The following is a 72,089-nucleotide window of genomic DNA, read 5'->3' as shown; positions in this document are numbered from 1 at the left end:
ACTCCGCCTTCCATCCGCATCCCCAAATCAAAAGATAAAAAGTGAGTGAGCTTCTCAAGCTCTTCTCTCTCAAGTTTTCGCTCTTCTCAAGGCTTCTCTTCTTCTCTCTTCTGAAGTTTTTCTTCAAGCCTCTTCAGGCTTCTTTTCGCTCCCTTTTTACCGCGGTGCGTCTCGTGCATCCGCGCTCGCAACTTTTTCTTTTCTTCAATTTTATAAGCGGAGCCGCAACAGCTCACCAGAGCTTTGCTGAACTTTACTTTTGAAGCCATTTTCTTTTAAATCTCTTTGACGCTTTTCTTTATACCAGTTTTTGGTCAGTAAAGACGCTTTTGTAATTCGTTTTAAGTAAAATCAAATTAATAATTTAAAGTGACTCCCTCAGACCAGTGGGACTACTTTTGATTATTTCTGCGAGTTTTAATTGAGAAGGACACTCCACGATTCGCCATCAACTCTGCCACGGATCTAGAAGCAACACCTGCTGCACAAACTATAAGCATCCGTTGCCTGCCCTTAAGGACTTTGTTTAAAGACTTTTAGGCGACGAACACTGAGGCCAGTTAAAGACCGCCGCACACCGACTCCACCTGCTCGGTTATCTGCATTGTCCTGCTGCTGTTAACTTTTTTGCACTGGTATTTTATTTTGTATCAAAAAGTTGTTGTACTTTCCTGTCTATCAGCATGTTTTGCAGGTGAATGTAGCACCAAACAGAGGGCTGTGTGGAAATTACTTGTCTGGTAGGAGACAAAGCACAGTAATAAGCACAGAGGTCAGCATTTTCTATTTCTGTGACTCCACACACATGAAAACAACGTACACACACACACACACACACACACACACACACACACACTTAAATTACAAGCACTTGTGTTTTTTGGGCCCTTTTTCATACTGGAGTTTTATTCCACTTTACTTTCTGCCAGTTTTCAAAATTATGCTAGCATCAGCATTGGTAGCAGGCTTTCTTCCCATTCAAGTTTTGACTTACAGTCTACCTTGTGAGAGTAGACTAATAAGGGAGACAATGGAAATGTCTCTCTTACACAAGCAGGACTGGTTTTGTTGTTTGTCAGACAGGAGACTTTGGAAAGAAAGGGACTTTGGGAGAGAGCGGGATAGAGAATGAGGATGCAGACATCAGGAGGTGGGTGCTTTCCAACGGGATAACCCAACTGCAAGCATCCTCCACTAGGCTCCTCTCCTCGCTTCTTAGTCCCTCCCACAGAGGATGCGGGCGGAGGAGTCAAGGATGAGACGCGAGTAGAGAGGAGGGGAAGATGTGAATTGGGAAATCCTTGGTCCCACAGCGTCTGTCCGAAGCGACGTCGGATGATGTGATGATCAGCTGATCAGCTGTCAGACTGAGGGAGAGAAGAATCCTTTCAAATTTAATTCATATAGAGATCAGAGTTATAGTTATTTAAACCATTCATTCCCTTACATTTATACACCACACAGCCTCGCTGTGTAAGAATGTGTGTTAGTGATGACCCACCCCTCCACCCCACAGGTGAACTTATTAAAAAATATTGCAGAATTTGGGCGAGCGAGTCATAAAGTGACAGGGCAGGATTCAGAGTAATTCATTAATAATTATATATACAACAACAATGTTGTGCCACCACCACCTCCTCTCCTCTCTGTTACACAGCAGCAGCTTCATCATCAGCTGCTGCGCTGCGTTATTTTGCATCTGAGCAGGAACGCCTTTTCAAGTCCTACATATTTAGATTAATTTCTCCGGTCATAATGTCCAGTAGAAATATTTCCCTCTGCACATACGAAGGACTAACGGCGTGTTTTAATGCGTAACAAAGTGTCTCTGTGTCCACACTGAATAGGCAATATTAAATATACACATTAATAAACCTCTGTAGGATATCAGCTGTGTGCACGAGATCATACTGGAGATGTAATCATATAAAAGACGGTGATAACTTATTGTCTTTGTGCAGATGTACTGTGTAGACACACACAGCTTCAGTGTGTGCAGTTCGGGTTCAGGTCATTGATTAATGCACGTGAACGGGTCTGCCGGTGGATTAGTGCCAATAAAGGGCGGCCTGACCAGTGCATCATTTATTGCCCTGACAAAAAAATGCTTAAGTGACATAAGCTGTTGATTTGCGTGATGCCAAAACACTTATAATTAAAATATCCAAAAACTTCTTCTCTGTTAGTTTTATCACACACAGTTAGACGGCGCATTAAATCAGACCTACATTTCATCATGTGACAGTGTTCTATGATATTATAGATCACTTTAGCGTATCTGCAGAATGCACACTGAGAGAATAAACTGTGAGAATAAATAAGATGTGTGAGGAGGTGCGGCAAATATATGACACAACACAAATCAGGAATCTCCGTGACTCTCGGGGAGCTCCGTAATCTTGCCACTCGATAAAGGACTTCCGTGTAGGATACACCAATGTATCCTCGCTCTGGGCTCCTCCAGAAGCCTCCTCTCTCCTCCATCTTTGCCTCCTCCAGGTGCATTTGTGTAGTTGGAAGATCCTTCAAGATGGCAGAGGGGAAACGATTTCCGGGTCACCGGTGGAGGAAGGAAGGGAGGACGCATAAACTGCCATGTTGGAAAGCACCCTGTGAGTGGAAGTATCACATCCTTCTTGCTTGCACACAAGGCTGTTCCTGAATCCAAATAGTTTTTAATTTAGCAACACAGCAATAACGCATTAGACTCAAACACTGTATGCCTGCCATTTTCATAGATGTTGACTTGACTGATTTTTACTGTTATTAGGATGTTTTGGTAGTACAACTTTAAGTGTGGAAAAAAACTCTCTTTTAACTTTACTAAAGGAATTATGTAAATATTAGCAGTACAGAAAGTATTACAGAATTTATCCAGTTGCATCATATTGCTCATAGTGAGTTTCCTCTTTTGCTCTCAAGTCTTCTGTTTATTTTTCTTTATGAACATGAATTACCTATTAATTCAAGTATATTTAAAGGATTTCTAAAATAAATGTTTAGAGTGTAGAGCTGTAAAATACACTTTATTGCCAAAAGTATATGGATAACCAAACAAATGAGGACAACCAAATGTTATACCCATATGCGGTATACAAATAATGGTTTACACATGCCTCATTTATTGCCTTTACATCACATCTCTAGATGGGTCATGTACAACTAATGCCAATTCTAAAAAGGAAAAAAAAAAACAGACAACAAATATCAATACATAATATTACTGACTTTGACTATTCTGGGACACTCAGATCCATAGGATGGAATGCTTTGAAAAATTTGTTTTATGTGTTTAGAGAATTTTTTTTTAATCTTTCATCTGATTTTTTTGACATGTTTAAGTAGTATAACATCAGATATTTATTTTTAAAAAATGTTAACATAAATGATGTATTTTAGTGATATGATTAATAGATTAAAACATGCCTTACACATCCTTTTTGCTCAGTCAGCCACACTTATGATTGATTTACAGACATTCTATCAGATAAGTTTGTGCATTTAGGGGGAGTTCGATGACATTGGTCGTTGACATCATAGAAAAGCCATGGGAGTTCAATTCAGTTCAGGAGATCTGAACAGGTAGAATTGCATTGTAAGAAAGGAAAATTAAAGCAATTTGGCAAAGAGGAGAAGGAAAAGGAAGCAATTAGTCCTCATCTGTATGATTCACCTTGATTTCATAGCAAAGCAAAACAACACATTAGTTTATACATGACATCTATGTTTGCCACTGATAAAACAAATCATATTCTCACAAGCAACAAATGCACTCCCGAATCTCATAAACCTCTCCTAACCTTTCATAAATCTTTTCTCTTCCTCTTCCTTTCATTTTTTTTTTGCGACCACCTCCCTTTTGGATACATAGCACTGCTTTATTGCCTAGCTATATCGTGGCCGGCAGGATTTTTTTCAAGCACAATGTACTTTTGTTATGAAGGTATAAAGGTGGAGGGATTAGTGCTTGAGATTAGCTGATAGAATCTCTCATTTTTACCAGAAAGAGCATAAAAGGGCTTGAAATAAATCACTTTTCTGGCTTAAGGTTTATTGAAACAATTTCTCTCAGCTACTTGTTTTATTTCTGCAATCATTTCCATAAAAACAAAAAGTATTTGCTTTCAAATGTATTCATTTTAAAAGAAGACTGTGACACAGGAGTAAGTACTGCTCAGAGTGCAAGCAAACACTGTTAGATTCAATCCTCTGCTTGTTCCTTTTGTGTAAGACAAAGGTTTTTGGTTCTGGTAGTGAGCTGAGTTTTGAACCCTTTAGAATCATATCACACTGACAAGGTTTAATAGGGTGCAGGGCCTTTAAATATCCAAGTGCAGCAAAGTTATGATGTTTCTCACGTCGTAATCACTATCAGTCTGGGTTTGATAGACGAGACAGGAGAAAAAGAGACGGTGTGTGTTTATGCAGCGCTCTCCCGGCCATCTGATTCCTCTCATTGTCTTACTTCTGTTTTGCCTCCCTGTTTTCTGAGAAAAACTGTTTTGTTCCCCCAGCATGGCTCTATCTTCATAACTGTCTCCCCTGAGATGAGTAGCCAGAGTAAACTCTCAAAATTGAATCCTTGGGAATTTTTTTTTTTTTTTTTAAGGAAGGAGCCTCCCTGAGGTTTTAAGAATGGCAGCTTTGCCAATATCTCCTTGCAAGAAAGATCTGGAGCTTATGTAAATAATGACAAAGAGGTAACAGAGCTTTAAATGCACTGCTAAATAATGGAGATAAAGAAAAGACCATGCATAGGAGAGCAAAATAGAAGAAAAAAGGACAGATGCTTTAAAAAGTCTCTTACCCTCTCCTCTCTTTCTCCTGCTAGATCCAACAAATGTGTGGGTTTTTGTACTTTCTCTTTTCTCGTGTGCAGAATGACCTTGACTTATCTGAGTGAATGGAGGAGGAGCGAGGAGCTTTAAAAGATGCACTTACCCTGAGTTTGAGCAATTTCGGGGCTACATACACATACCAGTTGTCTCCATGCCATCTCCATGTCCCCTCTACATCCCCCTGGACTGGGGAGATTGTGTCCTTTCCCTTTTTCCCTCCAGTGTAATTATTTAGTGAGCAAGAGAGGCAATCTGCTCTTCCTTGTTGTTGCTCAAATGCCCATTAGAGGGAACGTGCTTCATCTTTCTAATGAACTGATCACGTTAAATGAGTTGATAACTCTGGCTTTTCTCACGTTTGACAGGGAAAAAAAGGGTGGGGGGGCTGCTGGCAGGTATGGATGAAGGGGATTTAGGGGACAAGAACAGGGATGTGGGAGTGCAGCAGAATAAAGGAGAAAGATTGGCTGTGAGAGTGAAGTAGCTACCCTCATCATGCTTGGACTCTTTCTGGCTGATTTACTCCCTCTCTATTCTCGCTTGTCTACTCAAACACTCTAAAACACAGATTGGATTGTTCATGAAGCAGAGTGTGCTCTAATGCTCCTGTTTCTTTTACTCCTAATGGCTGTAGCTGCACAATTACACACTTGTTAACAATCAAATCTCTCTGATGCTGCAGAACAGAGAGCCAAAGTAGAAAACTGGAACTTTTGTGTCTATGAGAGGTGAGTCCATAGGCAAGTCCAGTGGTCAGAGCTTGTTCAGACGTGTCCTTAATCAATGCATTCTGGACCCACACATCAAAATATGACACATTGTACCCCCCGCCATCAGTTTAGGATGTTTAGGGATGATGCATCTATTGATGATCACCGCATGCATTGTGTCATCTCAAAATAAACATCTGCTTTTTTCACAGGAAATGTACAGTTTCTGCTCATGCTTGCTTGCTTTCTTGAATTTAGGCAACAAAAGCACATCATTATGTTCAGAAAAAAAACATGGCTTGACTTAAAATTAGCAAAGTTGTTACAAATGTAATGTAACATCATGTGATATTTTGTGTGGCATAGGTCATGTGGCATATGTCACTTGTGTAACATGCTTTACATACGAGCATAGTAAATTGTGATTAAAATAACTGACTACCCTAGATCTATTAGCACAGGTGAAGCCATCTACTAAAAAATTATCTAATACCTGATCACATGCAGGCATTCACACACTGAGAAAAGCTTAAACACAACCAGCCAGTCAGAATATGCCTACCCAAATACATGCAAACAGCACAGAATATGGAGATGGATTCCTGCCGTCAGATATCCCACGCCTGTTCGAGTGACAGTGCCTCTATGAAGAGGGCTCCACCTGTGCTAATAGAACTGTTGCTCTCTCTCACACAGGCTCCGCCCTCTACTGGACTTTGGGTTTAGTGGGTGGAGCTAAATGAATCCACACTGATCCTGAGTGACTAAAAGTTGCCGTCTCATCTAGCCTGCCTACTTCTTCTGAGAAGTAGAGTGGGTGCAGTTCGGGCCTAACCTTGCAGTGGCCAAAAGACAACCAACAGACACCCTCCACACCACATTTCCCAGGTCAGCACGGCGCATTGCAACATGTTGGTGTATAATTCTTTGAGGCAAGTCAGGTACAAAACAGCTGACATACACCCAACCCTTTTTCCTGTGTTGTTCCTGCAAGCACAGACCCTAAAAAGGAACACGACCTGACCAAGAGGGAGCCACTTGAAATGGCAAGGCATAAACCATGATGCTGCCTTAAAAATGTCTGCAACACTTGCCCCACTGAATAAGGCCACCGACACTGCCACACCACATGTGGAGAATGTGTGGACCACAGTGCAAGGGTCCCCTCCCACATGTAGGCTTGGGAGAGGCATTCACAAAATCATCTTGCAAGGCATTACTTGTATAGGGCCTTATTAGCCACACCATCACCAAAGCACACAAAAAGCTGCTCAGTGCATCTGATGAAGGTCATGTGTTCAACATGACATGCCAATGCATGAACTGCGCAGAGCAGAAGCCTCCTTGTCCCCTTCATGGGGTTGAGGACAAAAATCACCACGAAGCAGCAAGCAACTGAGGAGCCCCGGTTGGTTATTCACACACTCTCTGAGCTGATGTCATTGCAAACAGCAAATGTGTCTTTAATAACAATGCCTTCAGAGAACAGCACTTCAGTGGCCTGAAGGGATCCTCTACGGAGGCCTCGATGGCAGGTGTCATCTGTGGGAGCAAGCACCCATCACCAGACCCTGTCTTGTGACCCCTTGCAAGACCTGCTTCACGAGAGGGTGGGCAAAGACTGGTCTGTCATCAAAACCCTAATGGCAGGAAGAAATGGCTGCAGCATACACTTTAATAGTGGCGTGTGACAACCCTCTATCCATCAAACTACAAAAAGGAAAGAATAGAATTAGCTGTGCATGAAAGGGGATCTACCCCAAACCACTTTGCTTCACTCTCATTGCCTGGATGGTCTGCCTCACTGCCTGGATGGTCTGCACAACCTGCAGAGACAATCCAGTCCTCCTCAGCCTGTACCTGAGCCAAGCCTAAAAGAGGCTGATCCAGAGTGGGCAACGCACCTATTGTACCCGCCTCCTCAGACAGAGCACCCATCTGGGGATGGTACAGGGCTGCGCCGCTACCATTTGAGTAATTTCTGCATACCACAGTGGAGAGCAGAGAACTGGTGCTATCAGAATGACATTAAAATGCTCATGACTCACTCTCTCCAATGGGGAAGGATAAGACAGAGGGGTGGAAAGTTGTAGGGCAGCTTTCTTGGCCATGGCTCATGTGTAAAGTATCAACCTCCAAGGGGGACCTTCTTGTGGGACCAGGGAGAACCATAGTGGGAAGTAAATGTTAGGTCAGCTAACATACCCACTTGTACTTTACCAAACCGAAACAGGTGTTTTCTTTATATGTCAAGCAGAGCTGCTGTATAGGTGATATGTGTCTTCTGACAACATATACCCAGAGTACAGCACTCATAACTGGACACAGTTCCTTTACTTCCTTTCATCTCCTGTATGGAGACCAGTTTAATTAAAAATAATTTCTGTTTAAGTGAGAAAGGCACGTGCTCACCTGTGAGTAGGCCTATATAAATGGGGTTCTAGTGGTGTTCTTCAGTTGGCTCTTGAACTGAAGAACAGCCAATGATGATATATATATATATATATATATTTAAGTTGGGTAAAAGGTAATCAAAACACCCTCATGGTAAATAGAGTAGGCCTCATTTACTGGTTTATCTGTTTGTGTGTTTTATTATTATTATTTGTTGTTGTCATGTCAAGGAAGTTATGTTGATTTGCTTTTTGTCGTGTTTATGTTGTCTTGTGATTTCCTGTTTTATTTTTAAATTCTAACTCTCCTCTCGTTTCAGGTCACTTACTTGCTCCCTTTGTGTGTTTTCCCGCCAGTGTGATTGTCGGCCCCGCCCTGATTGTCTCCACTTGTTTCCACTTACCTTGTGTATATATAGTCAGCGTCTCCCTTTGTCCTGTGCCAGTTCCTCTTGTCTTGTCAGTCAGAGAACCAGCGCCATATTCATGCTCAAGTCACGTTTTGTTTGTTGCTCGCTTCTTCTTATTGATCAGGTCAAGTACCTCGTTTTGTTTGATACTTTGTTGGACTCTTGTTTTCTTTGCTAACAGTTTAGTCCTCGTCAGAGTGATTTTTTGTTGTTACTTTTGCCTCCTCATCAGAGTGATTTTTTGTTGTTACTTTTGCAGCCTCTTCAGAGTGATTTTGTTTTTGCCTTTCTGTGAAAAACTATTTTCATTGCCTTTAATAAATTTATATTTTGATACTTTGATCTTGTGTGTTGTGCATTTGGGTTCAGCTCCTAGTTCGGTCTTGTCAGTTGTATTGTTTAAGGATATTATGTTTTAATATTAAGTTACGTTTGGTTAACGTAACGGTCGCTAACAGGTAGCACATCATTGGGGATTTAAGCTTTTACAGAGCTGCCAACTCTCACGCAATAAGAGTGAGACACACGCGTCCACCCCCTTTCACACGCTCTCACGCAACACCCCCTATTTCTCACTCCATCAAATCCAAAACAAGAAAAAAACTTGTAGGAACTCGTGAAGAGGGCCAGTCAAGTCACCAGCAATATCGTTTAGACTTCCTTCAGAATTTTTCAGAATGAGAGTTTCAAGGCGGATCTGCCTATCAAAACTGCCTGACTAGTACGGTTGGGATCTGAAACTCGGTTCCAAATTAGAACTGAGTAGCCTACTTAATGCCAGGTATCGGTTCCTAAACGTGACAAAAGAATAAATTAATGCAAACAAAGGCTATATATATCTGCAAGGCTGTGGCTCATTTGGCTACCTTCCTGGACCTTTTCTCATCTGTCAGCAGGAGCTGTTACCTCACACATCAACACCATAATGAGCTTCAGAGCCAGCGTGCATGACTAGCGTGTCACAGCCATATAATCTATGGACACAGCCATACTGCAAACCCTCCTGAATTCACAGGAGATTCCTGTTTCATGCAGCCCTCTCTCGGTGTCCTTCCGGCGTCACATTATTATTGTAACTGTATTACTCCCAATTTAGAGCCCTGGGCTCCATGGGGAACTGGGGGTCATGTCTATACGAAAGAGGGAAATTTGACTGCTCCAAAAATGTCATTCTTTTTCCTGTGTTTTACTGAACATCCGACATGCAGAAGCTGGTTAGAGAGTTAATACTTAAAAAATGCACAGAAATAGTTTTGTTTTTATGAAACGTGCCTGAATACAGACTATGCGTCAGGTGTGTGCGCATTTGGATACTAAAGCGACTTAGGCCGCACATTCCTGTCCGAACCGAAGTAACTGAGCCCAAGAAATTAATTTTACTATGTTCAACCACTGACAAAGAAAAGAAGGCACTAATGAAAACAATTTGCCTTACACATTTTGCTGATCACACAGCTGATCGATAGATTGCAGCAGACTGATAGCCCAGCGCAGTAACAGAGACAGAGACAGACAGCAGAGTTTTTTCTCACAGAGTCTGAACAGTTAAGTATTTAACAGGGAAAGTGACTTCTTCTTTGTTTTAGTGTCACTTTCAGTCAGATGGAATTTGTTATTAACATGACGACGCATCGCTCCATCTCTCATCCAGCTGCGCTTTGTTGCGTCCGTTTTTATCAGCGGCGGATTTAGTGATTTGGCAGCCTGGTGCCCCAGTCTATATGCCCTGCTTTGATTTCACCCGTTCTCTAACTGGGAGTGGTTGTGGGCTGTAGAATAAGTTATGCTGTTTTCACACACAACACACCTGGCTGCCCTAGTGTAACATAAAGTAGGCCTACAGTTATTGCGTTTCGGTTAAGGCATAATTCACTTCTACTACAATAAGTGCAGTTTGACATTCACTCTAATGTTTTTTAATGCACATCTGTGTATGAATCATACGTTTTTATTTGTTGCTGTAACGCTAAAAAGAATGAAGACTTTTTTTTTAAACTTCTTTTACACAAAATAAGCCAGGCTATGCCATGCTTTGTATAAAGAAAAAAAATGCTGCACAACACATTTGCGCACGCAGCAGCACCACCACCACCAAACCCCCCCCTTCCAAATCTAACTCCAAACCTTTCTGAAAAGTTGGCAGCCCTGCTGCTTTCGACAATTTACGGCTCGATGTGAGCTATATTACACAAGCACATGGCCTTTGTTAATGGAATCAGTGCTTGGAAGCCAACAGTTAAAACTGGTTGCACCAGTGTCAATCATCTGCCCTCTTTTTCCTGTCCAGGAGCTAGGGCAGGGTATGTGTTTGCTACCGCTGCCTCAATTGAAAATGGTCTTAGCAAATTCAGTGATGGTTGAATTGGGGAAAAGGGAGAAGACGAAAATGCTCTTGAGGAATTTGTAATTTGTTTAATAAACAAAACATTTTTCCCATTACCAACATCAACATCAATACATTGCAACATGGCCGCCATTCATCTAAGCATGAAGGGACTATGATGGGGCTATCTGCGAAGAAGCAGCAAGGAAAATCAGGGCTGTGTACCTGCAATTTTGTCCGATACCGCTCTTCATCTCATCTCCTTTCCACATTGGCCAATGGGCTGCCAGGCCATTAAGGGCACACTGGGTTAAACTTCTCCATGTGACCCTGCACACTAAGAGAACCTTCCATATCAACAGTCAGGGTTCTTGTCTTTCAGGGAATGCTACCAGGATGCATCACCATACTGCCAGATTTCTGGAGGTGGGGGCGAGATGAAAGATGCATGAGCTGGGCAAGCCTGACCATAACAAACACAACTTACTAGCTGGGTAGGAGCGGACAGAGGGCACCCGAGATGGCCTGCGCCTGGCAGTCATCTCTAGGGAGAGTGACCTGAGTGGCAGTGGAGTGTGGCAGTTGGAGCGGGGGTCATCAATCATCATCAATCTTGAGCAGCTTCTCTCATGGCAGCAAAGAATCACGTCGAAGCATCTGAAGTAATTCCAGGTGGCTGCTGAACACCTCTCTCTGCTTTGTCTGTTCCATAGCAAAGATGAGGCTCTTGAAGTGGCAACTCTATCCTTGGAGGAGCTGTTTATGCTTTTCTCGTTGCGCGAGTAGGTGCTTGTGATTAAAGGAGTGCAGAGTATGTGTCAGAGAGAACAGCAGGACAGATGGAGATGAAGTGTTAGACAGCACAGATTACATCAAGAAAAACGCAGCAGTATCTATATAACTGTCTGCTAACACAAACATCCAACTGTTGACCAGAAGCTTCAAGTCAAAAACATCAACACTTCCTGCCTGAGAAAAGCCAGGTTCTTCAAAATAAAAGCATTGTGGGTCCTGCTTTGATTTAAGTCTAACAATCTTTTTAGGATTTAATTATAAAAGTGCTTTATTTAACTTCCTTAAAACCATATTTTATTAAATGTTATTCAAACAGTACTAAACTATATTATTTGACAGTAGCTACTCCATTCAACTTTATTTTAACTGTAGTTCATTCAATAATTTCGTATTTTAGTGGTTAACATTAGTTTAGAGGATGTTTAAAAATATCGACATATATCGCGATATGGCCCTAAAATATCGCAATGTTATTTGGATGCCATATTGCCCAGCCCTGGTCTTACCCATGTTAAATGGACCTAAGTACCTATGCTGCCACGCTAGTATTTATTTTTTATACACAAAGGCTTCACTGTTTTGTGCTGTAGTGGATGCTGTTTTGTCATTGAATATGGAAATTAAGCATTTTTTTTGTTCCGAAAGTCCGATGACAGACATGCAGAATGCATGACTTTGGTTCTTTGGCTGGCCAGAATTACAAATGGGATGAAGTCAACATGAATACAATACAATACAAATAACCAGCATGATTTCCTATCAAATATTGAAACATTGCAGATGGCTTACTCTAAATTTAGTGCACAAGAGGTGACATGAATGTCTTGGTGGTAATCAATGGCAAAAGTTTGAGCCACTGCAGAAATGGATATGTGATGCAGAGAGGCAGATAATGGGAGGAAGAGTGGGAGCTGATGGGAGAAAAGGGATGAGAGGGAGAGAGGAGGAGGAAGAGGTTGTAGTGCGAAGGAATAGAGAAAAAATGGTCCTGTCCCCAGGTTTGGGTTAGAAACACTTATAAATCAGGACCATAGATTATGACAGTCCAATCTTCTGGGTTGCTGCCTGAAAAATAACCATAAGCACCCAGGTGCCACACACACACACACATGTAGAGGGAGATGGGAATAAAGTGGAATGTAGAGAAATGAAGGGCCAGATGAAAGAGAGAAAGTCGTGGGCAATGGAAATGGAAGAACGATATGGATGTATGCAGAAAAGTTTGAAACTAAAAGAAAGCAGGACTGTAAGCAGGATTGATGAGAGCATAAAGAGCAGAAGAAGTGTGAGTGTGATAGGTGGGTATGTGGAAGTAGAAGATGAAAAAATAATGATGGAAAATCATAAAAGGGGCAAAACAGAGAACAAACTGAAAGGGAAGGTTACCTGAGGTAAAGGCCCAATCTCCATCTGTGGTACAGCACCATCCTCAAAGATATTGTTTCACCTGTGTGTGACTCAAGCATTTATATTTATTTATTTTATTTCGTGTAATTAGGTCTTATTGTCACTGAAAATGAATTAATAACATACAGAAACAAAACACAACTAAATACAAACTGGATCCTGAGAGTCCTGACACTGACGGCCAGAGCATCTGGGACATGGATGCAGCATGTCCATGAGAGGCACAGAGCAGGTTTTTTACCTGCTAAAGACTGTTCTCATTTTTTACACCGTTTTTTGTTGTTTAGTTTACCTAGAGGACTGTGTAACTGTGCATACAGAAAAAATAAATAGACTAGCCACGTAAAAATAATCCCAGCTGTGTTTGAGCAGGAAGCTGAGTACACCCTAGATAGGTCACCAGATTATCACAGGCCTGCTACAAAGAAAAAAAAACAACCATTTATGCTCACATTTACACCTACAGGAAGCTTAGAGTTACCAACTAACCTGTATGTCTTTGGACTGTGGGAGGGAGCTGGAGAACCTGTAGAAAATCCACACTGATACGGAGAGAACATAGACTCCACACAGGAGGACCACAGCCATTGGGCTCATCATTGATTCACATGAATACAGAATTATTATTCAAGCTGAAGGTTTTATTACATTACTGGAAATGTATAAGGCTTTTTAAATGATGGCGCATGTATTTGTCCTCTGTTATCTTCTTTCCTCCACTTTTGGAAAACATTTCAGAGGAATGGTACAACTCCTGTGCAATACAACTGTCCATTCAAAGACTTGAGCTTAAACTGGGTATGAAACAAAGTTCCCATTAACTCTTTCTCCTTATAGCAGCTGGGTGCAACAAACTCACTTTTGTGCACGAGTGCTTCCCGTTTGAATGCAATGGGTTTTTTTCTGCACCGTACCATGTGCCTCCTTCCCCTGATCCAAACCATCCGTGGCATGTGTGTTTGTTGATGTACCAGCTTTGGTTGCCATGTGCTTGTGGTGTCAAAACATAACCACATGCCATGTCATTTGCTGACATCACGATAGCCGCATCCCGGATCTTCTGTAGACGTGGACGTCCAACTGCAAAGCAGCAAATTGTGATAGTTGGATAAGAGTTCTCATATAAAGACCCTCAATTAGAGGCAGTAGTGTGAGAGATTGGTGTTAGGCATTAGTCTATTGTAAAATAACATTCATGTCTAAGATTAAGGAGAGAAGTAAACAACCTGCAAGTAACCACATTGTCATATGTTTGTCATATATTGTTATTTGACCCTCTTCTCAGCCCCAAGGTAATTTAGTTGTAATTCCTTCTTCTTACTAACACATTAACTCCATACATTCCATACTGTGAAAAAACATTTTGTGATTTCTATTTTAAAACCAAATTTTCCAGCATTTTAGTGAGATAGAGTATATGGACTAATGTCTTCTTTAATCTGAGTCTCACATTGTTGAAGGAGTGAATATTAAAAGAAGAAAATGTCAGACAGAAACACATTGAGGAGGCTGAAACGGAGATAAAGAGCAGAGGAAAGAGTAAAAGCCAAAGACAGTGAGAGCTGAGGAGAAGCAGCAGACTGAGGAAGGGAGGGGAGGAAAAGAAGAAGAGGATAGGAATAGTTAAGAGTAATAGAGGTGAGAGGCCAGAAGATAAGAGAATGGACAGAATGTGGCAATGAAGAAATATACAGCTGCAGGAATGTGAGAGGTGTGTAGAAGGTGCCGGAGGAGCACATTAGTGCTTATCTCCATGGTAGGGGAAATAGTGTGTGTGTGTGTGTGTGTGTGTGTGTGTGTGTGTGTGTGAGTGTGTGTCACTCACACACTTAATTTGTATTTCACCACAAGATGAATCATGGAATTCGATGAAGTGGGTGTGGTGTTAAAGCTGCTTCCAAACTATGTTGAGTAAATGCACATCCCAGCATGCACTTAGCTGCAAATTACTTGCACGCTCTGCATGAAAATGGAAACCTGGATTTGTTGTGAGCAGCCTGAGCATTTAATTTTGAGTGCCTGCACTTTTTCAGCGATCTCTTAGTCTCGCCTGTGTCTTTCTCTCACAGCCTGCTCTACTTCTCTGCACTTTGCCTTCAATCTAGGACCCTCCTCCTCATTCACCCGCTCTCACTCCATCTCGCCATCCCTCCATCTCGGCCCTCATCAATCTACCGTCTTGCTGCTGACCACACTCATGACACTGAACTTTTCAACTCTTCCTCTCACCCCTAACTACCCCTTCTCTCACCCTCTTTCATCATCCCCTGCCCTGAGATGCTCCCTCTATCAATCATGCATCCAACTCACGCACTGCCAGTCTGGACCTCTCTCCCTGCCGCCCACCCATACAAGACATTAATCTCTATCAGCTGTCTACACTCAGTAAGCTAGACAAGAGGCAGGGTACTCTCTTTGCTCTTTAGCTATGTCCTCATGTTTTCTGTCTCCTCTTTCTCTCTTTTCTCTCTTTGTAGCTTTCGTTGTGACCCGATAATTATGTGCCTGCTCCACCTAAGTAATCGTATTCATTTGATGGAAGCACCGTGCTGTCGTCACTCTCATTTTACATCCTTTTACTCTACTATTTGCAACCTTTTCCCTTCTTCGTTTCCTCCTCATCTGCTGCTTCTGTTGCCCTTGTTACTTTCTTTTATCTACTAATACTTCATTGATTTAGGCTTTCATTTAGGGCTTTGGGAAGTCTAAATTGGAAAATATACTTATGAGACCATTGTATGGGATTGAATTTCACTTGGTGCCATTACTCCATTAATCATCATTCAACCAGCAACTATTTTAATAATTGATTGAATTTTAAGAATTGATTAATGACTGAAGTTGCTACTCAAGCACCACAGCCAAATTGTGAGGATTTGCTGCTTTTCTTTGTTTATGTGACAGTAAATTAAATATCTTTGGGTCTTCTTCCAGTCAAGTGTCTTCCCTCTGCAGTTGAACAAGCCACTATGTAACTTCTTTTGAAAGAGAACAAAAATCCATTTAAGTGTTTCTTGTGCTGTTCAACATCCCTGTTAAGTATAAACTTTAAAATACTGTCTAAAACTCTCTCCCTTAAGCCCAGTTCAGACCAAAGATTTGCTATGAGACATGTTGAAGCATGCAGCTGCTTGCAATGCGCCGGTCTGCAACGTTCCCAATTCCTGCTAGTTCACATCAATGCAACCAGAGGAGCTGGTGTAGCATCTTAACGTATCAGCTCTCTGCACTTCTGTTCTGATTTACAGCATGTCTGGCTTATTTTGTAGCTGAACATGATGCAATATTTCAACAACAGCAACTCTTGAATATAGGCTATATTTAGAGGAGCTATTTTTAATCACCAGCCACCCAATCCAACTCAATAGGAGGCCGTATTTCATCCATGCTCAATGTTACACCTGAGATTCCTATGGAATTCCATCACATTTGGAATGTTTCATTTCATAAAAAAAAGAAAAAAAAAAAGCCTTTCATGTTTTGCCATTTATTACAAGGACACATGACACAAATGCTGTTAAAATTTCCTTCAATCAATTAAAGGCCCCAAGCGAAGGAGTTCAAGTATCTCGCGGTCTTGTTCACGAGTGAGAGTAGAACAGAGCGTGAGATGGACAGTTTGTTTGGTGCAGCATCTGCAGTAATGCAGGCGCTCAACTGGACCATTGTGGTGAAGAAGAAATTGAACCAAAAGGCAAAGCCCTTGATTCACCAGTCCATCTATGTTCCATACCTCACCTATGGTCATGAGCTCTGGGTAGTGACCGAAAGAATGAGATCGCGGATACAAGCAGCCGAAATGAGCTTCCTCCGCAGGGTGGCTGTAGAGATAGGAGCTTGGACATCCGAGAGGAGCTCGGAGTAGAGCCACAGCTCCCTCATTCAAAAGCGGCCAGTTGAGGTGGTTCGGGCATCTGATCAGGATGCCCCTTGGGCGCCTCCCATTGGAGGTGTTCCGGGCACGTCCTACTGGTAGGAGGCCCTAGGCCAGCCCAGAGCATGCTGGAGGGATTACATATCTCATCTGGCCTGGGAATGCCTTGGGGTCATCCAGAATGAGCTGGAAAGTGTTGCTGGGGAGAGGAACATCTGGAATGTTCTGCTCTGCCTGTTTCCCCTGCAACCCAGCCCTGGATAAGCAATGGTGATGAAATAGTTAAAACAAAGACAAAACAGTGTGACTTTCAGATGGGCTGCATCCATAAGAAGTATGCCACAATAACCTAAGATTTCCCTTTTTAATGATCCTCAAAACGGGGGATTCATTGTGTTCATTACACTGCTAGAAATGATGCAAAAGAAGGAGTTGACGGGCCCTACAGGGTTGGTGGGAGGGGTGGTGGATGGGTCCAACAACCCCCAGACTTTCATGCAAGGGTCCGGCATTCACTTCCCGTCTGGATGTGATATTTTTCTACACCTTATCATATTCCTCTTTTCTCTAATCCATCTGTGGCAGCATGTGCGTTTGTTGACAATCCTTTGTTGGTTGCCATGTGCTTGTGTTGTCTAAACATAACCACATGCTGCGTAGTCCCACCATGTGTTTGTATTGACACTGACATAAATAGCAGACACAGAAGGATACCTAGAGTGTAATTTATAGAACTCCACTGCACAGCGACAATATGTGATGACTGGCGAAGACGTGTTGGTGCAGATGTTGTGAGCATGAGTGAAAACATTGGACCCAGGCTCTATTGAGTTCCTGCAGCTGTGACCTTAGTGGTATTTTACTTTCACACTTTATATACAGTCTGTCATGAAGAGACAGCAGCAACTTTAGACCAGCTGACCCTGACTATCAACTGACCACCTCACACTGCACCACTTCTCTCTCTTTCTCTCTAACGCACACACACACACACACACACACACACACACACACACACACAATACAGAGCCACTGCATGCCACTCCTATGCCATTGATATCAATAACCCTTTTCATACAAGTGAGGCAAAACTATGCACATGCAAACTCACACTATATACTTTATATACACATGCATTTGGATTGACTCAACAACACACACACGCATGCACGCACGCGCGTGCGCACGCGCGCACACACACACACACACACACACACACACACACACACACACACACACACACACACACACACACACACTGGGCTCCAGAGGGACCCAGGGAGATGTAAAGGGTCTGCAGGCTGCAGCTTCATCCATCACCACTAAGCCCACCTCTCCGTTTCACCACCTTCTATCCATCCATCATTTGCCCCTCTCTTTCTGTGCCTCACCTTCAGTCCTTCTTACCCTCCTTCTCCCTCTGTCATCCCTTCCACCTCTCTCTTCTATGCTCTCAATTGTCTCTTTCCCTCTAACCTTTAAGCCAACCTCTGCCTTTGAGTGCTGTGCTCTCTATCCATCTTTGCCACATCTCTCCCCTCTGCTTCCCCTCCAAACTTCTCCAGCTACCTAAAATTTCCTTCTGCATGTCCATCTGCTTGCTTCACTGTCCTCTCCATTTATCTTTCCTTTAAGCCTGCCTCTCATCTTTCATATCTGGATTCCACTTTTATCCCCTTTCCAGCATTTTGCCATTGAATCTCATTATTCTATGTCATTTGTCTGTCTTGGCTGTCTTCTGTAGGATTCTGTCCCCGTCCCTCTCTCAAACAGCCATCGTTGTTTTGTTATATCAGCATGTTCTCAATACCATACCTACATCATGCAGCATTCATGTCTAGCTCCTCTGAGACATAATCCAGGTTATTTGCAGGATTAACAATACTTACCTAACAATGGACCTCATGCAACAAACAATATACAAATTTTCTCTTATATTTGTTCATATCCATGCTGTTTTGTTTGTTTTTTGATAATACCCATTGATTTTTGGAATTCAGCAATGTTTTCTTATTTTTGCTCTTCCCTTGTGTAAGAGACAATTTGATGAGTGGTCAGGGGCTAATAAAGATAAGAGAGAAATATCACAGACCACAGATTGTTGCCCAGATCAGAGAAAAATAAGATTTAAATTCAAAAAGAAAAAAAACATGAATGTCATGTAATCAAATTTAGATGATGTTTGGTACATCTGGAGTTGACTTCTCATATTTTCTCTTACATGAAAATACAAAGAAAATATTAAAGAAATTTAAGAGAATGTTGCTGCATGTGTTCACAAATGGTTTGGTTCCAGTTCTGTTTTAATTGTTTAAGTGCTTCAGATTTTATTATGAACTTGCCTTGAGCTGTTCATCTTCATGGACATTGACTTTAATTTAACTTGTGATTTGGATTTGATGTGGATAGAAGCAAGGAAATCAATACTGGATCCAGGCTGTCACCTGGATTCTCTCAATCAGTTTAATGGAGCGAGTATTTGGAGCACAGCCTCTCTTGTACAGTCCTTGTGTTTCCATTTGGGAAACACAATGAATGCACAAACAAGCTTTTTGTCATCCTCCCAAAACTTTCACGAGTCGGTGATATTATGTAGCTCTTTGTGAGTGCGGCTATGTGTGTGTATGTGGTTGTGTGGTAAATGCTTGTGCATGCATGGGTGTGTTTGTGTGACATTTAATATCATAGCTCTCCCTGGCATGCTCTTCATTCCACTGCACTCAGTATAATCTCATCGGGGCCTGCAGCCATTTGAAAACAGGCCAAATACTTGTCAAAAGATGAAGAGAGGAAGGAGGGGGAGGAGGACAAAAGGGGAGAGGTGAAACTCAGAATGGGTTGTTGATATTAAACAGCAGCTGGTCTGACATGATGCAGCCATGTTCGTCCACACACACACACACACACACACACTCAAGCATGTGCACGTCTGCTGCCTCCCACACACTTCTGCATAAATCTAATTCACAGAATGAAAAGCTGAAGGATGTTTCACTTCTTTACCCCCGCAGTCCCCCTCCCTCTTCCTTTCTCTCACCTCTGTCTCACTCCCACCCCCAGCATGAAGGATTAGGGGCTAAGATTAATTCCCGAGTTTTGCCAGGGTATTTGATAAACAGCCACTTGTCTTTGGGACATACACAGTAAATGAATCTGCACAGAGAGCCAACACTAGCTGCAAGGAGAAGTGCATGAGAAATCAAAAGTATACAGGGATGAGAATTCATAGATGGTCATCAATGTCAGACTTGAAAACTTAAAATCAGCGGGGAAGCTTGGACACGTTGCATCAATGACGTCACTTGTGTGCGCCTATAGAGTGGTTAAGGGATGATGTATTTTTATAGGCCAACCAAGAAGTTGGCATCGTACTGGTTCCCTCATCAAAAACCTTATGGGATTTTTGAACGGGAATTTCAATTATCGCCAAAAATAAGCTCTGTGATGAACACAAGTTTATGATACTTACATGTTTTGTTCAGCTTGATAATCTTCACAGATGAACACCACTTTTGTGTGTTTTAAAGCATAAATGAAATCGCCGGGAGCAAAAAGCTATTGTTAGGCTATACACGAACTACATCGTGGTGGCATGACTTAAAAGTCACCATTACAAACACGGTGAAAACAAGTTAAAACACGATCGAAAAATATTATAAACAGATCAATCTACAAGTTCCAGTGCGAGTCTGTAAAGCTGTAAAGGCGGACAAGTGGGTTTAATGAATTTCAGTGTGTGGTTTGATGACGTCTAACGTCCCCGACAAACACTGCAGTCCCATTTAGCCACTTGTTCGCAACTGCCTTTTTTAAGACGAGTAAAACCTTAAAAGTTCAAAAATCGGGTTTAAGCGGACGTATTTTAGGTTGCAGAACAAAAAGTCTAAATATCTTTAGCCTGTGTTAACACATACCTTATTTAAGGTGTTATTTTACCAAAAAACCCATAGACCACATATGTCAAAGTCAAGGCCTTGACTTTGAATGAATTATCTATGGCCCCCGGGATGATATTCGATTAGTATTAGAACTGGCCCGCAGGCCGCAGCCGCCCGCTGGTGTTTTGCACGCACCAATACTACATTCCCCACAATGCAACGGTAGCCCGCGAACTCACTGCAGCGCAGCAAGCGGGCCTCGGCTTCATTATTCATCAGCAGTCAGAGCAGATGTCGACTTTCAGCTACCCCCCTCCCCAAAAATGGCTAAACGGAAGGTGGACTCTGAGAACAGGGGGTTTCAAACCAGGTGGGAGGCAGAGTACATGTTCACGGAGGTAAAAGACAAAGTACAGTGAAGGCGTTTAAAACCAAGCTGAGTCTGTGGGAGACGCAGATGCGGAAAGAAAACTTTCCCAGCTGCCCGACCATGAAAGAGAAGCTCTCTACCGCTGTGTTCCCGAGTGCACAGTTTGCTGATAAACTCAACATACTTGCCGCCGACTTCCGACGCCGATTTGCTGATTTTGAAGCCCAAAAAAGCAGGTTTGAACTGCTCGGCAATCCTTTTGCAGTTGACGTGGAAAGCGCACCACCAAACCTACAAATGGAGTTCATTGAGCTCCAGTGCAATGACACACTGAAGGAAAAATATGAGAGTGGGTGCTGCTGAGTTTGCACGTTTCATCCCCGACACAATGCCCCAGCTGCGCATCCAAGCTGCTCAGATGCTCTCTATGTTTGGCAGCACATACCTGTGTGAACAACTGTTCTCTTTGATGAAGCTAAACAAAACATCACACAGGAGCTGTCTTACTGATAAACACCTCCACTCAGTCCTGAGGATTTCCTCAGCTCAGAGCCTGACCCCGAACATTGATGAACTTGTACAAAAGACGAGACACCACCAAGTATCAGGCTCAGCCTCAGACAAGTGAGCATCACAGAGCATTAACGTATTTTTAGTTTTTAATTCAGTTCAATTTTTACATTTGTTTCTACAAGACGTGATTTTTCTATGAAGGAAGAATTGTTTTGTCTGTGTGCCATAGATTTTTGTATTTTATTTTATTGTATTTTATTTATTTATTTATATTTATTTTTCAGTTAATGGACTCAGGGAAAATTGCAGATAAGAGCCACGAGAAAGAATACAACTGATTTGATGCTTTTTTTTATGCTGTTGTTTTTTATGCAGTCCGGCCCTCGGCTTGTAGCAAATTTGGTTTTTTGGCCCTCTGTGTATTTGACTTTGACATCCCTGCCATAGACTTTAAGACAACACAGCAAAATCAAAAGTGTTAGATTTCCAGTGTTGGTGTTGTATGTTAAAAATACAGTGTTAATTCAACACTTGCTCAGTTTAATTCAACTATGTGAGAGTTAATCCCTCAAAAGAGTTGGTGTTAATCTAGGGAGTTAAATCCAAACAACACTGTTAAGTGTTGATTTTAAAATCAACACTTAACATTGTTGCTCCCAGAATTTCAACGGATCTGTGACGTGTTTGTCTAAAGTGCAGGACGACTTGGAGTCAGAGCGGGGTCAGCAGAGGACGATTTTCTTTTCACCTCCAGACTTCACGGAGTATGTTTGCATGTAAATGAAAGGTGCCATGCCCATTTAATAATACTTTCTATTAGTGTTTTATATGTGTCGATAATAAGTGTCACTGTCTATAGCTATAGCTCTAACAAGGTAGGCTAAGTCCCATGTTAAGGTTAGCATGGCTGTTGCATGCTATTTTTTTAAGGGTGCATTAATGTTCCTTTTGCACATCAGTGTTGATGAATATACACAACTTGCTTAACGTAAGTATAGGCTACACGTTTGGATAACACGGTATATAACTGCACATTTTTGTAAGAGGGTAAAGCTAGCTAAAATGATGTAGCACGAGCATGAGGCGTCACGTTAACCGAATATTCTCTGTTAGAAAAATCTGTAGGCCGTGGAAGTGCGCGTACGGTAATTAATTAGCTATGGTCTAGTTTCGATGAAAATGTCAAGCGATGGAGCAAAGTTAGAGAGCCGGTGCTGGGCCGGGGGGTTGAGCTCCTGCCTGCCCAGAGACTGCTGCCATTGCTAAAAGTCAGACTAGCTCTGTGAGCCGGGTAGCATGTTGCTGCTGTAGACTTCCTGGAGAAACAGACACACCAGACCACCACGCCAGCCACACCGAGCTCTGCTCTTAGGGGCAGGAGTAGTTTATTTAATTACTTTATTTTATATATTATTTTATTTATTTATTCTGAACTTTAGCTGCAGCTAACGTTACATTGAGAAGCTAACGTTAGCCGCAGCTAATAACGTTACCGGAGTCACACACCCCCCTCAGCTGCTGCCATAATAATAAACGTCTGAGATGCTGGTGAGTTTTTATAATTTTAAAGTTACACAGTGTTTTAGCGATCTATGCATATGAACAATAACGTCACTGTCATGTTTATGCCTTCAGTTGACGTTATTTTGCCAATCTAACAGAGAGGAGTTGATCATGTATCTTTGTGTTTATGGATAAGTGTCTGTGTTGTTAGCAGGAGAACTAGGTTAGCCATCATGATATCAGGCAGGCTGAGTTTTAGGGGTGCGCAGCGCCATGTAGAAGGAGAGAGGAGAGCGCGGGAGGGGGTTGGTATCGCAGTGACAACAGTGTTGTGCACGTTCATGCTCAACATGAACTAGTTCAAAGTTCAGTTCACACAGCTTAAAATGAGCTTGTTCACATTCTTTGTTCATAATTTAAAAATATGAGCGCCGTTCACAGCCCAAAATATGAGCTTGTTCACATTCATTTTTTTCCTTTTATATGTTCTGCTAGAAGCAACTTTTTATTAACCCTCACTGTCTGTCCCTCACCCCTGATGGTGTTGGAGGTGAAGACTACAACAGTAACGTGTTACAGCGATGTATTCATTTTAAAGTAACTATTTTATACCCATTACTGAAATGATGAGGTTAAATGACTCATTTTACTTTGTCAACTAACGTGTCCCCACCCAACCTCGTCATTTACAACATTTACATTAGAATATTATATTCCATAATACAAAATAAATATCTCTGATCTGGATGCTGCGTGACTCATTGACTTACTTTATGTTGTCACTGTAACATTACCGAGGGTCCGGGTGGCCTCTCTTTCAGATGCTCTGTAATAATCCAGCCTTGAATGCAGCGTCGTCATGGAAAAGCATGGCCCTCTACTGGATGTTTTAATTAACAACAATATATGCTTTTTCTCTTATTTGACAACTTGATAATGATATGAAACATAACGCTCTGCCATTTTTGGAAAAGTATGCGCGAGCATTGTGGGAGGCAAGAGTATCTTAAACTCCTGGTTGAGCGTTGTTCAGTCTCGCCAGAGTGAACTGCGCTCACGTTCACTTTCATTAGTTACAAAATGATTTGTTTCAGTTCACCATTCATCAAAATATGCTCATGCACAACACTGAGTGACAAGGCGCTCGGTGAACATACTGTAAATGATGACGTAGTGCGGATGTCTTTTCTTCTATTTTTTTCTATAGTACATCATGCTGGTGAAGGTGAGATTTGGAGAAACGCAGAAGTATGTCAAAGTGGCTGAGACTGAAGATGGCTATGATGACTTCAACACATTTCTTCAGAAAGGTTGGCACCACTTTTAATAGAGCCCAGAATGCTTGTGTAAATTGACTAATTGCTATAATATCTACTGAATTTATGTGACATGTAAATGTCTCATATTATGGAGTTGTGTTTATGATAACTAATGGTAATGGCCTGTGTGCCCTTGACCTAAAATGTTGGGAAAAACAAGTTTAGCAAATTTATGATAATTGTAATTTTTCCATTGCTCTAAATTTAATATTTTTTATCAGTCATTCAAAAGCTAGACCTTCCACTTGAGACTGAGCTGCACTTGACAGATGAATCAGGGACAGAAGTCGATGCAGATGTGTTTGAGGAGCTTTTGCAAGCAGGGAACCTTACTGTTAGGGTGTCAACTGAAAAGTCAACAGGTGAGACTCAGGCTTGTGAGGCCAGGAGTGGATCGTCAATAAGGAGTATTGTGGAGAACTAATTATTTTTTCCTTTTGTGTATACATTTTTTTTAACTGTTTACAGTTGTGCTTCATCATGATCTTTCATATACTTCGTTGGAGTCACCCATGTCAGACAACTCATCTGTGTCAGTGTCAGAAGACTCCCTGGCAGTATCCTCGGATTCATCAGATGCAGCAGTGATCAGACAAATGGAGGGAAGAGAACCTATGCTGAACGGGAATTGGCAAAAGAGGTCTTAGTTATCCTGGAAGAGGGGTCCCTCATTATCCTCTACCGCTCTTCCTGAGGTTTCTTCCTTTTTTTTCCCCCCATTACAGGGGTTCTTTTTCGGGAGTTTTTCCTTGGGTGATGTAAGGGTCTAAGGGCAGAGGGATGTCGTACACTGTAAAGCCCTCTGAGGCAAACCATGTTTTGTGATAATGGGCTCTATAAATAAAATTGACTTGAAAAACTGACTTATCAAATATCACACACAAATATATTGTGCAGCTGAACTGTGTTAAACTGTTTTGTTGTTGGACGTAATGATGATGATGGTGATGGATATAATTGCTAATTTGCTTTATGATTCTTTATCTTTTAGATGGTGAGAGATGCTCTAAAGGGTAAAGCGGGTGGACAGATTATTTTGGATGAATATGATAAGATGAAAACATTGATGGATAGCACAAGGAGACAGTTGGTAAAGCTTCTTGTGGCCGACATGGTTGAAATTCACGGGTAAGACTTCATTGTTCATGTTTATACTTTACTCAATACAGATTTTTTTAGCAGCACACTTATTTTAGGACTTTGCATATTAGTAAAGCAACTTATTGTTTATTTTCTCCTATGAAAGAGATAAATACTAAATGGCTAAAACATGACACAAAAACTAACTGTTTGAGAGAGACTTAAACTCAATGAAGCTAACAACAGTGACATTTGTAAGCACGGAGGAGCCCACCTGTCTCTGTGCGAAGTAAATATGCTTTGGGCATCATCTCTCTATTTCCCAGCCTCAGAGATCCATACTCAGACAATGGATATGTAAGTTTATAAATGAAAAACTGATGAAAAAATGATATCAATTTATGGAGTAGTAATATGGTCTGAACTACAATTTAATGTTTTTAATATTACAGGAATACTTCTATGTGGATCTGGGTACTTGGCCCGGAGGATAAAAACTGTTCAGCACAACACTGCAGCTCAGTCCCAGAGATCTTCCACCAGCACACCCTACCAGGACAGTCCAAAGACAAAGAGAGAGGTTCTCTGCACAGATAAGCATCTGCTTGGTGAGCAGTGCCATGAAGCAATATCCTTTTTGAAACATTCAACATTCTTCCCACGATTCCTCAACATCACTGGCTTGGTAAGAAAGACAACTTCTTTATATTAAGTGAATTGTCACTCAATGTATACACTTTTAAGTTGTATAAGTATAAAAATGTGTGTTCTTCTGTAGATTGACCAAGATTTCACCATGATGTTTGGAGAGGAAGTGTCGGGCAGATTTTTGGCAAAATGGCCTACTTTTTTCAAACCTAGGATCCTGACAGACTGCAAAAAACTGACTTCTAATGGACACATTCAAGACCTCTTGTCTGCGCAGCACGACTCAGATGGGTCTGGTTAGTTTCTTCTCTTTCTTTCCTTCTCTTTAAAATTATGATGTGAATGTGTCAGACATTTTCTCCTGTTGTTCCCCTAGGCTGGGACAGTGACTTATCAAGCATTCTGCTGTTGGTTCACTTGCTGCCGCCCACGTCCAAAGGCCACAAGAAGAGTCCTAAAATCAGTGCATGTCAAGCTGAAGACCATGTCGTTAGATATTTGCAGGTATGCAAATAGTAATGTACTTATGTAGGGCTGTCCCAAATGATTATTTTTCTCCCGATTAATCTATCAACTATTTTTTCGATTCGTCTAACGATTAATTTTTCGACTAATCTAGCGATTATCTTTAGGTTAACGATTATTAATTTACAAAAACACTGTGGTATGCCATCTCCATTTTGCAAAGGCTGCAGATAAGGATGCACATGATTAACCGATCAACCTTTCTTTTAACAGATTACAATAACTTTGACCAATTAATAGCCTACTATTGGTAAAAAAAAAAAAAATACAAGTTAACGTCTGCCGTACGTGTTTGATTTTTTAAATTGGTTTAGTTACTTGAATGTAGCAGCGCTATATTTCATGATTTTGTCATGATTCTTATTTACATTTTGTTAAAGATGGGAGCCAGTGTCAAAATGTTCCTTGCTGGTGTGGTGCCGAGACAGCCCTCCCTTGTGTGAGTCAAAAGAAGAACAGTATCCAAAGATACTACGTCATCATTGACCACAAGGCCATCTCTTGCAAGGCACAGACATCCTCGGCAGCTTTCGATGAGCTCTTCAAAGCACACTTCATCTTCAGTGTCAACTACCACGAATCCCTCTTTAACTTCGATACATTCATCCAAACCACAGTTTTTAGCATTGACGTATGACGTGCCAAGGAAAGTCCTAGTCAAGGAGCTCAGAGCGAGATTTTTGCACGACGCTTGAGGTGATAAATATCCCTGGATGAAAATATGTGAAACGGGCTGTGTTAGAACCCAGATGCAGTACGCCAAAACTCAGAGTTAGTTGGTAATGACTTTTATTATAACCAACACAAACGAAGATCAGCTCACAGAATTTCAGTTCGTTCTTCGGGCGGTAAGCCCAAACAATGTTTCTGGGAATCCCACGAAGCGAAGACACGAAGCTTGAACCTACTGTGGCTGGAGAACAGGAAACCCCGTAGCTCGACGAGCCGACAACATGTGTGGGAATGTTGTCGGGGATAGCGCTGAATCGTGGTCGGGGACAGGCAGAGGATCCGTAGCCGGGAAAACAGTCCGAAAGAACAACGGTACCGTCGAGGAGCAGGCAGGAGGATCGTCGTGGTCGAGCGTTGAGGTATTTGCCAGTGGAGCCGTCAGATTTCCGGAACGCCGGAGCGAAGCACGTGGTCAGGGACAGAAGGCAGGTAGGTACACGGGGAGGCAGGCACAGAGAGCTGGTCGGGAACAGGCTGGGTCGGCAACGGTAAATCTGGCAGGAAAACGCTGGAGAGTCGTGCATAGTGCAGAGGAACAATCTGGCAGTGAGTGAATGTGTGGGAGTGTCTTAAATACCGGACTGATTGGAGATGAGCTGCAGCTGAGGGAGAGCAGGCTGCAGCAGTGGGCGTGGCTGGCAGGTAGAGCGGGTCAGAGTGAGGTGAGTGGAAAAACACTGGCAGTGGGGAGGAGGAGAATGCAGGAACCATGACAATATGTTTCTTTGTTGTCTGTAAGGCACACCACAAAAGTTCTGCATTGCTTTTGTAACCCAGGTTAAAAATGTGTATTAAAAATATTTCATTGTGTATTAAAAACTGAGACAAATGGGTTAAAATCAGTAAATTAGTTCACTATATATATATGAAACCAGGATGTTTGAATTAAAAACAGTGAAATTCATTAAATATAATGTTTTGTTAATGATTAAAATACCGATGTTCATTTAAAAGGAAGAACAGAACTGTAATAAAAAAAAAAGTTATGTGGAGTTTTAGTTTGGAAGAGCTGATCGGAAGACGGACTTTTCATCAAATCGGAAGATAAGCTCCCACCCTCTGACCCGCTCGGAGCAGGTACACTTCCTCTTGAAGCCGCTAGAAGAAAGAGAGCAAGCCACATTGAGCACGAGTCACGAAAAACACACTTTTGGACGATAAAACACTGAAAAACACGGAGAAAACACGGAGAAAACTGTTGGAGAAGATCCCCCGGACGACCAGGACCTGCGTGAGTGCAGCTAGAGGAGCCGCTCGGGAGGAGAAAGCATCGGTCAGGTTTTTTTCGTTGGATTCCATTGAGATACGGACCTGCCTGGAAGTTGGAGCCAATAGAAGTTGATGGCGAGCCAGACCCCAGTGGACGCTTAGAAACCGACGTCGTGGAACCTGAATCCTTTTGCACCAGTACACACACACACACACCCACACCCCAGTGAGGTGGAACTGATATTTCACCTATACGGTGCTAACTGACTGAACTGAACACTAGAAATTAAAGCAGCTGCAGGACATTATTTTATTTTATTTTTTATTTTCATACTTACCGGGGTAAGAGTTGTAATAAATGTGTTATTATTGTGGTCTTCCCATCTGCAATAAATAGGGAAGCATTATTGTTCCTTAAAGAGAACACTGTGTTGTGTCGTTCCTGAGCTATCGGTTGGTCAATCCTGGGCTCCGTAGTCGACCTTAGAGCTTCTGATACCTCTGGCCTATTAAACCTAAATCCTATTCTCTCCTTTAAAGGGTAATACGTGTTACACTTTGTCAGCATTTAAGACTCAACCACGGTCTATATCCTGGAAAGACATTACGTTTAAAATGTGGACAGCCGGGATGTTGTTTATCATTTTGCACCTATAAACGTTTCAAGAAGCATCTTGTTCATTTCCATAGAGATGTTGCTTTGACTAATACTGATGACAATGTGGACACTCAGAATGAAGTTGGTGAGCCCTCAACTTCACAGGCAGTCAGTGCAGACTCTCCAACAACTACCCAGCTCTCTGTTGACAATAATCTTGTGTTAAACATGTATGGCTCTGTTGTAGCACAGTTTCAAGCATCTGGTGTTGCTGAGAGCACAGTCCAAGCAATGGTGGGGTCCATGGAGGAACTTGTAAATGACATTCATAGGCAAGCGAGAGAGGCAGTTCTCAGCTGTACTACAGAAATTCAAGGCACAGATTTGGAAAAGAAGGTGGAAAAGTGTTTTGATCAACTAGAAAATCCTTTCTCAACCTTTAACACAAGAGCCAAACAACAGAAGTTCTTTGAGGAAAAGTGGGAAATTGTTGAACGTATTGAATATGTTCTTGGAGTACGGTTTGATGTTCGCAGGGATCACACAACAGGAATTTACAGTCAGGTCCTTGTAACGGATAAATTTGTGTATACACCCATCCTGGGAATTCTTAAGTCTATGTTCAAGAACACTGAATTGTGTAAAAGTTTCTTGCAAGCCAAGCATCAAGAAGAGGGAGTTTATAAAGACATATGTGATGGTTCATACTTCAAGAATAACGTTTTGTTTTCCCAGAACAAACATGCTCTACAGATTCAATAGGTTCAAAGAAAGGGACACAAACTTGGTTGCATTTACTTTATATTGAGGAACCTGCCCCTAAAATATAATTCTGTGTTGATGAATATACATGTTGTGGCACTCTTTCACTCACAAGACCTGAAGACTTACGGATTTGATGACATCTTAAAGCCTGTTCTTGATTATCTTAAAATACTTGAAACACAAGGAATTGAGGTGCCTTTCTCAGACTCACCTTTGCTTGGTTCTGTTATACAAGTAACAGGTGACAACCTAGGTTTACATGGACTGTTTGGTTTTGTCGAGTCCTTCAGCGTTACGTATTTTTGCAGATTTTGTTTGACAAGTAAGGCTGAGTCACAGTCTGTGTTTACTGAAGATGACCCTGGCATGATTTTTCGTACAAAAGAAATGCATGCAGAACATTGTGCAGCTCTACAAGAAAATCCTATGTTGAGTTCAACATTTGGTGTCAAAAAGACATGCTTGCTCAATACACTGTATTTTTACCACACCTCTGAAAACTATGCAGTTGATATAATGCACGACTTACTTGAAGGTGTTGTACAGTACGAACTCAAACTTATCTTTCAATACCTTGTCAACCATAAGTATCTGTCTTTGGAATCATTGTCACTGAGGATCCAAAGTTTCAAATTGAAATGTCAACATGGACCACTTCATTTTCAAATGCTCATGGACAGAAAATGTCCCGTATGTTGGATCATTTTTCATCCACACCTGAGGAGGAACAGGACAGGGAGGAGCCTGCTTCCTCCACCTGCCAGAGCAAGCAAGTTTAAATATATTCAGATTTCTTTATGAATCTCTCTCTCTCTCTCTCATTTTGTGCGTACGTGTTGTTACAACCCTGGCTCAGGGGAAGCAACATAGAGGAGTCAGAGGCATCAAGTCGACGATTACAGTCTTTATTTTACAGGTTAACTAATAAAAAGGAAAAAAGGAATGGTGGCTGAAGCCATGGTCTCTGATCCTGGCTGCTGGTTGAGAGAGGGAGGGGCTTGTCTCAGGCTTTTGTAGACATCCCTCAGGTGCAGGTAATCAGTGGCAGATGATGTGTGGAGGCCAGGCAGTGTCACACTAAAACAGGAGGTACGGAGGTCAGGGAATGCCTCAAAGAAAACAAAACATTGGTAGGTCTATACATAACAGTGTTTGTGAAGTGTGAAACATAATTCACGCAAGGTTTAGGGGCCGGTGTGTGCGTAATTGCCCGCAGAATAGACCATCCACATCTGTTGCGCTTGGTGTTGCATGTGAAGTCAGTGCAATAATCTCATAGTAATCATCTCAATTAATTTATTGTTTCTGGTTGTTGAAAGGGCGGTCTTACTTTTCATGCGTTCATATTTTTTTACATTGATTTCAGCCCCACAAGTGTATGGATTAGCCCTACATTTATATAGCTAAAACAAAAATTCTGCCATCGCCACTGAATGAGATGAAGATGGAAAGAGAAAATGAGAATGTTTAAAAGGATTTTAAAAAACAAGGACATATTGTGACATATGTGACACAGGCTGAAAAGGGAAAAAAAGAGATTCATTTGAAATCATGAAGAAGGACGACAAGTTAAGCTAAGCGATATAAACAGTTTTGTTCCAGGTGCCATCACACGCGATAACAAGCTGTAGGAAGATTGCGAAACTTCACATTGCACAACATCATTTTGGAGCCTGTGTTTATGATTTATTTATTCATAGTTTTTGGATTGTTTTTATTTAAGTTTGTTTTTTATAGTTTCATGTTTTTATTGGTATTTATGACATATTTGACATTCATTAGCACTGGGGCACTTGTTTAATCCTTGCAGTTGTTTAATTTTTATGTTTGATCTTGTTTTTTTATCTCTTTGTCATGTTTTTATTCTGTATGTTGTCTGTGGTGTCAGAAAACTGTGTCGAATGGATGCCTTTCACCTTATACTGCAAACCAAATCTACCTACGGGTACAAATAAAGGAACCTGAACCTGAACCTGAAGCTAAAATGTTGAAAGGAAGTATGGAAGTAAATGTGTGTCATCTGATTTTGAATCGAAAAAGCCATTACAATTTTGGCACTGAATATGTATACATTGAAATTATGTATCTGATTTTTTGCCTCTGAATTTAACTAAATTTCACCTTTAATTTCCAATGCTCACAAATTCAGAATAAAAATTTCAAGTTAAAAAATTCAGATAATCTGAATTCAAGTTGCTTAAATTAAATAGGCCAAACTCGGATACCAAAATATGAGGTATAAAATTCAACTTATAAATTTTCAAGTTGCTCAAATTCGATAGGCCAAATTCAAATAATAGGAGGTACATAATTCAGAGTAAACAGCTGGGAACCCAAGGGAAAAGCAATCAATTCTAGATCAAGTCAAACCAACATCCAGCCAATCACATTATGCTCAACTGGTCACCTGATGCCGAAACTCAAGCTCATGAAGTCAAGGGCTGTGGTCAGTGTTGCCAACTTGGAGACTTTGTCGCTATATCTAGCAACTTTCCTGACCCTCCTGGCAACTTAATTCGTCAAAGCGACCAGCAACAAATGGAGTGACTTTTTTTCTGGTAATTTGGGGAATGATTGCGTTGACAAAGCTCTGCAAAACGCATCTAACATATCCCATTCCGTGGTTCACATTACAACTGAGCTCACGAGAACCAAGTACAGCGAGGGAGGCTGCCGTCTCCTCCTCATTACTCACACAGTACTCATGTGGTCAGTCTGACCAGCAGCACCACAGTCCCAACCTGCAGTGGACTCCGTGATCGCTCTGAGCGATTTGACCAGAAAAAGGAACTTGATTTGTTGCAAAGAGGGTCTGGAAAATTGCTAGATATATTGTCATGATCTTGGGATAAGGCTCGATTAAAAGTCCGCCTTGCTCGCCTTCAGTTGGAGGCTCAGGAGAAGGCGTAAGACCACCTAGCGCAGCTCGATAGTGATAGTGCCCGTGCTCCCTCTGGAGGACAGCCTCCACTACAACGCTGTGAAAGCTGTCATCCTGCGTGCCTATGAATTAGTCCCGGAGACAGCACACAAAAAGTCCCACACTCAAACTCACATGGAGTTTGCTAGGGACAAAGGGAACATGTTTGATAAATGGTGTTCAGCCTGTGATGTGCATGACTTTGTTTATCTCTGTGAGCTGTTTGAGGACTTTAAAAAGTGTTTGCTTGAGCGCATTGTTGTATATTTAAATAAACAGAAAGTGAAAACCTTATCTGCTGCCCAGGGCCGGTTGTAGGGAGGCATATATGAGGGGGCAGTCAGAAATGTGAAGGGGGCATCATATGTACACATCATGCTCCAGCACTTTTTTTCCCCTGTGCTTATAGTAACAGTGTTTTCTCCATTGAACTGGGTTGTTAGCTATGTGTCCAACCCCAACCTAGAGAAGTGGATTGCACTTAGTCAGGCCTCTACCTTCAGACCTGTCCAACTTGGGTGTCCCACCTGAAGACTGAGCTCCTGCTGGTATAGCTCTTAAGGTCACTGAGGCACGCAAACCCCCTGACCAAAATAAGGTGGCAATCCCTCAAGGGGGGAAACTGAAAAATAAAAATAAAATAAAATATCCTTCATCCAGATTTTATCAACCAAAAACATAACATATATCTTAACTGGATGGCCTAATTCTCAAATAAATTTTAACCTAAAGTAAGACTTCACACACTATAATCAATATTTACAAAACTGAAAGGTAGTCTTATGAATAATAATAAAAAAAACTTCTCAAACTAATTTATAAAACACAACAGATATAGAACAGAACATTTTATGTTTTCTTTCTTTTTTAAAAATTTTTTTGGCTTGTTTTTTTTTGTTAGCAACCGAACAGTTCAAAAATCTTTCTTTCCACTCCTCTCTTTTCTCTCCACTCCACTCTACAACAACAGTCTCCTATTTCCCTTTGCAAAAACTCTCACAAATTCATCCATGTCCAAGTTATTTGTTATGGACTTCTCATGGGCCAAGATCACCAAATTCCTCTTTCTCTTGTGTAACATGGTGCGACGATAGGGGGTTAGAACCCGTGACAATGTGGAGAAGGAACTCTCACACGCTGCTGAAGACACACCAACCACCAGGGCTGTTACATACAATTTATGCAACTCAGGAAAGGCTTCCTTGTACTCCTGCAGGTGTTTACACACAGTGGACAGGTCTGTTTCATTTGGACAATTTCTGTGCTTGTAAGCACAGAAATTTCTTTGCTTGTTGCACAACAAGCACAGAAATTAGTAATTTCTGTGCTTGTTGTAACTGAGAAAACGCGGCTGCTTCTTCAAAGTCTTACCGCTCGTGGCGGCGCTGAAACCTGACACCACACTGTCCGGCTACGTCTTGGCTCATTTGCATACTAACAGTGATTGGATGACCAGCCTGTGAATACACACACAGCGGAGGGACAGATAGATGAGAGGAAGCTGATAATATATCGTCTTCGTGTCCCCTTTTCGGCGGATTTTTCCGCTACTGCAGATAATTTTGTCAACTTGTAATGTATTAATTTTGTGAGTATATTAAAAATGTGCTTTCTCAACTTCTAAAATTTTGATTTGAGGGGGCAAGACATTTATTTGAGGGGGCGCTGCCCCCTCTTGCCCCTGCGTAGAGCCGGCCTTGATTGGTTTCCCTTGGTTGTTCATGTATATGAGGCTTGTGGCAGTCTAATTATTCAGGCAGCGTGACTGGGGATGGTGACATCATCAGAGGTTCGCCATGTCATCTTGGATTCCTTCCTCCCCTAACCTGGGGTGTTCCTCTGCCTATGGCCTGTTTGTCCTTCTCCCCCTGCTGCATGCCTTCCTGCCAACCAGTTGGGTGGTGCCAGTTGTCCTGCCTTCCTCCCTTTCGATGAGTGCTTGCTCCAATTTTTTGTTTTCCTGATGATTATTTAAGTCCACCGTACCTTTGTCAGTGCATGGCTGTGATTTCATGTGAGCAGTCTTCCTCTGTGCTGTGTGCTCTGTGTAGCTATTGATTGTTGTAGATTGTATTGGTTAACTCGACTGTTGTACGTGCTGCCTGAGAGGAAGCAGTCAAGTTGTGAAAGGAGCTGGACCTTAGAGTAGGTTGTTTTGTGTTGGTATCTTTTGTTTATAGTAGCCTCCATACCCAGTTGTTGCACCACCCCATAGCAAAACTCTGTATAGCACACTAGATCCTATCTGTGTCTACTGTGGGCTGGATAGGGTAGATACAGATTTCTTTTGTTTGCCTTATTGTTTGTTGTCACCCTTCGTGCTCTCTTTGTGTTCACATGTTGCCTGCTACTGTAGTTTAGCATAAACATCTAAACACTAAACATCTTTCGCGCCTGTTTAACACACACGGTGCTGTGTTACCTCCCTTTGTCCCTAGGCATAAGATTTGCGGGTTGTAATGTTCTCCAAGTTGGCAACACTGACCACAGCCCTTGACTTCTTTGTCTTCTCCGGGGATGAGCTTGAGTTTCAGTGTCAGGTGACCAGTGGAGCCTAATGTGATTGGCTGGATGTTGGTTTGACTTGATCTAGAATCGATTGCTTTTTCCTTGGGTTCCCATCAGTTTACTCTTATTTTACACCTTTTATTTTGGCATCCGAATTTGGCCTATCGAATTTGAGCAACTTGAAAATGTATAAGTTGAATTTTATACCTCGTATTTTGGCATCCGAATTTGGCCTGTCAAATTTAAGCAACTTGAATTTAGATTATTTGATTTTTTTAACTTGAAATTTTTATTCTGAATTTTTGAATATTGAAAATTAAAGGTGTAAATTAGTTATTGAAAATGTAAAGAGTTAAATTCAGAAGCAAAAAGTTAAGATAAAATCACAGTCAAAGCCAAGGTTCAAATGAGACAGTTTTGCAACCACTGTCTCTACCATTGAGACGCCTGCATTCAAGGAAAACAAGAAGTCTCACCAGGTTCAACTGCAAAATAGTTAATCTGCAAAGACAACTGGAATATGTATGTGCTGTTCTAAAGGCCACTCACAGGAACATAAACTTTCTAAAGGAGAAGGAGTCTGCTTTAGCCTTAGCATTGGGCACATGAGCAAAGATTGCGACAAGCACTTGATGTGTAAAGTGTGCAGCCAAAAACATTCCAGCATTCCTCATATTAACCAAAGAGTAAGAGCAAGCAGCACAGACTGTAAATGGCCCAAGGAACCATCTGTGAGCAGTGCACTGGTCTCTCTGCAAACATGTGGTCATAAAGGGGCCGGGAATGGTGATGGAATCCTGTCCATCCTTCCAGTTCAGGTGAAGTCTAGCAAGGGAAACAAAATCATACAAACATATGCAATTCTGGATCGAGGCAGTACAGCCACATTCTGTGCCGAAAACTTGATGAGGAAGCTGAATATGAATGGAAGGAAAGCTTAAATCAATCTACAAACCATGGGTTCAAGAGCATCAGTTTCCAGTTATAGATTGACATGTTTGGAGATTTCAAGTCTCACTGAAACCCTTTTCTATGACTTACCAGACGTCTATACCTAGAAGAGGATGCCTGTAAGACAACATTGTCATAGAGGAGGCATTGGCTAAGTGGCCATACTTGGATGGTGTATCCAAGCTAATGTGGAGTTGTTGATAGGCACCAATGCCTCCAAAATGCTTGAACCCTGGGAAGTAATCAACAGCCACGGAAATGGACCATATGCTATTAAGACCCTATTGGGATGGGTTATTAATGGCTGTCTTCAAGGATGCAGTGAAAAGAGGTGTGAAAATGACCACCTCACTGCTACTGTCAACAGGATCTGCATAAGAAGGCTGGAGGTGTTACTGAATAATCAATACAACCATGATTTTAATGAGCATTCATCAGGTGACAAAGACATGTCAAGAGATGAAGTCAAGTTCATTAAAATCATGAAAAGTTCAGAAGAGCTTCAAAATGGGCATTACAGCCTAAATCTTCCTTTTTAAAAAGAAAGAGGTCTCTCTGCCAAACAATCATTGTGTTGCCAAGTAATGCATTCTTGGATTGAAGAGGAAGTTTGAGAGAAATGAGAAATTCCACCAGGAATACACCAACTTTCTTTGTGAGGTCATCAAAGAGGGATATGCTGAATGCGTACCCGAACATCAGTTAGAATGGTCCAATGGAAAAATATGGTATATTCCACATCACGGAGTATACCATCCGAGGAAAAGAAGTCTTCGTGTTGAGCTTGACTGTGGAGCTTAGTTCAGAGGGAAATCTCTAAAAAGTCAACATCTACAAGGTCCTTACCTTACCAGTTCTTTGTTAGGAGTCCTCACACAATTCAGACAAGAACCTGTGGCTGCGATGGCTGATATTCAGTCCATGTTCCATCAAGTCAAAGTAGCCCAGGATGATTGAGATTTCCTGCATTTCTTGTTGTGCCTGAAGGCGATGTAAATCACCAGCATATGGAATATAGAATGACAGTACATCTGTTCGGGGCAGTGTCTTCACCCAGCTGTGTCTTCACCCAGATTTGACAGCCGTTTTTCATAGGGGAGGTTTCTATTTGACAAAATGGATTAGTAACAGTCGTGGTGTGTTGCTATCCATTCCACAGGAGCAAAGAGCGTAGATTTTGCATGAGCTCGATTGGACAGAGACCAACTTCCAGTTGAGAGAGCCCTTGCCCTTCATTGGTGTGTTGAGACAGACTATTTTAAATTCAAGATGATACTCAAAGAACAGCCTCATACCAGACATGGGATTCTGTCGGTGGTTAGCTCTGTTTATGATCCTTTGGAATTTCTAGCACCACTCACACTTCTAGCAAAGTTCGTATTGCAGGATCTATGTAGGAAAAGTATTGGATGAGATGATCAAATACCAAATGCTCTCCAACAGCAATGGATCAAATGGCTAGGAGATGTGGAAAGGGTGACAGCATTCAAAATTGATAGATGCCTTAAGCCACCAGATTTTGGACAAACCACTCATAGTCAATTACATCGCTTTTCAGATGCCAGTGATACTGAATATGGCACTGTAACATATCTCAGGTTGCAGAAGAACAGCAACAGTATCCGTGTGTCTTTCATACTAGGCAAAGCCAGAATGGCGCCACTGAAAAATGTGACAATTCCTCGCTTAGAGCTTACAGCTGCTGTTCTTGCTGTTTGCATGGACACAATGCTAAAGGCAGAATTACAGCTTCCACTTGTGAAGTAATGTTATGTTTCTGGACTGATAGTACTTCATTTTTAAAGTATACCAAAATCAAGGACAGGAGGTCCGAGGATGGAGGTATGTTCATACCACCCAGAATCCTGCAGACGAAGCCTCATTAGGACTGACAATGGATTGTTTCTTGATAAACCAACGATGGATTGAAGGCCCTGATTTTCTGTGAAAAACAGAAGAGGCCTGGCCTGTAAACAGCGTAGATTTTGACATTCCTGCTGATGACCCATAGGTAAAAAGGGATCTCATGGCTAATGCAGTGATTGTTGAGGATTCACCAACTATTCATCAGCTGATAACCTTCTTTTCTGACTGGGGAATGTTGAAGAGGTCAGTTGCATGGATTCTGAAAATAAGGAAGGCTCTACTGGATATGATTAAAAAAAGAAAACAACTGAGTCAAAGGGATGCAGACATCGATAGTAACAAAGTGGAAAAGGAAATGCATAGGCTTAAAGCTGCATATGGAGGACAGAGTTTGACTCCAGACGATCTTTTGGAGGCAGAAACAAACATCATTCATTTTGCTCAACAGGAAAGATCCCCTAATGAGTTTGTTGCATTATCATCTGGCAAATGTGAAGTAAAAAAGGAGGGTACAATTTACAAACTGGACCTCACTTTGCATGATGTATTGCTTAGAGTTGGAGGGAGATTGAGTAAGGCTGCCATGCTAGAGGAGACAAAACATCCAATTATCCTATCCAAAGACCAGCATGTATCCTCTCTAAAGTACATTCATGAACAGCTGGGCCATAGTGGGAGAAACCATGTTCTCTCCAGATTACGGAGCAAATTTTGGATCACCAGTGCTAATGCAGTGTCCAGAAAGATTCTGCCCAACTGTGGATTCTGTAAACGCCATAAAGGGAAGTTGGGTGAGCAAAAAATGGCTGATCTGCCCATAGAAAAAATCATTCCAGATCTTCCCCCATTCACTAATGTTGGTGTTGATTATTTTGGACCAATCAAGGTCAGAAGAGGACGTAATATGGAGAAGTACTACGTGTCATGTCAAGGAAGTTATGTTGATTTGCTTTTTGTCGTGTTTATGTTGTCTTGTGATTTCCTGTTTTTTTTAAATTTTAACTCTCCTCTCATTTCAGGTCACTTACTTCCTCCCTTTGTGTGTTTTCCCGCCAGTGTGATTGTCAGCCCCACCCTGATTGTCTCCACTTGTTTCCACTTACCTTGTGTATATTGAAACGGGCTTGTTTAGAACCCAGATGCAGTACGCCAAAACTCAGCAATAGTTGGTAATGACTTTTATTTAAACCAACACAAACGAAGAACAGCCCACAGGTATTCAGTTCGTTCTTCAGGCGGTTAGCCCAAACAATGTCTCTGGGAATCCCACGAAGAGAAGACACGAAGCTTGAACCTACTGTGGCTGGAGAGCAGGAAACCCCGTAGCTCGACGAGCCGACAACACGTGTGGAAATGTTGTCGGGGATTGCGCTGAAGATTGGTCGGGGACAGGCAGAAGATCCGTAACCGGGAAAACAGTCCGAAGAAACAACGGTACCGTCGAGGAGCAGGCAGGAGGATCATCGTGGTCGAGCGGTGAGGTCTTTGCCAGTGGAGCCGTCAGATTTCTGGAACGCCGGATCGGAGCACGTGGTCGGGGACAGAAGGCAGGTAGGTACACGGGGAGGCAGGCGCAGAGAGCTGGTCGGGAACAGGCTGGATCGGCAACAGGAAATCTGGCAGGAAAACGCTGGAGAGTCGTGCATAATAGCAGAGGAACAATCTGGCAGTGAGTGAGCGTGTTGGAGTGTCTTAAATACTGGACTGATTGGTGATGAGCTGCAGCTGAGGGAGAGCAGGCTGCAGCAGTGGGCGTGGCTGGCAGGTAGAGCAGGTCAGAGTGAGGTGAGTGGAAAAACACTGGCAGTGAGGGGGAGAAGGAGAATGCAGGAACCATGACATATATATAGTCAGCGTCTCCCTTTGTCCTGTGCCAGTTCCTCTTGTCTTGTCAGTCAGAGAGCCAGGTATCAAAAGGAAGTTTATTAACAATATGTCAAAAGTTAAAAGGCTAAACAAATCTCAGTGGTGATGCAAGCAATAATATAGTAATAATAATACGTGGCAAAATATTACACAATCCTCCAGGGCACCTTAACAGGTTGGTTGAGCTGCCAATAAAGTGCATGTGCTAGGTACAGGGCTGAGGGCTCACCAGGCGAGGATGACTGAGAGGGGGAGAAGGGTCCTGATGATACACACCACACGTGAAGAAAAAAAGAAACCACACACCATCGACTGACACCCAGGTGCACTACTGTACAGGGAGTGAGGGGACCGCCACCGCAGGGATCAGTCACTCGCCACACCAACCCAGCAGCTCCTGTCCAAGAGAGAGAGGCAGATATTAATCGAGGCAAGAGGGCAAGAAAACAAAACTAAACCAAAACTGCCCCGACACCACACTCTGCCGGGCCCAGGAGGTCACCACCAAGATTGATTGTGCTTCAATTGCCGCTCACGCACAGTTAACCCAATAAACCAAACAATAAAAAAAACAGAACTTATGCAAAAAATAACTGAATAACTAAACACAAAGTCTACAGAAAACAATGATCACAAAATCCATACACAATAAAAATGAATATCTAAGTACAATACCAAAAGAAACAATAATCAACCAATGATTAAAAAGTTAACTGGCGTGGATCAGTCCTCCTAGTGCAGCTTTAAATCCTATGCTGCGTGTTACGTCCACATGATCCACACCACATACAGTGCAGGCAACACTCACGGGTCATCCAGAGGGATTTACTCCAGGCGTGCGAGACCGCACGCACACGCCGAACACACAATTATATATAAAGGAAAGAACAAAACGGAAAACAGTGGACACAAATGTAACGAGTGGAGAGCTTGCTGCGGCGAATCCGCGACAGAGCAGGTAGACAGAACAGCAGCAGCAGCACAGCGGCCCACGTCAGAGGAGGAGCCACCTGCTGTGATACAGACTAAAATTAATACGTGAATTGCAATTAGATGGATTAAAACAATCGCGCATACATACCCGTGAGCGAGGGCACAGCGTCACAGGCAACAGGAGAGATAGCCACCAACCAACCACCTTTATAACTGCTAACAGCAAACAGAGACCAGAATCACACAACGTGCAGCCCGACAAAGCGCATGAGACACGCCAGACACAAACGAGCCAGCCTACCTGAGGGTTCCCAACGCGGTGCACGGATTATTGCGCATGGCTCCGAGGCCACGCACTCCCAACCCCCGGCCAGAGTACAGGCCAACTCTGCCAGAGAGCAGAAGGCGTATCAGACACGGCACCAATACAAGCCAGAGACGCAGTAATAGTGTCCGAGCCTACCTGGCAAAGTGAGCAGAGGAGACGCGCCGACCTACGTCTCAAGACAGCCACGTGGATCAAACTCTGCCATGCCAAACCACACTGCCGACACACACGCTCAGGTTTCCAGATGAGTTGGGAGGGCGCACATCTGAGAGGCGCAGCCCTCCCCCATATATAGCTTTGGCTGGCCTCGCCCAGTACGCTGGTGAAATTGGATGATTGCTCCCAGCCCAGTGTCACTCAATGGGCGGGGAGCAAAGGGGTGAGCCTACACAGCTATCCACCTGACCCAGCACATAACTAACATGAGTGGAGACGGGCTGTGCCGTCCTGCCACACATAGTCACTGGATACTGATTCTTGCATAAACGCTCTGCGCAGGTTTGTTTGTAGAAGAGGACCAGTCTCTCATCTTAGCTCTGTCAATGGAACCAAATTCACTGGTGCTGAAAGGGAGTTGAGAGAAGCTAAGTATAAGAGAATACTTATCTTTGCTACAGGAGCGTCAAAGATGGAGTAAGGAGAGGCAAAGTCTTGTGCCTGGAGACATTGTGCTCATTGCAGATCCTACAGCTCCCTGCAGTTCCTGGTTACTTCCTGGAAGAGTCTTACAGACATATCCAGACAGGAAAGGCTGCAACATGAGTTGTACTTAGAGATTACTTGTGACCTCTGACCTATATAAGAGCCAGACTCATGGATTTATTTTAAATGATTGCTGGCTCCATTATGTAAATATGTTTTGAACTGTTTATGCTCTCCTGCCATTAACAAATAGGGGCCAGTGTGTTGGAGCCATAATATAATTTCTGTAAATTTTTGTTTTTTTCATTTTTGTTTCTGTTTTTGTTTCTTTATTATATTGAAAACCATATCTGTGTATATGCCATTTCTTTGTTTAACCAGTAGGTGGTGCTAAGCACCAAAAAAGGCATATACAGTGGGTACGGAAAGTATTCAGACCCCCTTAAATTTTTCACTCTTTGTTATATTGCAGCCATTTTCTAAAATCATTTAAGTTCATTTCTTTCCTCATTAATGTACACACAGCACCCCATATTGACAGAAAAACACAGAATTGTTGACATTTTTGCAGATTTATTAAAAAAGAAACACTGAAATAGCACACGGTCATAAGTATTCAGACCCTTTGCTGTGACCCTCATATATTTAACTCAGGTGCTGTCCATTTCCTCTGATCATCCTTGAGATGGTTCTACACCTTCATTGGAGTCCAGCTGTGTTTTAATATACTGATTGGACTTGATTAGGAAAGCCACACACCTGTCTATATAAGACCTTACAGCTCACAGTGCATGTCAGAGCAAATGAGAATCATGAGGTCAAAGGACCTGCCTGAAGAGCTCAGAGACAGAATTGTGGCAAGGCACAGATCTGGCCATGGTTACAAAAGAATTTCTGCTGCATTTAAGGTTCCTAAGAGCACAGTGGCCTCCATAATCCTTAAATGGAAGACGTTTGGGATGACCAGAACCCTTCCTAGAGCTAGCTGTCCGGCCAAACTGATTAATCGGGGGAGAAGAGCCTTGGTGAGAGAGGTAAAGAAGAACCCAAAGATCACTGTGGCTGAGCTCCAGAGATGCAGTCGGGAGATGGGAGAAAGTTGGAGAAAGTCAACCATCACTGCAGCCCTCCACCAGCCAGGGCTTTATGGCAGAGTGGCCCGACGGAAGCCTCTCCTCAGTGCAAGACACATGAAAGTCCGCATGGAGTTTGCTAAAAAACACCTGAAGGACTCCAAGATGGTGAGAAATAAGATTCTCTGGTCTGATTAGACCAAGATAGAACTTTTTGGCCTTAAAGATGAATGCGGCCAAGTACAGGGATATCCTGGACGAAAACCTTCTCCAGAGTGCTCAGGACCAAAGACTGGGCCGAAGGTTCACCTTCCAACAAGACAATGACCCTAAGCACACAGCTAAAATAACGAAGGAGTGGCTTCACAACAACTCTGTGACTGTTCTTGAATGGCCCAGCCAGAGCCCTGACTTAAACCCAATTGAGCATCTCTGGAGAGACCTGAAAATGGTTGTCCACCAACGTTCACCATCCACCATACTGGAGAGGATCTGCAAGGAGGAATGGCAGAGGATCCCCAAATCCAGGTGTGAAAAACTTGTTGCATCATTCCCAAAAAGACTCATGGCTGTATTAGCTCAAAAGGGTGCTTCTACTAAATACTGAGCAAAGGGTCTAAATACTTATGACCATGTGATATTTCAGTTTTTCTTTTTTAATAAATCTTCAAAAAGGTCAACAATGCTGTGTTTTTCTGTCAATATGAGGTGCTGTGTGTACATTAATGAGGAAAAAAATGAACTTAAATGATTTTAGCAAATGGCTGCAATATAACAAAGAGTGAAAAATTTAAGGGGGTCTGAATACTTCCGTACCCACTGTAGGTAAGCCCCAGGTAATGAACAGTGAGTGTGAAGGGGAGTGCAAACAGTTTTTGACCGTATCAGAGTGACAGTGTTAGGTCGTTTTTCTTTGTGGTGAATGAAACCCTGTGATTAAGAGAACAGATGAATGGAAACGTACCTTTGATGATATTCAAATCCAATCAAATCAAAACAAACTTTATTTATAAAGCACTTTTCATGCATTTAATGTAGCACAAAGTGCTTCACAAGTTCAAAACATAAAACAACATCTAAACATATAAACCAGCCCCCCCTTCCCAGGCCCACCCATCCCCCACCCCCAAGAACACACACAGAAAGAAGACATTAAAAAGGCACAGAACAGAATGGCTTTGGATAAGAAACATGGCTGAGCACAGAGGACTAAAATGAGGAATACCATCATGGAGAGACGTTTGGACCAGGAGCTGATCAAAGCTCACAGAGACATCACCACGGAAATCACCCCGCCCCAGACAGATAGGGGAGTCCGAGCCAAAACCATGAAGCTGTGGACAGAACCCCCCCATCCAGCTGAGACAGGGCGACCCCCATGACGATGCCCCCACAGCCAGAGCTAATCACAGCTCCCAGTACAAAGGGCCCTCCGTCAGCAAACACCAGAGCTGGAGTAAAAAACTAAAAACAGAATAAATAAACAACAAAGTAGTTCAGACTAAAAGGTTAAGAAGTTGAGAATATTATAAAACAAAACAAATCTGACATAAAATATACGTAAACTAAGATTAGCTAGAACATTTCCTTAAACAACCTAAGAATCTTAATAATATCAATAAATAAATACAAAATTTAAATAAATTAATAAATTGGTAGATTAATAGAATAAATAAGTAAATAAATAAATAAAAATAAATAAGAAAGATTAGCTAAAATCTAGACTAAAAAGGTGGGTCTTGAGCCTGCATTTAAAATTCTGAACACTTTCTGCAGCCCTCAGGTCCTCTGGCAGGCTGTTCCACAGACAGGGGCCGTAATACTGAAATGATGCCTCATCGTGGGTTTTTGTTCTAACTTTAGGAATAATTAAAAGGCCAGTACCCGAGGACCTCAGGGTCCGCGAAGGTTCATATAATAAAAGCAAGTCTGATAAATAAGAAGGCCCAAGACCATTAAGACTTTTATAAACCAATAAATGTCTCTTAAAATCAATCCCGAAACACACAGGGAGCCAATACAGAGATTTAAAAACAGGCGTAATGTGTGCTCTTTTTTTGGACCTCGTCAGCACACGTGCTGCTGAATTCTGGATTAGTTGTAGCTGAGTAATGTTTTTTTAGGAAGACCAGAGAGTAGAGCACTGCAGTAGTCAATACGACTAGAGATAAAAGCATGCATCAGCATCTCTGTGTTTGCATGGGAGAGAAACTGGCGGACGCTGGCAATATTTTTGAGATGGTAAAATGCCGTTTTTGTTATGTTTTTAATGTGTGGAATAAAACCAAGCTCAGAGTCAAAGATAATGCCCAGGTTTTTTACTTGTTGTGATGGGTTTAAAAACAATGTCTGTAGTTTTGTTATAAGTTTCTCTCTCTGAGTTTCATGATTAATAATTAAAACTTCAGTTTTGTCCTGGTTGAGCTGCAAGAAGTTCTTGGCCATCCAGGACCTGATGTCTAAAATGCAGTTAAAAAGGGCATTGAGTGGTCTTGGGTCATCAGGAGACACAGAGATATATAGCTGGGTATTATCAGCATAACTGTGAAAGTTGATGCCGTGCCTCCTGATGGGAGCATGTGGAGATTAAAAAGTGTGGGGCCCAAAATTGAGCCTTGGGGCACACCACAGTTTATTTTATAGTTCTTTGAGGAGCAGGTATCCATACTTACTAAAAATTTTCTATTTGTGAAATAGGAGGAAAACCAGTTAAAAACAGTACCAGAGAGGCCAGCCGGGTTGTGGAGTCTGTTTAAAAGAATTCAGTGATATTATGTATCGAAAGCAGCACTTAGATCCAGTAGCACCAGGACAGAAGGTTTCTTCATGTCCATGTTACACCTGAAATCATTTACGATCTTTAACAGGGCTATCTCCGTACTGTGGTTCGTCCTAAAACCAGATTGATATTTTTCTAAAATATTGTATTTATTTTAAAAAATCATTTAGCTGAGTAAAAACAAGTTTTTGTAAAATTTTGCTTAAAAACGGTAAGTTGGATACTGGTCTGTAGTTATCAAGAGTGCTAGCATCTAAGTTGCTCTTCTTCAGAAGGAGCTTGACCACTGCAGTCTTAAAGGCAGTGGGGAAGACAGACGCCTGAAAAGAGCAATTCATGATGTTTAAAAGTCCTTCCTCGAAGAATCCATAAAATGTTTTAAAAAGTGAACTGGGAATGGGGTCTAAAAAGCAGTTTGTAAGATTACTTGAGAGAAAACTCTACCAAGCATTTCGGCATCAACCAGGACAAAACTCCCAAGTGTTTCCTCAGATAAAAGCAAAGATTCAAGTGTGTTAAAAACATATTCTGATATGGTAATAAATCTGATCTAATTTTATCAATTTTACCTCTGAAGTGGCAAAGTAGTCACAAAGGGAGTCTGTTGACATTCTGCTGGACTTATTAAAATCAGGGTTAATAAGGTGATTGATGGTAGAGAAGAGGATTTTTGGATTGTGTTTATGGTCTATGATGAGTTTAGAGAAGTGAGCCTATCTGGAATTTTTTACTTGAATTATTATTGTAAATTTTAAGTTGCTCACAGAGGATTTGGTAATTTATTGTCAGTTTGTTTTTTCTCCATTTCGTTTCTGCTGTCCTACAGTTTCTTTTTAATTGTTTTATTTTTTTCATTTCTCCATTGGGGTATAGGATTTCTTTCTTTCTTTCGTTTTCAGTGGGGCGACGGAGTCCAGAGTTGACTTTAATTTGCAGTTAAAATTCTCAACAATAAAATCACACGAGGAAGGTATAATGTCAACAGGAATGTCACATAAAACCTTAATAAAATTTGCAGCCACTTCCGAAGTAAGATGGCGTTTCCTCACAGTTTGCTCCGAAGCTTCCCACTGAATAAAACCAGTGATGTTAAAAAAGATACAGAAATGGTCAGACAATGCCAAGTCAACAACAGAAGACACACTGATGGAAAGGCTGGATGTTATGACGAGATCCAGAGTGGCTGTTGTGAGTGGGTTCAGTGACGTGTTGAATAAAATCCATGCAGTTAAGCAGGTTTAAAAAATCTGAGGCGATGGGGTCTGACCAAGTATAATTGTGTAAGTTAAAATCACCAGAGATAATGATTTTATTGTAAGAGGTGTGGATAATTGAAAGTAAATCTGAGAATCTGTTAATAAAATTACCACATCGTTTGGGTGGTCTGTAGATTGTCAAACATATAATAGGAGGGCTGCTAAAAACAAAGGAATGGTATTCAAAGGTGGTGCCAACACCTTTTTTGCCGCTCCTTGAGGAAAAAGTGAAGTTAAAATTTGGTGGGGAAGCTTTATTGAGGGCAGCTGGTGCATCTGTGCCCAGCCATGTCTCAGTTGAAAACAAACAGTCAATCTTATGATCTAAAATCAGTTCATTTATAAGAAAAGTTTTGTTTGACAGTGAACATACGTTCAGTAGTGCCATGTTGAGGGTCACAGCAGTCACTGCTTCCTCTGCAGGATGGTTGTCTGTGGTTTTATTGTCTTTAAATTGCTGACGTTGGCTCCACCGGTATGATTGCTATGATACCTGTTTGTGGTTACAACAGAAGGAATGTTAAAAGGGTTCGGGGAGTGAGTGCAGGTGTGACTGGTGGGGCTGTGACTGGTGGTGGAGTGTCTACCTGGATCAAGTGTGGCTGTATTGATGATTTATGGATGCAAAGGTATACCTGTGCTAAAGTGAGAAATACGTGAATGAAAATAAATGGGTCACCGCACTCAAAGAAACCTTATTGGACATTGGTTATTTATTGCTGCCCAGAACACGCATTTGAACAAGTTCTTCCCATTCACATACCGGAAGCCAAATGTATTAGTCTTGATTGAAAGACTCTACACACAGACAGTGTCTTTTACTCACCAAGGCACCTTATATACATATTAGATCACATACATGCACTCACAAATTGGCTCTCAACAGAAGCACACAGAGAAGAAACTTCAAGTTCCTGCCTTTCCTTTGTTCCTTTGTCTGACCAGTCACATGGTCAGCTGAGGCCTTCTTCACTCTGCGGCCATCTTTGATCCAGCATCTTGAATCTGGCATCTTCTTTGTGCTTCTGTTCTTAGTCAATCCACCTCTGCTTCTTTGTGTTTTTATGCTCACACAACACACATTTATACATCCACTTGTATACTTGTATATATTAGCAGTTAGGATATAATGTGTGTTTTGTTTAGCATTGCTTTTCTTTTTGAATAATGTCATTGGAATCATACTTGCTGTCTGCTTAATGTTGTACAAACGTGGGTAAATCACCGAAATCCTTCACTCTTTACTATCAATATGAAAACTTTGGTTATAATTATCAATTTAATTATTGATCAGAGTTCCGAATTGTTAATTTAGTGTGTTTAGTGTTTAGTTTTATGAGACTGTTTTTATTGACCGGCTATCATTTGCCCCAGAAGGTGATTTAATGTAAATTAAGACACATTATTTAACAAAATTAATAATTATGTTTAATAATCATTAATTATTTCTGATACTTTAACAACTGGTGAGCCTTGCGTGAGGCTTAATCACAGAAAGGGTTGTGTTAAAGCCAAATCCCTACAGCAGTGTCATAGAAAATTATTATTTTCTAATAATGTTAATGTAATCATGAGTAATTGTATGGAGTGGTATGATTCAGTAATGTCATGAGGACCTTTCAAGTCTTTCACTCTCTCCAGTAAACCTATATGTTAAGATACTGCAAGGGAGAGACCTTGTAGATTTTTTGACTACGCTGATAGGCACAGCTGTGTGACCTGTGAAATGTACTATATAAGCTGAATGACTTTTTGGTATGTCTCTGTCCATGCATATGTTTTGTGCTAAGACCTTCTCTGATCAGATATATGTAGTAAACATATATTCAAGTAAGGACAACTGAGGCTCACCGAGTTCATTTCACTACTTAATGAGTTATTTTACTACTTATTAAGTTTATTTAATAATACATCAAGTTTATGTTATTATTTATTGAGTTTACTTAATTGTGCATTGGTTCATCAAGAGTATTTTCTTCAACAGGCAGCGTTTCATCCTGATGCCATCTTGCTCCGTTTAATACGGAAGCAGCAGGTACTGTCCAGCCATCTGCCAGCATATAATAACACTGCGCCTGGTTCTGTTCATCAGTGTTCTCACCTGACGCCGTCTAGTGGTGTTTCATGCAGACGTGATAGGTGGCTTGAAGTACAGTCTAGTGGGAATCATTGCTACCAAGAGGGCAACTATCTAGTCCAGTATACAGGACTATGATGTGCTCCTAACTTTGGCCCTTAGTAGTCAGCCAGCTGCTGCCATGGAGACACGCAGTGGCTTGAAACATCAGTGTTTTCCACACGTTCGGGTCATCGCAGGATCATCGTAGTTTTCTCCCACAAAATGTCAGGAGAATTCATTTTTCAGTTTGACTTTAATCAGCCAAGTTGAGCAGAGATGGAAGTGAATCAGTTTGATTTCCTCAACCTACCCTCGGTGTGTGTGTGTGTGTGTGTGTGTGTGTGTTAAACAAATGAATGACAAGTGTCATTCAGCTGTCTTACTTTGGCTCCTTCATGAAGTCATCTAGCTACATGAAGAGATTACACAGGACATCTACATCTCATCAGCAGTTTGAGTCCAACCTCTGGTTTCCACCCACTGCGCTGAAGGATGAATGTCACCTAAATTCCTGCTTGAAAAGTCTGAAAAAAAAAAAAAAAACAGTGTATTTTTGTCTCAGGTCCAACTGAGAACATGCATTTGAAAGCTCCAATTGTGTTATTTTTATTGATAAATGCTGAGAGGATGGTGTCTCTCAAAGTGTAGAAATGAGGTGAAAGCACTCTCACAGCCTCTGTGCAAGTCAATATCTTGACTTTAAAGTGATTGACAAGTTGTTTTTGTGAACAAATCCCTTGGTTTTGGCATGTAATCCTGTCTGTGCTGTGCTCCGTCCTTCATCTAGTCTCTTCCCTGTCAGACAAGGCTAGAGCCTGATTTTATTTGTCTGCCACAGAAAAAGGCAAAGCCGGGGGGGGGTTAATAATACAAATCTGATGTTCTTTTTTTCTCAGCTGTCTCCCTCTCTTTCATGTTGACTTCTAATTTCATTTTTTACTTAACTCCGCCTAACCCTAATTTTCTCAAATTTCCATCTAATCCAGCTACCTTCTTTTCAACGGTTGTTTCTCAGATCCAGACAAAGAAAAAGGCAACTGTCAGTATGAAACTATGGCCTGCTCTCCCTCCACCATGGCTTCACTCTCTTCTGACAAGCCTTTAAATTGTTTCCCAGACAGCCTTTCACCTTGATCAGGACACTAAATCCACCAATTAAATCACCCAAATTGGCACTGTGGGCACAGCCTGAGGGCGGAATTGGAATGGCAGCATCAGCAAAGGTGACATATACATCTGTATACACCACGCATAAGTGACTATGACTGTGTGTGTGTGTGTGTGTGTGTGTGTGTGTGTGTGTGTGTGTAGGCTTTGACAGCAGGGATTTGCCGACAGCAATACTACCTTGCAAAGGTAGAGTGCAGATGCAATGAAATTAAGAAAAAGGGGTTTAAAGTTGTCAGGCTGGATGGCTGACTGTAAACAAATAGAAGGGTTTACTTTTTCTGCCCCAATCATTATTGGCTAATCCATGCCACATATACAAATGCAGATACTGCATTCTGCCTTTGGATAATCTTCAGCGAATGCTCATACAAACTGAAGTATGTACCAACAAAACATTTTCTCCAAACATTCTTATCCTTTTGAACCAGTGTGTTTCAGAAAATTGTCTTTAGTTTGATTATTTACAGTCTGTAGCTCATAGGAATCAAGCTTCTATCTGTTTGTATAGCATTTATACTTATATTCATTAATTTATAATTTAATACATTTAAGTAAAGTGGAAACCGCTTCTGGTGATCACAGTTACAGTAATCAACTGCTGATATACGTAGATCAAAAAGCTTGAATCATTTCTATAAAATGTTGTTAAAAAATATGCATATAATACACACTCTTCTGACAGTGTTTATGTCAGCTCTTTCCGTACATGACAACATGTAGAAAAAAATGTTGAAACTACAATTATTCTGATGTTTTGTTTTTCCTTAACTCCCATGATCCTTTGCTTTGTGATTACCCGTCTGCCTTCACCTGGCTACCTGAGGTTAGTGCTGTGTGTAGACTGAAATCCTGACAGAAAAGAGAAAGTCATTGTCTCTCAGTGAAAACTTTACACCCTTTTTCCACACTTGTGCTGGCTTGGCTTGACTTGGTTTGGTTTGGCATGTCAGCTTAATGCAGCAGGTCTGCATGTGGCTACCCTCTGGAAGGTGTGTCTTTAATTGATGATGGCTTGTCCTGAGTGACAATGTCTCAGACACCAGGCTGATGTCCCCCGTTATTCTTACTTTTACTAGTTGGAATTGAGCTGTTTGTGTTGGTAAGAGCATTAAGAGCCTGTTGTCTGCAGCTCTTTGTTGAACATCTCACTGTAGCTGTTTCTGCTTTTACTTTCTTCCCTGTGTAGCCCATTCTCCTTCCAAACTCCTCAAATAGCGTGGCTTTGACAGTGCTTTTGGCGTAAATGTGTAAGACCAAAAGAAAACTTTTGCATGTGCGTGGAACACTGCTGGATGGCAGGAATGCGGCCAGACAGAACGTAGGGCAGATGGTTGGACGGCACCTGCTGTCTCCCCTTGATATGTGCACAGGCAGCACAACTTGAGAACGCGGACGGAACCTGTCGCATGAGCATGAAACGCATCAGGATGCCGTTGGGTTGTAACATTGCTGGTTATGATGTAATATAAGGAGTGCAAGTGGGCTTCAAGGGTGGGCAGGAGGGGTGGTGAATGCGTCCAATAAACCTGGACTTTGATGCGGGAGTCTGTTTGAATGTGATAATTTTTCTATACCTTTCTATGTGCTTACTTCCCCTTATCCTAACCATCTGTGCTGTGCTGTGCCTATTCACAACCACATGCCATCTCATCCCACCATGTGCATTTGTTTACACCACTGTAGCAGCATTCTGTTGCATAAACATCAGACTTAGAAGGATACCTAACTTGAAGAAAAGATTCTAAGCTCCACTATTTCTTTGATGGACACATTTCATCTCGTGTCATTTTTTTATAGTAAATGTTTGTTTTTTATTGTGAAGCATAAAAATAAGGAAATGTTTGGTTTTCATCAGCTGTAACTTAACAGACAGCTGTATTGCTAAAAGCAAACATGATACTGTTACAAACCTGGCTCACTGGTTTGCAACAAAGAGAGAGTCCACACAAAGTTTGCCAGGGAATAAGGAGATGTTTATTTAACTAAATATAATTAAAAGGAAAATAAGGTGCATATCCGTAGATCAGTGTGTGAGGTGGAGTGAGGAATGTGTGTGTGTGTGTGTGTGTGTGACAAACAGAGAACAAACCAAACTAACTAAACCATGTTGGCCATGTGGCGTCAGCTGCTCAACCACCAGAGAGAGAGCAGAGTGACTCCAGCAGCCCTTTTATAGGGGTAGGCCCCGCCTATAGGTGTGGCCAGCCATTTAGACGGCCCAACTACTCTGGGCTGCAGCAAAGGAAGAAGCTGAGAAGAGAGGCACAGATTAGTGAGGCCGTCACAATACAGAAGAAATAAAGCAGAGATCTTAAGTACAAACAGGACACAAGAGAGAAACTAAATTTCAACCCACAGAGATTCAATTAGAAGCTACAAAACTTCTGAAAGATGAACACACAGAGACTTTAAAAATGTCATATTCTCTGGTCTTCTCACAGACAGGAGGTGAGTGGAGCTTCAGGGGGAGAAGACAGTCATTGGGTGTTGGCAGCGGCTGGCGAGACATCACCAATACCTGTTTGTAGGCGGTCAGGTGTGCTTTTGCCCTACTCCAGAGATCATCCATCTCTGGCGTGGCTCGGTTTGGCTTGATGCGTCTTAGCTGATAATGAGAAGACAAATTGGTGTAGCATGGTTTGACTCTTCCCGGCCCGAAGGGGTGATGGAAAAGGGTACTAGTCTCCATGAAGCAACTAAACTTGATGTTCCTGTGTAGCCTACTCAAATAACAGGGGACAGTCACAGCTACTGCACGAGTAAAATTATTGTGTATGGGGAAAGCACCTGCGATTGAAGCTGCCCTCATCATGTCATCTCAACAGTAGAATTCAGTAAATAGTAAAGCTGTCCCATTTCATTACTTTATAGCCATATAAAAATTAAATAAATGTAAATTAGATTGCAATCTGCATAAGACATGAAGAAAAGGGATTATAATCATCTTTTTTTGATCAATCTGACCCCGATAGTGTAAAGTTTTAGTAAGGGTGTGTAAGCAAACACAATGAAAGGCTGGAAAGCATGAACACACTGGGGTGACAAAGACAATCTGGCAACTGAATGGAGGAAACACCGGGCTTTAAATACACAAAGGCTGATTACTAACTGCAAACAGGTGAGTGAAACAAAACACAGGTGAAACACATGAAGCAATCAAAAAACGCAGCAAAACTCAGGAAGTAAAATTAGCATCAAATCACATGGCATTGTTTCGAGTTCAAAATTAGATGACAGCTATATACTATGGGATCTGCTACTTATGCTTAACAAGGTTTTTTTGTTTGTTTGTTTCCCTGACTATCATGACTAGTTTTAACTGATAACTTTTTTTTTTTTAACTATGTAGAATAACAAAATGATGAACCAAAATGTCACTTTATCAAAATGGATATGTTTCATTTCCTGATGACAGCTTGGGGAAATCAATAACTTAACTTTAATTTTAGCAAAGGCTTCAGAGTGCAGAGACTGCAGTATGGTGAGGAATCCCACAGCACACAGATTAACAACAGTTTGTAGCCAGAATGTGGTAACCACTCAGTCAAGTGCCTTTTAAAGTTACTGCAAATTTAAAAAGCCTGGTCATAGAAATGGCACATTTCTACACCATAATATCTTGATATAGTAAAACGGATGTTAGAGAGTCGGATACAGGTTAGAAGTGTTTGGCCTTTGTAGGGCAGTATAATTGGTGAGCTTAGTTCGTCTGTCAGAGTGTTCTCAGCACAAGGCCAAAGGAGCTATCTGTCAAGCCAGATGACACAGAGACGGGGAGCCCATGAAACGGGGGTCATCATATCACAGCAGCTCGGCAAGGAGGCAGGGGGAGAGGGGGGAGGGGGACGAAGGAGTAACAGTAAAAGAAGAAAGGAGGATGGTGAGAGAGGAGAAAGATGAGGAAAGCAGAGGTGAAGGGAAGACACAGGACAAGACGAGAAAGTATGAGAAAGGAGTATGATGTCAAAGAAAAGTGGAGAAATAGAATGATTCAGAGATGGAGAGATAATCCAAGAAAAAAACAAGAAATAGAGCAGGAAGGGAGTGAGAAATTGGGATAGGAACAGCAGTATGCCAGATTGCATTTAAAACAATAAGGACAGAAGCAGGTAGGCAGGAGGTGAGAAAGGAGAGGAGAGGAGATGAGACACTGTATCTGTAAGTGACGGAGGGATGATAGAAGAGAGGATTTGATGGCTGGGGAAATTGGGGGGAAAATGGAGGAGAGAGAAAGTGATGTTCAAATCATAGGTGATTTGTTTGGTGGTGCTTTTCACAAACTCGCACTGTACACACAAAAACATTCGAGGTGTAACTCTCTTTTCAATTACATGTGACAGCTGCTGTCCTTCTGATCCATGCAGCTCCTCTGGCAGCGGTGCAGGAGGCAGTGGAGATGTGGGAAAAACTGAAACAGAGCCAAGAAGTCCAGGGATGAGCAGCAGAGGTGGCCACTAGACATAAAGTATATGAGAAATAGCACTCCAAATAAGGTCAACTATGGATGATGCATTTCTTTAAGAGGGCTTGATAATGAACATCATTCATGCAGATTGGCACGGTTGCCTAAAGAGCATAGTTAAAGAAAAAATGTAAAGATTGTCCCAGAGGGCAAATTGATGCTCATGTTTAAACAAGCCATAACATATACATGACAAGCAAAGAGGTTAGATGGGGCACATTTAGTAAACAAAATAACAAGTAAAACACTTAGACATAGAAATGTGTTATTATTTAATGCAGACTCTTCTACTTCTGTTTGTCATAGAAAATATGTTTCCCCATTACATACAAATTACAGTATCTTGCTGATACTTGTGAAGTTTTGTTTTGCTTTTTAGGCATCCACGCCAGCAATAGCCAAAGCTGGAGGCATTACAATTTTGGGTTGTCCATACATCTATAAGCTAATTTAATGAATGTAATATCTCGAGAACAACTTGAGGGAATTTCTCCAAATTTAGAACAAACCTTAATTTGGAACCAAGAATGAACCAATCATAGGTCAGTCTTAGGTCAAAGGTCAAGGTCACTGTGACTTCATCCATCTCATTCTTGTGAACATCATATCTCAAGAACAACTTAAGGAAATTTCTTTAAATTGGCACAAGTGTTCAAACAGACCCAATGATGAACTGATTAGATTTTGGTTTTCAAAGGTCAAGGTCATGGTGACCTTGCATTCGTCTCATTGCTGAGAATGCAATTTCTAAAGATGACCTTGAGTACGGTGTCCATATTAGGACATCCTCAGGTGTCAGGGTTCAGAGTCAGACCTTAGATGAAAAGGCATCAGGTCTCAGGAAAACCACCATCAGGTCTCAGAGAAAACACTGTCAGACTTCAGAAAAACAAGTCATCAGACCAAATGGCCTCAGAAAAAAAGTCGTCAGACAAAACGGCCTCAGAAAAAAAGTTGTCAGAAAAAAAGCCTCAGACAAAATGGCCTATTAATTTATTCATCGATCCCGGGAATAACTGAGACGTCATCAAGACACAACCTCGAAAAACGGAAAACAAATGCGTCATCAGTACTGCACACCATGACTGCACAGCCAGAAGACACGAGAGTAAGTTTTCTTCGTTATTTTTTTTCCCTCTTACTGCTTCCCCTGTTGTGATAGTTTATTGTATATTGACAAAATACTTAGCTGAGGTTTCCTGCATAACGTTAACCCATATCACAAAGTTTCTCGTTTTTCATTAATAAGCATAACGTTAAGTTCACTGTCATTAAGCAATAACATTTTTTCTCGTACATCTTTTCCAGACTCAAGATGTCAGCTGACAGGGAGAGAGAAAGAAGTATCCACAATAGTGTATTAATGAGTTCCAACTAACAAATCTTACTAATTAAATTTGATGCAATTTGATGTATTGATTCAATGAACGTACTTAAGGACTGTTACCGTGACTAGTCCACTAAGTTACTGGTTTAACTTACTTTCCCGCACGATTTTTGACAACTTTACAAGCTAGTATGAGGACAAGCCTCCATATGTTATCTGTTTAATTTTTTGAAGGAGCAGGCTATGTTATTCTGAATATAGAGTTATTTCTGTTTACTGTGAGTACATCTTACTTTTAGCAGAATATATCTATATCTTCTGTTGTAGTTGTTTTTGGTTTTGTTTTTTACCAAGAAATGTCCAGTGCAAGTGGTAGAGGATCCGTCAACCTATGGTTGTCACACTTAACCTTTTGCAGATGCATTGATAATTTTGTTATTCAGCAATGGGTTAAAACAAAAGGAAATCAGCTCTGCACTGGCTTCCCATGGACATAAAGTCAGGTAAGCCTACATTTGGAAGTGTGTGTTGCTGTTTTAGATACCATTAACATGACATATTTTTGATTGTTCATGTAATGTTATAATACAGTAGTTTATTCCTTGTGGGCAGGAAACAGTGAATGTATTTTTTCATGAGGAAAGTCTGTGTTGTGTTTTGTTTGTGTTCTAACAGTGAGTGACATCTCAGAAGATTATTAAAAATCCTGGAGTTGAGGCGGAGAGGTTGCCAGCGACCTTTCATTGAAATCTACAAAGCTGTGGAGGTAAGCCTTAAAGCGGGTATTAACAGTAAAACAAATCATCATATATTTTAAGCAGCATCTATGTTGTGGGCTACTTGCAGAAAAAAAATAACTCTTGTTAGTTATCTATGCAATGATTATCCTTATGATAAATAAAATTATGTAAGATGTCATCTAATGTCTACGATTTCCAGAGTGAGTTGAGACAGTGGTCACCTGATCAAGGCATCAGGGCCATGCTAAAACAGGTTCAGGATGTCAGAGGTGTGCAGCCTTGCTACAGGTTGGTTTCTGTACTATGCTGTTAATGTCATCAAGCACTGTCTCATTTTAAGTTAGAGTTTGATTCATAACCACTTGTTAATGTAGAGATGATGTTGCTGGAATAATGAGGGAGTTGGATGCAAGTGGTCTTCAGAGAAGATCTCCTGGTAAGAAAAAAATCCTCCATCCTCCGTAGTAACTATGTCTGCCATGGCCCAAATGACACCTGGCACATTGAAGGTACTTGTAGCTTTTTGACTTAAGTAACTCACCTCTGAGATGTAACTGTAGTAATACTTATTGCAAATACACATTTTTCCATATAGGTAATGACAAACTGAAGTTCTTCGGTATGTGGATACATCTGGGTATTGATGGGCATGTATTTTGATAATGATTTTGAATAGCTTTTGCTATTTCATGTTAAACTAGCAGATTATTTAATGTTACACGAAAAATGGTGTGTTGATATAGGTAGACTCCCAACTGAAGTGAGGCTATAACTATGTGATTCAGTCTTATCTTTACATGTGCATCTTTTCTATTTGTCAATTCAGATTTTCAAGAAAGGTTGTTTGGCTGAAGGTGGGCACCTCCAGCCACAAGCAAAGATTTGTGGCAAGGTTCTTCTATGATGCTGTTCAGGAACAGGGTGGTATGAATTGTATTATTTGTAATTGGTTGGAATTCCTATTAAATAGGGAGCGAGAGAGAATGGCTGGAATGGATTTGTTTCCTCAGGCTGTCCTTTGTTGATTCGAAGTGACAAAGGAAAGGAGAACCTTGTTTTTGGTAAATGTAAATTGCATTTCATATACGAGAGTTGGGAAACCAAGCATGGAAGTGCTTCAGAATGGGGACATCAGTCCACAACCAGGCAAGTTTCTAAACAAATATTTCGAGACCAGCACTGATGATACTCAAAAGAATTGTGTTTTTTATTTGTGGTTTAGAGAGCTGAAAGCTCGAACAGCATTTTAAAGTGGACAACACCCTCAACATTTGCAGAAGCAAATGACATGTACAAATATTTGACCGGAGAAAGGATGGAGAGAAGCCATTAAGTTGTTGCTATGACAAATAAAAGATATGCAAAAAACTCTTTGATGATTTTGTTTAACAATTTTCAAAATTCTTAAAGTTCTATGTTCTGTTTATAATGTGGACAATTTCATGTCATTGCCGGAAAACATTGAATCAATCAATGACAACAGACCCTGAATTTAGTACACCATTTTTTAACCTATATTTTTGTCAGTGTGTTTATTTGAACATGTAATTAAACAATACAATAAAAATTGGAGGTGTATAACCTGTACAACAAACTTCAACTTAAAACACATTACACAAAGAACTGGGTATGTACACAAAGAACTGGTCATGTACAAATATAAAAACCATTACACAAAGAACTGGTCATGTACATATATAAAAACCAATACACAAAGAACTAGTGATGTACATATATAAAAAACATTGCACAAAGAACTGGCCATGTACATATATAAAAAAACATTACACAAAGAACTGGCCATGTACATATATAAAAAACATTACACAAAGAACTGGTCGTGTACATATATAAAAAACATTACACAAAGAACTAGTCGTGTACATATATAAAAAACATTACACAAAGAACTGGGTATGTACAAATGCAGTTGACAGACTACCATTCATAGCCATATCGGCTTGCAAGATCAAGCACTGATTTGAGGAAGTGAACAACCGGTAGGCCTTGAAGAAGCATCGTAGTTCAACAAGCCACCAAGAAAACTATATTTGGCATCGAGTTGTGCTAGGGCGTGTGGTGGGGTTTGGGCAGCCATGAGCACCACCAGCTCTCTTTGTTTCCTAACTGACCATGGAGCAGACCCGGTCAGGAGCCTGGCGAATACTTACAGTGTCTTTTATGTTTGCCATACCCCAATCTGTCAGGACCGCCTTCTTAGACAGGTGGTGAACCTGTAAGGCATTAGAATGCAAAAAAACAGGCTATCCAAAAATGGCATTGATTTTATACAGTGAATTGTGAAAAACGTGTGGCTGCATGTCATGTAGCTTATGATCCATGTTATTCTCATGCTTTTTATAGGCCTATTTTGCCAACAGTGTACAGTGATTGGAGGAAATACTCCAGGAAGCAATGATTGCCAACAGCAAACTTAAATATATGTGCAAAATGTTTATGTTGTGCATGTCTGCAGTCCTACCATATGATCTTATTAAGACACAACAACAGACAAGATAATCAAAATGTATAGAAAATGTACTAAGATTGTAATGACATCCATTTTGCATGTCCTGATTTATGCAAGGAAGTACTAACTAGATGTTTTGCGGGGTGAGACTATTAAACAGAACCATTGTAAAACATTTTGATTGACATGAAAAAGCAATTAAGAATTTAGGAATAGCAAACAATTGTACATAATCATAACCCATAATCCCAAATCCAAAGCATTTTCAATTTAACAAGTGGTTTGTGCTGTGGAGAAGTGACTTGGTGATGAACTAATACTTAAGAATTTCAAAATTGTCCTGGGAAAGTGGGCAGAATGAGAAAAAATGTAAGACAAGACAATTATCTTACCATGACATTTGCTGGCTTTAGGTCCTGGTGGATGATCCTTTGTGCATGGATGTATTCCACAGCCATTGATTGGTCCAGGCATATGAACATGGCATCATCTCCCTCAAGCTAACAAGATAATAGGTTAAGTATATGTCAGGTAAAGAAATATCTAAAGTGTTGCTTAAACAAAACATCCTGGGGACGTATTTTTGGAGAGCTGAAAAACTAAAATATATAAATCAATAAGTAATATAAAATAAAATAATTTGGACAAAAAATTAATTTTGCCATTTAATTACTTTTACAAAATAAAAATTTGGAATGGTACCTTTCCAGTGCAGTTGTCAGAATGGAGCACTGCATCCAGGGATGCTCCATGGATGTATTCCATAGCCAACAAAAAGCAGGACTCCGTTCAGGATGCAGCCATAAGCTGAACAATGTTGGGATGAGATAGCCTCCTAAAATGCAGAAAACAAAAACAGTGTTGTGTTATATTCATATAACATTCATGTAGAACTTTAAAATATACAAAGACAGCACAATAAAATAAGGCACTTTAATTTTCATTAAGTTCTTACAGGGATACGTTTAATTATTGCTGGATGTCACTGTCATCCATTCCTGCCAAGCTTAACAGTGTCTTCTTTACTGCAGCTGGAGTTCCATGAAATGAACCTCGGTAGACTTTGCCAAATGTCCCTTCACCGAGTAGATGTTCTTCACTGTACTTTATTGTCAACATATGGAATGCGTGGAAGATACGCTTGGGGATACAAACACATTATCAAACAGCTGCCACTTGGTATTCCAATCATTCCTGTCATGTTTATTAGAGCAGTCATATCTTAACCATGCAGGTCTATGTACAGGAGCACCAGTCCCAACCCCTTAAGTACAAACTTTACTCTTTTTCTGCTTATCGTCGACCAATTCTTGAAAATATCTGTAATACTGTAAAAGTAATAACAATAATACATTTGGAAGTGTGTGTTTGTTGTAACAATAATAATACTTACATGCTGGCAGAATGGGAGTTGTAAAGGACCAATCACATTTGGAAGATATCTTTTCCTTTGTCCATAAATATCAGTCTCTGATAAATATAGACACTAGCAGAAATGAATGCTGATGCAGTTTTTGCAGATAGTTTTGGAATCCTTTGGGCAACTGAATGAACAAAGAACAAGTTTGAGGAAATATATACCTTGATGGTTCAGTCTCTAAGGGTTGATAGAACAAACACGGTTTGTTTGGTTTATACTGGGGTTGTCAAACACTTAAGTGTACAAGGGAAACAAGAAGTTTCTTGCTATTCCTCACTTTTGTTTCCCTCTATTAGAGAACTAAGGAATAACAGGAGTCGACATGCAGGTTCAATCTGAGCTGGATACAGAAGACACTGCTCAAAAGGGAGAGGACAAAGTGAGAGACATAAACATGCCTTAACTGCATCTCTGTTGGGTTTCAAACCTAGGTCAGGCATTCAGCTGATGTGTCAAAGCGTATGTACAAAGCTGATGTACAGAGTGTAAACTGGGGGGAGGGCTGGTGGTTGGCTGTTGACTGTCATACAGTAGAGATTTCAAACACACGCACACACACACACATTTGTGCACAGATACACACAAAAGATGAAGGGATTTGATGAGAGTAAACAGTTTGCTCCTTTAGAGAAAGTCTGAAGTGTGTCTGACACACCCAGGGATGCACAGATGGGCTCAGGCACATTTGCTATTTAAGGACGTGGGCGCCGGGTGTGAAAATGACAACTGCTCCAGTCTGACACTAGTAATGACTCATGACTCAAGCGTAAGATAGAGCACAAGTAACACAAGTTAGACTAAGCTAATTGTCAGCATTTTTCATTTAGAGATGTGTCAGTTGAGAAATTCTGCTAATGCCGATATGATATACTTGATTGTCTCCGTAGGGAAAATAAGTCTTGGACTCAGTGCTATAATGACTCCACTCATACCAATGTTTAAAATTATTAATGTGGCCAATAGCGAATACAAAAACCAAATAAACAACAAAAAAAAAACTAATAATAATTAATAATAATAATAATAATAATAATAATAATAATAATAATAATACGTAATTATCCCCTGTGTGTGTGTGTATATATCTTTGTGTGTGTATGAATATATATATACATATATTCATATATTTATATTAGATTTGATTTGATTAACTTTATTATCTACCTTTTGCTTCTCCAATACATTAAATCACAGACCAAAACAAATCATTATATACAACAACAACAAACAAATTGTACAAATAGACAGGAAACAGCAGCAGCAGGTGAAATTATTATAACCTACAGAAAATGCACTTAAGAGCATTTGGTTTCCCTGGTGCAGTCGTTTTGCATTCAGTGCTTGTAAAATATAAATATATATATGTGTGTGTCCTCCCTGAGCTACCACCTTATTGTGGTGGAGGGGTTTGCGTGTCCCAGTGATCCTAGCAGCTCAGCTGTCGGGGGCTTTATGCCCCTGGTAGGGCCACCCATGGCAAAAAGGTCCTAGGAGAGGGACCAGAAAAAGCGTAGCTCACCAGACCCCTTATGATGAGTTACATAAATGGTTCAGAGTTTCCCTCGCCTGGACGTGGGTCACTGCCCCCCCCCGGTGCCAAGCCTGGGGGTGGGGATCGATGGTGAGTGCCTGGTGGCCGGGCCTTTACCTATGGGGCCAAAGGGGACGGGTGCAGTGTGAGTTGGGCGGCAGCCGAAGGCAGGGACCTTGGCGGTCCAATCCTCAGCTACAGAAGCTAGCTCTAGGGACGTGGAATATCACCTCTCTGGTGGGGAAGGAGCCTGAGCTGGTGCGTGAGGTTGAGAAGTTCCGACTAGATATAGTCGGCCTCACCTCGACACATAGCACGGGCTCCAGAACCAGTCTTCTCAGGAGGGGACCAGCAACTGTGGACCAGCTCTGGACCCTTGGCAGGATCCTTGAGGATGCATGGGAGTTGGCCCAACCAATCCACATGTTCTTTTTGGACTTGGAGAAGGCATTCGACCGTGTCCCTCGGGGACTCTTGTGGGGGGTTCTCCAGGAGTATGGGGAATTGAACCCCCTGATATGGGCCGTCCGTTCCCTGTACAACCGGTGCCAGAGCTTGGTCTGCATTGCCAGCAGTAAGTCGGACTCGTTTCCAGTGAGGGTTGGACTCCGTCAGGGCTGCCCTTTGTCACTGATTCTGTTCTTAACTTCTAAGGACAGAATTCCTAGGTGCAGCCAGGGCTTTGTGTGTGTATGTACATATAGATACATCTTGGGCATTTAGAGGGTTTTCCAGGAACATACAACTGGTAGGAGGCCCTGGGGCAGACTCAGAACATGCAGTGGGGATTTTATATCTCATCTGGCCTGGGAACACTTGGGGATCTCCCAGGAGTAGCAGTAAAATGTCACTCGAGAAGGGAACATCTGTAATACCTTGCTCAGCCAAAATTAAACACAAGGCCCTCCTCAGTGCTTATATGTTATTATTTTTTGAAGATTACTGTTTTGTCTTTTAGTCTTTATTTGTGATAGTACAGCTCAAGTGTGAAAGGGGGAGAGAGAGAGGGGATGACATACAGCAAAGGGCAAGGCCGGAATCAAGCCTGCAGCCACTGGGATGGGGACACAGTCTCTGTATATGAGCTGTCCGCTCTACCAACTGAGCTTCTGGGTGCGCCATTGCTTACATTTTTTTAAATGCCTGACCTGTTCTGCAGCTCCTCTTCCCCCCTAGTAAATACTGACCAGTCTCTCTCTATCCCTACCCACTGAGAGAGGTCGGCGTGGTGTCTAGGAGCACGTGCAGAGCACCTTGTCCAATTACTAAGGTGTACACATGACAGAGGAAAAAAATCCCTGAAACAACTCCAAATAACCCTCAAATCACAAAGATGTCGATTCACACAGGAAATTTTTACTTTACAAATTACGAACATGGCTTATTCTTAATAATCTAATTATCAGTTGGACACTTTAACTTAAAAGTTTGGAAATATACTATAAAGACTAATTACTGACCCTCATAAAGGTAACAAGTATTTATGAGAGGCTACATATCCACATTTCAAGAATATGTACTACAACCACATGCGCAGATTGCTTTATTCATTTATCTATCTACAATGAATGTTCATACAGAACAAACATGATGGGACAACAGAAGACCTGGCAAAAAGTCAAGATAAAATGTCTGGCATGGGGGGCAGACCACTAGCTCCAGCCTTCACCACAGCAAAGGAGCTGGCCCTTGACTTAAACCAACTGAGGCTTGTAGTAGAGGGGATCCAGGAGGGGACAGTCACTGACTCTGTCCCACTGACTGAAACTGCCTCCTTCATACAAGGTTCATCATTTATGTACTGCAAATGGAACGCCATCAACCGTTTAGACGGTGTTATGTAGACTGTCTGACTTTGGCTTGCCTTGCAGTGTCTGGTGACAAACTCAGTCTGCTCAAGCCACCAGACAAGTAAGTGAGTATCCTTTATCCATTAAAAGCATGCCTGGCGTGTCCTGTCACAGCAAGTTCTGTTGAATTTGGCAGGAGGAAGGCACTTCTGCAGCAGGGGAAGGAACCTCTGCAGATGACTATTACACTGTGTCGCTGGACTCCAGAAGGCATGTCAGTCTTGTGGAAAAGCTTATGTGGTTTAAGTCAGTGATGCAGTGCTAACAGAACAGGACCCAGACACTATACAGCCTGATGGCCAGACTGCAAACATACTAAGTATTCCCTAAAGGAAACCCACATTATGCACAATTCCTGCTGTGCTTACTGGTAGGTGTTTTACAAACTTCACCAACATTCAGACAGCTTGACACCAAACACTTGAAACAACAAATTGAGCTGGCAGAGGTAAAGATCAAACACGTTCTCATGCCTAACTTGTCACATGGTGCCGCTTTGACAGGACCTTCTGTGTCAGCCTATTACGTTTTAGGTATCCTTCTGCATCAGCTTTTTACATTCAGGAATGCCTTTACCGTGATGCACATGGTGAGATGACAACCCATCCACCTCCCCACCCGCCCGCCTTATAAGCGCACTCACACGCCTTACATTGCGTGATTACCGGTGGCGTTATTACCTGACACTGTCCTCCAGCATTAATGCACATGCAGCCAGTTTCATCAGGCTGCATTGTGAAGGGATGCCCCCCTTGTGGGTTGCATGTGGACACGCCCGCTGCCTTCCAGCAAAGTATGATAACAATGCCGCTGGTTCTGTCTGGCCATGTTCTCCAGATATGCCATATGTGCGCATTGCATGTGGATGCGCCCCATCCCTTCCAGTCATCCCCAGCGTACAATAATAACGTCAACGCTAAATAGTAATGATTATTATTGGCAATGATCATATTGCTGTGATGTTTCTGCAGGGCTGCCTGTTGCTATGACTTCTTTATTTCCATATTTATAAGCACATATTCCACCTATTTATGAAGTTGCGCAGCTCCTGCACTGTCAACAACACAGTCTTACAAATGTTTACAATAAAATGCCTTGTGACGACAACTGATGGGATTCTGTCAACAGAGATGTTGTCAGAGGACTTTTATTTTGAAACGGATGCATGGAAGTTGAAGTGTACATGTAGACTAGGCCTTTGGCAGGTCATTGTGAACCCTTCCCTGATCTGCCAAACTCACCAGCCCTGTCCAGCTATGTCCAGTCTTGCCTTTCTACTCTTTTTCTGCACGCTTTTTCATCTGCACAGCCAGCTCCAGAATGTGTTTATTTTATTAAAGCTATTCATCATTTGCATTTGTAGGCTAATTATTGATTTCCTGTTTGTAAATTCCTTATTAAATAACCCAGAATATGGTCATGATGTCTGAAATTAAAAAATGAAAAAAGAAAGAAATTAAATTATATAAAAGACCAAATGTTTCAGGAAAAAAATTAATAATGCTAATCATGACATCCAATGATCAGGAATGTTTAGCCTCACACGTCTGACTGAAAATGATGAGTGAAAAACTGCTGATGACAGCCAGTTTCGGCCTTTAACTGTCTCCAGAATAAGGTTAATGAGGAGAAATAATAGATTCCTTTTATTTTTCAGATTTTTAGATGGTAAATCAGAAGACATGAAATATAAAACTTGGGAGTAATACACTTGTGTTAAATCTTTGTTCCGCCTTCACTGCGGTTTGAAACTGTGCAGTTAATAACTGATGTGTGGTGGTTTGACCATTGTGACAGTGTGTGAGTGCTTGGGACTTTCTGTGTGTGTGCTTGGGTTGTCTTTTCTGTCTGTCGGTGTTCAGGGGTTGGGCGTGGCTTCCGGGTCCTGGAGCTCTGGGCACACTCTCTCACCTGCACCTCATCATCAATCAACCTCTCACAGCTTAAATACTAGGACTTCACATCTCCCCGATCTCCCCACATCTGCCAGATTATTTACCGCTCCATAAGTGGTAGATCGGCCATCTCATTCTGAGATTCTTTCTGTGCTTTTTTGGATTCGTTTTTGTGTCTCTCGGATTTTTGCTCATTGTGCCTCTTTGTGTTTTCCTCCAGTGCCTCCCGTCTCATGCTCCAGCGCTTTACCAACCAGCCCCTCGTCTTCGTGCTCAGCCACCACCACAGCCCTTCACCACACCAACGTCACCTGCCCTCGCTGCCTGCACCATACCAACCTCACCTGCCATCTGTGCCCACGTGGTTCCCCGGCTCCCTTTCCCCCTATTCCTTCTCATCACATTTTCCTTATTAAAAGTTACACTGCTCCAATCCTATTTTTGGAGAATTTGGGAACCATAAGTAACCCTGTGTTTTCAGAGCGCAGTGATCTTGAGGGATGGTAAGGAACTATGAGCTGTGACAGATAGGATGGAGCCTGATGATGTAGATGGTTGGGATCAAATTCTAACATGTCAGGAACTAAGGTTCTTCTAAGAAGTGAGGAATGTGTTTGTGTTGCTAAATCTGCTGGCACTGGTCCATCTCAGGTATCTATGGTCAACTTACAGGCACTAAGACTTAGCTATATATGGGTAGTTCTTTACTTGAGGTAGACATAGAGTCTTGAACTAACTGTGGAGGATGCATGATCCTAAAATACATACTAACAAATACCATCTTCTGACGAGATGCAGAACCAACCAAATGGCATCTAAATTGAAGGTGGATGGAGCGGACCAGGCAACACTGATTCATAGCTCGGTGAAGAACACGAGCTGGAAAAGACTGTGTGTGAGTGATTCATTGTGGAGAGTTTCAGCTCTGAAAATGGGGTATTTTCAAATACCCTGAGTGTGCCAGTGAAGGAGTGGATGACAATGTTGGACGACTGCGGGATTCACATAGGCACGCTGTTTCGCACCAGTCGATGCTCTAGGGAGGTGTCTAAGGTAAAAAAGAATCTCTCTTTGTTAGTCTAGAAAACTAAAAAAATTTTTTTAAAAAGATCAAGTTACGAGGCCACTCCCACCTGTCTTCCACACCCCTCTCCTTTAACATATATAGGTCGGACTCTAGGACCCTGTGACTCTACCACTCTGTGCTCTTGCATCAATTTTGAGCATCATGTATTCGCTATCCAGGCACTCTTGTTAGGGATACACGCCCCCTCCTCATGCAGAGCTGCACGATGGGCTAGAGTGCGATTGCATACACAGAGAGGGTGACCAGCTGGACGCTGTATTGTTGACATGGCTTCTTGACGGCGTTAAATCTGCTGTCCTTCATCTGCTGGACATTGTCCTGAGCCAGAATCTGACCGAGATCTGCTACGGATGCCAAGTCAACCACCCGAGTAAGATACAGCACAAATGCATGTGGGAGATCCCAGAGTATTTCTTCTAGACTCACTTTGACCCTTTGATGAGAAAACTCTTATCCTCAAGTTGCTGAATTCGCAGCGCAGATATACCAGTGAATCCAGAGTCCCAGGCATTGTGTAAACATAGCTTCTTGATCTGAGGTCATCGGAGAAGATTGCAGGCAAAATCAAGAACTTTACAACAAGTTAGTTGGAGAAAACTCTACAAAAACAGCTCAACTACGAGCGGCTGCTGACCTTTGGAGTGGTTGAGAAGACTATTTTTTTTTTAATGTGAATGCTTTTTTTCTCATATATATATATATATATACATATATATATATATATATATATATATATATATATATATATATATATATACATATATACAGTTATTGCTAGAAAATTGTATCATGGGAAATTGTTTGAGAGGACTGTTTTGAGCTGTGAAAGAATGCTAAATCATTTTTGAGCTACCGGCTCTTTCACATCAGGCCATTGAAAACACTGTAAACAATGGGCCAAAGAACAAGTTGAATAACAGTTGAATTAGAAAGATTAGAAAATATAATGTAAGTAGTAAGAGCTCAATCTTCAGAGAGTCAGGGGGAAGAGACTGTGCAAAAAGCTGTTACAATGTCAGAAACTTTTGCGACTGATGATGTTGATGTTGTATGGTATACTATGCTTGTTGATACCCTTGCCCATCTTGTTAAAGAACAGCCAGAAAAAAATATATAAAGAGAAGCAATATTACGTGATGCTTGCTGAAAAAATTTTAGTACAATCCCTCCCATCCCTGCAGTTTTGGGGGAGTGGACCGTCTTCACAGGGCCATGCAGGATGAAACGGGGAGTAAAGTCAAAGTAGATGGGATGAAAAAAATTCTATGAGAGAAAGATACGATACCTTACATAAACCTGCCAGGATACATTTTCCCAGAAATAGAGTATTCGTACCAAGACCCCTAAACCAGTTTCAACTTGATCTCTGCGACATGCAGGCGTTGTCGCAATACAACAATGGATTCAAGTATCTTTTAACCGTTATCAACGTTTTTTCAAAAAAAGGCTTATGCCAAAGTGCTAAAGACAAAAACGGGTAGCGAAGTGACCAAGGCTTTTGCCTCAGTATTAACAGGCAGCAAAGTGCCTGAGAAGGTACAAACCGATGCAGGTATTTTTCAACAAAAATTTTAAGGCACTAATACAGAAACACTGTATTGTTCACTTCGCCACCTGCAGTGTTCTGAAAGCTTCTGTGGTTGAGAGGTTTAACTGTACGCTAAAGACTAGAATTTGGCAAAAATTTACAGCTAAAAATACACGTTGTTACGTAGATGTATAACAGGATTTGTTAAAAAGTTATGACAGCTTTCATCAAAGCATAAAAATGAAACAGAACGAAGTCACTCCTGAAAACACCCCGCAGGTATTTCAAAACTTGTATAGGACATTTCCCCTACGTCACAAAAACAGGTTGAAGATTAATTTAAAGGAAGGTGACGTTGTTAGATTATCCATACTCAGAGGGGGATTTGATAAAAAAATATGAGCAAAGTTACACAGATAAGCTGTTTACAGTGTCAGAGTATAAATTGTGCCAGCCCCCCGTGTACAAAATAAAAGATTATGATGGAGAGCTCATTGATGGGACCTTTTATAAAGCCAAATTACAAAAAGTAATGGTTGGTATAGATAATTCGTTTCAAGTGGAAGATATTCTTGCCAAGCGTAATAAATGCAGTAAAAAGTATGTCCTGGTGCTTTGGAAAAATTCTCCAGTGAAATTCAATCGTTGAGTGGAGGCCAGTCAGCTGACTGATGTATAAAGGCAGCACACAGCTTTTGATACAAATCACAAAGAGCCACGGACGCATAGCCTGAAGAAGGATTTTATGTGACTCTGCCTTCTAAAGCCATTCTCAGCGTGTATACAAAAAAACACCATTTCCGACTTTCTAGTGGCTTTAGCCCAGCATCTTCACTTGGAAGGTTCCTGGCAAGGAGCTTTAACAGAGATTTAATACCCTCACACTTTTTATAATGTTAGCGCTAAGCAGGCAATTTTTGAATGGATAGACACTTGGGAGCACAGAGTTCCAGAGTTCAATGAACACATACCCCAAAAATGTACCTATTATGATAGCAAATTAACCATCCACAAGGAAAGATTGGAAGAAGGCTATTACGATGATAAAGAAATAATTTTGAGACAAATAAATGCGTTGCTTAAAAGGATGAAATCTGAAGTCACTCTTAGGTATGTCCTCTTAAAACGTGTTTCAGTGGATAGGTAGCGGTCGCTATCGAGTGCATTTTTCCCCCCAATGGTGTATATTTTAGGTTTAAATGCCGGTGAATGGTTCACGTGCAGTCCTGGCCCCAACAACTCTCCTCATCCATCTGATATAAAAGCCGGGGAGTACCAGTTCTTCTGTTACTGCGATCTGGTGCTGCCGCAAGTGGTTGGAGACTTGTATGCTCCGCTTTTACAAACAGTTCAAATAGAGGGGAAATTTGGCAACATAGTCAATAAAAACCTTTAACCCGGCTTACTACTTACTGGTGGCACAGGCACATATTGAAAACGCTGGTGTAGAAATAAAGACGGATCAAAACCAGCCGGTAAATTTCACCTACGGAAAAGTGGTTTTGACATTACATTTTAAGCCTGTTAAAATGCTGAAGCTTGCTGAAAATAATTAAAAGATGGTGCAAGTAGAACCTCACCCCGATCTCAAGTTGTAAGTTATTATGAAAATCAAGCGGAGAATGGGATGCCTGGGTTCCATGGGGCCCCTATGATGTACAGCAAGGGACTGGAATCCATATTTTCCAAATTTTTTTGCTTTGTTACACTCATGCTTACAAAACGTTTCGCCATTGCTAAGCCTCATCTCAAAAGCGCTGTGCAAAATATTGCATCGGACGTAGTCAATTGAGTTGTCAGGCGAGTGACTCAGAAACAGACTCCAGTTGGGGAAGATCAAGATGGTGTGGGTCTAATGCTTCTAGCTCGAAGACCTGGAAAAAGCGCAAGACCAACAGTCGCAGCAAATCAGTGCAGAAAAGACGTGCCACAAGAAGGAGGTCCAGCAAAATATTCTCTTGACTCTCAAAAATCCCGTGATGGCTCTTCTACACCATAAATCTCTGGAATGCAGCATGTAGGAGCTGTTCGTCGCTGAGGTGGATGCCTCAGATACCAGTGTTGGGGCTTTTTCTTTTGCGAAAATTGTCCCCCGCAGAGAGGAATTTTGATGTTGGGAATCTGTTGGCAGTCAAGCTGGCTCTGGAAGAGTGGAGACACTGGTTGGAGGGAGCAGAGAAACCCTTCTTGGTCTGGACTGACCATAAGAACCTGGCCTACACCCAAACCGCTAAGAGACTGAACTCTCGCCAGGCTTGGTGGGCCTTATTCTTTGGGCGATTCAACTTCACCCTTACCTACCAACCTGGAAGCAAGAACATCAAGCCCGATGCTCTATCCTGGAGTTTCCAGACTGACAGTGAGAGGGAAGCCACGCCTGACACCTGACAATTAGGGGGGCCCCCTCATTGTCTCTTTGTCCCAGGCCAAGTCCGTTCCCAGGTGCTCCAGTGGGGGCACAATTCCCACTTTGCTTGTCATCTCTCCAATGACGTTTCTGGTGGCCGACTGTGGTCCAGGAACACCAGGGAGTTCGTCTCTGCATGCACCACCTGCTCTTGAGGGAAGTCTTCCAACCGCCCTCATGCTGATCTTCTACAACCACTCCCTGTAATAGGACGCCCGTGGTCACACATTGCTGTTAACTTTGTGACCGGTCTGCCCCCCTCGAGAGGTAATTCTGTCATTTTGACAATAGTGGATCGTTTGTCCAAGGCTGTCCATTTTGTGGCCTTGTCTAAGCTGCCCTTGGCGGTGGAGACGGCCGATCTCCTAATTAACCATGTCTTCCGCATCCATGGCATACCTGTGAGGTGTATTATGCTCTGTTTATAGGGGTCTTATCTTGAGATCAAAGGTTAAGGGATGGTTAGGCCTTGGGGTCTGATGGCTGGAGTACGGACACCCGGCTTAAATTACATGGAATGTGTCCCCTTGGGGTTTTTGTGGTTGAACACAATGGGTGAAGGAATGTTTACTGATAGATCTGTAGATGCTTGTACCTATATAAGACACATGCATGAGCTGTAAGAGAGAGAGATTCACATTGGTCCCGAATCTTCTCCCAGGCAGACCATGGTGCCTGGTGGATGCTGAACTTTGTTGTAATAAATTGATTCTTATACAACCAAGTCGGTGTCAGCGGAGGTTTCTTCATCGTCTACACATCATTGCTGCTTAGGAAACAACGACACCTGCAGATATAGTTTTGGACTGGCACGTGCAGAGGGGGGGACGGAGGGTGCTGGAGCACCTGCCCCTTTTCCTCTCGATGCCCAAAGTGCCCTTTTGTCGAGTATGTGTGTGTGTATGTGGTTGCCCTCGGTCGGTCACATGATCCACGTAAACATGCCCACACTTCGTCACTCACCGCCCAGACGTGCCCGGACGTGCCCGGACGTGCCCAGTGGAGCCCTGTTCCTTTGCGCTGCTAATTATTTAACAGCTGATAGCCCAATGATTCCGGTGAGTAGGATGT

The 72,089-nt window shown here is 41.7% G+C and overlaps 1 pseudogene; it reads left to right on the top strand.

The window, feature by feature from the left end:
• Positions 1-20,951: 20,951 nt before the first annotated feature.
• LOC148189850 (uncharacterized) lies at positions 20,952-27,281 on the top strand (annotated as a pseudogene).
• The last annotated feature ends 44,808 nt before the right edge of the window (positions 27,282-72,089 follow it).

This window comes from Plectropomus leopardus, chromosome 3, assembly GCF_026936395.1.
Source record: "Plectropomus leopardus strain MGB_pleo_1.0 chromosome 3, ASM2693639v1, whole genome shotgun sequence".
Taxonomy (NCBI): Eukaryota; Metazoa; Chordata; class Actinopteri; order Perciformes; family Serranidae; genus Plectropomus; species Plectropomus leopardus.
The sequence above is the reverse complement of the archived record's forward strand: the minus strand, read 5'-3'. Positions and strand labels throughout refer to the sequence as shown.